The 60,948-nt window shown below is 39.7% G+C and overlaps 2 protein-coding genes and 4 long non-coding RNA genes across 6 annotated transcripts; 2 read left to right on the plus strand and 4 right to left on the minus strand.

Moving 5' to 3' along the window:
- Window positions 1-426: 426 nt before the first annotated feature.
- On the minus strand, window positions 427-2,000 carry LOC131299659 (uncharacterized). Its single transcript, XR_009190812.1, has 2 exons — window positions 1,803-2,000; window positions 427-707 (listed from the first exon to the last, which is right to left on the minus strand). It is a non-coding gene; the product is annotated as an uncharacterized LOC131299659 (long non-coding RNA).
- Window positions 2,001-26,930: 24,930 nt separating this feature from the next.
- Window positions 26,931-27,384, plus strand: LOC131299663 (uncharacterized). The gene is made up of 2 exons (XR_009190813.1): window positions 26,931-27,202; window positions 27,236-27,384. It is a non-coding gene; the product is annotated as an uncharacterized LOC131299663 (long non-coding RNA).
- Window positions 27,385-33,139: 5,755 nt separating this feature from the next.
- LOC131299668 (flavonol synthase 1-like) lies at window positions 33,140-38,631 on the plus strand. The gene is made up of 4 exons (XM_058325250.1): window positions 33,140-33,419; window positions 34,091-34,338; window positions 37,102-37,429; window positions 38,135-38,631. Exons 1-4 carry the CDS (start codon window positions 33,195-33,197, stop codon window positions 38,369-38,371), a joined length of 1,038 nt encoding a protein of 345 aa, XP_058181233.1. The 5' UTR covers window positions 33,140-33,194; the 3' UTR covers window positions 38,372-38,631.
- An 870-nt stretch (window positions 38,632-39,501) lies between these two features.
- Window positions 39,502-41,402, minus strand: LOC131299676 (uncharacterized). The gene is made up of 2 exons (XR_009190814.1): window positions 40,948-41,402; window positions 39,502-40,041 (listed from the first exon to the last, which is right to left on the minus strand). It is a non-coding gene; the product is annotated as an uncharacterized LOC131299676 (long non-coding RNA).
- An 8,233-nt stretch (window positions 41,403-49,635) lies between these two features.
- LOC131299679 (putative disease resistance protein RGA4) lies at window positions 49,636-53,016 on the minus strand. Its single transcript, XM_058325260.1, has one exon. The coding sequence runs from the start codon at window positions 52,889-52,891 to the stop codon at window positions 49,817-49,819; it is 3,075 nt and encodes a 1,024-aa protein (XP_058181243.1). The 5' UTR covers window positions 52,892-53,016; the 3' UTR covers window positions 49,636-49,816.
- A 3,479-nt stretch (window positions 53,017-56,495) lies between these two features.
- On the minus strand, window positions 56,496-58,466 carry LOC131299687 (uncharacterized). The gene is made up of 2 exons (XR_009190815.1): window positions 58,176-58,466; window positions 56,496-56,869 (listed from the first exon to the last, which is right to left on the minus strand). It is a non-coding gene; the product is annotated as an uncharacterized LOC131299687 (long non-coding RNA).
- Between the last annotated feature and the right edge of the window lie 2,482 nt (window positions 58,467-60,948).

Below are 60,948 nucleotides of genomic sequence, written 5' to 3' on the forward strand. Positions count from 1 at the left end.
CTCAAGAGGTACCCCACGGCCACGACCACGGCCTCGACCACCCCGGGTCCCAGCCCCAACTCGTCTGACACGGGTCTTCGGAGGCATCTTACTACATGATATACAAAAGAAACTATTAACCACAACATTAAAACTACGGGGTTGAAGCCCTCAACTTCGCAACACGGGTTAATAGCTCTACACCACTCTACGATAATGAAAAATGCAATGCCACGTAATCACATGAATGTTAGTCACACAAGCATGCACAAGTTATGTTAGAAGGCGCGACATTTTGAACCCATGAGACAAAACGTCTCCCCACGGTCTCTAGGTGTTCTAAACCTATGCTCTGATACCAAGTTGTCACGTCCTCGATTTTAAACATAATTATAAATGATTTACATAATAAAAATACTCACAAATATCCGTACGGTACCCAAAAGATCACTGTGTTCTCATTTCCTTAGTTAAGCTTCCAAATTCACAAAGTTTCCAAAATATTACAATATAGGCTCAACGGCCCCAAATCAACATAAGTATCAAATGTCGAAAGAGGATTAAGGGTTACAATATTCCAAATCAAAAGAATTACAATTTAAGTTACGAATACATCTTTCAAAATAAATTTACAACGATGAATAAGTAACTCCTTCGGTTAGCTTTCAAAAATAATGACCACACTCCAAGCACGCCAAGCAATGCAAGCTAGGGTTCCGGGTTAGCACCTGAAAATAATATAAGGCTTGAGCTACACTAGCCCAGTAGAAAAGTCTACGCAAACTCTATATGCAAATGAGCGAGACGAATGAACAAATGATAAAAGATCACAAGACAACGGAGGAAGCACAACTTTCATGAACAAGTGTCCCAAAATCTCCAAATTTTCTTTTATTCAACCCATAAATCATATCCGTTCAAATCGTGTCTCAACATGTCGTGTCATTTATGTGTCTGAGCCGAAGCTCCTGCCGGGCTAATTTTGGGACCCCGATATCCCCTGCCAAGCACCCACCTTGAAGGTTAGGCCTTGAAAAATTATTATGAGCATAAGCTCCTGCCAGGCTAATTATGGGACCCTGAAATCCCCTGCCAGGCACCCACCCGTCGATGGGCCCTGAATGTTCGCGCGTCGTTCACAAGTTCAAGTGTATCGTTCGTACAAATATTGTGCAAGAGGCCCATATTTACCATTTCAAGAATTTCACAAATACGGACATATCCAAGTTGGATAACTCAATGATCCTGACATCATGCATTTACCCAAGCCATCATCATATATAATAAACAAATCATTGTAGCCCCTGGAAAGGCATTTAGGCTTGGAAAAGAAAAGTGGAACGGTACAGGAGAAGTTTTGCTTTTCACTGGTGGTCTACCGGTAGGGAACATGGAGCTACCGGTAGGAATTGTAAACAGTGGGTGCAAGTTTCAGCTGGTAAGAGTTCTACCGGTAGAGATAAAAATACTACCGGTAGGTGGGAAAAAAATTAACAATCCTACCGGTAGGGAATAAGTCCTACCGGTACAAATGCAAAACAGAAAGGCCACCATTTTTGCACGAGGAAAAATCTGAGACAGGCTACCGGTAGGAGAAAAGTTCTACCGGTAGGAAGCTAATTTTTCTAGCAACACAACAGCGTTCTACCGGTATAACGGACGGGCCTACCGGTAGGAATCCAGAATTTGACGATTTTTCATCAGATAACAGATTTTGATCCAGACCAAACAACAATCAATATCAGCTCAAACAAAGCATGGAAATACTCAAACAAGACATAAGAGAACCCAAATAACATATAAAGAGAGGTAGAATTTCCTACCTCGAGTATCCAAACCGAAATCAAGGAGATTGTGCAAACCCTAGCTTCCGGAGTCCAAATCAAGCAACAATACACCGAACCAAGCTTTGTCCAACGCGATACAAGCTCGAATATACTAGTAGACGATGGAGTTAAGCTTGATTGTTGTGAGTTTTGAGTGATTGGGTGAGAGAGTGAGAGACTTAGAGGAGAAATGGAGAGAGAGCTGAGAAGAAGAAAATGGGAAAAAAAGAAAAAGTTCTCCTGGTATACACGGCACACACACACATGCACAAATCACACAAACACCCATGGCTTTCAAGTTCTCACACTTTGACCCCCAACTCTAATATTTTCATTAATCCATCACTTTTCCATTTATAAAACAATAAAATTATAAAATGAATTTACGGGTCTCTACAAAAACTCCACCTAGTCAAATGGGAGGTGATTTGCAAGAAGAAGGAGTTTGGTGGTTTAGGCGTGAAGAATTTAATGGTCCAAAATGTGGCCCTCCTGGCCAAGTGGTGGTGGCGATTTCATAAGGACAGGGATTCTTTATGGGTGCGGGTTGTTAGGGAAAAATATAATTTGGAGCGTGGCTGTTGGTTTCCTCGTATGCCGGCATCGGGAAGGGCTACTCAAATATGGAAAGATATTTGCACAATTGGGGATGTGTCTTCATGTATCGGCACTATAATTCAAGAGGGATTTAGATTACAGATCAACTCAGGTTTGGGGATTTCATTTTGGAATCATGTATGGCTAGGGGATACAACTCTTAAAGAAGATTACCCTCGGCTGTACTTAATTTCTTCTCAAAAAGAAGCGGTGGTCAGTGCGGTGAGGGACGGATCTGATGAGGGCAATTGGAATCTGACATTTTGTAGGGCCTTACGTGATTGGGAAAACCTTCAAGTGGAGGAATTAAAGCAGAGGTTGCTACTTGTTAATCTTGATTCAGCCAGGCCAGATTCTGTTCTTTGGCAATGGTCCTCTGACAAGCATTTCTCGGTAAGATCAGTATATTACCAGTGGGAGAATGGAGGTTTCTCAAGAAATTTGGTGATGGAAGCTCTTTGGAAGAATCTCTGTCCCCCAAAGGTGGAAATATTCGCTTGGTTGGCTATTCAATCCAAGGTGGCTACGAGATCCGTGCTTTTGGAAAGAAATCTGATCCCCGAAGGTCAATCTGTCCTTTGTCCATTTTGCGTGCTGCACTTGGAAACTCCTCATCACTTATTCATGCATTGCCAATTTTCTTGGGATGTTTGGTCGCGGATTCTGGATTGGTGGCATGTAAGTTGGGTGTGCCCTGCATCTTTGGAAGACCAGTTCATTTGGTGGGGTGGCAGTAGATTCAGAAAGTGGGAGAAACACCTATGGGAAATTACTTTCCTCGCAACAGTGTGGTCCTTGTGGCTGGTAAGAAATGCTTATGTGTTTAACAATGCTTCAACAAGTACTGGGGAAGTGGGCGAATTGATTAAAACTAGAGTTGCAATGTGGGCAAAGGCAAAGTTCGACATAAAAGTGTATTCAGTGGAGGACTTCAGGATTTTTTTGGATGGAGTTCGTCTATTGAAACTGTAAATTGGTTGGGTGGTGAGGTGTTAGCCATCCAACTGTTTGTTGGAGGGTTTCATTTTGTTGTTCCTTTTCTTTTCCTACGTTTTGCTCAAGTAAGTGTGTATTCTTACTGTGCTTGAGCCTCCTCGATGTATCCTTTCGAGATGATATAAACGGTTCGTCTTTGCCGAGCAAAAAAAAAAAAAAAGTACACGTAGCAATATTTCATGCTAATATCAACAAAAAGTAACAAAATACTTATTGCCACATCGTATTTGGACATAACTTTGAAATCCCACACCTCAGTGTAAATTAAGTTGAATGGTTTAGTGCTTCTTTCAACTAATTGAAAAGAAGTGTTTATCACTTAAACCTTTACAACGGCAACCACTCGCCCATCCTACTCATTTCTTAAACTAGAGGAACATGTTCCCATGGGAACCACCACTGGCGCACTAGACAGTTGTGTATAAGCCATTTGGGACAACACCATCACAAGTATTCCCACCATTTTCGATTTCCAAATTTTCCATTAAAACCAAATGCCCAAATAAATCCAGTGAAAAATAACTCCAATGCATGAAAAAACAGTTGAGCCCCATCCACAAAAGTCAAAAAATTGCTAATATTGATCCTTTCAAGATAGCAATCACTTTGTACTGATAAAGCTTTTTATGACATTTGTTTGTTTCTAAAACTTTTTGATCTCTTTATAAAACAGTAAACTGATCAAAAGCCAAGAAGTCAAAAAGAAGTAATCAAAGACATCCATTGCCTTTGAACGTAGTCAACGCAACAACTTCAATTTTTCCTTTGTTTTTAATAAAGAACGGGGTTCTGACCCAAAGTTGGAAAAACGAACGTTTTGTTTTCCTTCTTTTTTTTGGGGATCAACACGGATCATATCCAATATGATCTTAAAAATTCACTAAACGAAACCGTTCCTATCTGCCCCATCTGCTCATGTACCTTGTTCCCAAAACAATGCCGAAATGACTGCGCATGGTCCAAGCCGAGCAGATCATACACAGGACCGAGGTTGAGTACACCACTTCAAAAGCCGCATAAACAATTGATCCAAGGCCAAGTCGCGCACGACTGACCGAGGCCGTAGCTTATCAGTTACTGTTTACCAATTTTTCCCTCAATCGAAATCGACAGAAATTTCGGGAAACAATGCCAACAACAAAAATAAGGGCGAATGCGGCTATGTCTCCACAAGACGGATCTATAGTTCCACGCCGTATTTCAGGATTTCACCGGAAGAGAAATGGCAGTCGAGTCAAATGTGAGATTAAGAATGAAATTGAAGACAAATGGAAGAGACTTCCATTAATCTTCAACAATTGATCCATCGCCGTGAGCGACACATTGAAGATCCTAAGTTAAGCTTAGAATATGAAATTCTACTCCTACTCCTAACTATAACCCGAATGGGTTAGTAGTGCCAAAAATTAAGACAAATAAAGATAGACTTTGATTTTTTGGAGAGGGATTACAATGAAGTCTTAAAAGACTATTTATAGAAAACAATAAACGTAGGAAATAACTTCCTAACTTCTCCACTAGTTTTCATTCAATCCTTTGCTTCCACTTGTCAAAATAACTTCTCACTTCCCTTCAAATGTGTAGGAGCATGACAAGTGTCCTTTTAACTTCCAAATGTGTAGGAGCAAGCCAAGTGTCCTGCATGCAAATAACAATAATAAAAGAAATAATATACTAGTTCTAAGATTAATACGAATACTTAATAATAAAATAGGTTGCATTCCCATAATCACCTCCTTTCGGTCGATCATCGACAGGCGGTGAAATATGGTATAAACAGTTACCAACATCTATGATCGAGTCGCGCACGACTGATCGAGGCCAAAGCCAAATAGTTTTACCACAAAACTGATCCGAGGTCAAGTCGCACACAACTGACCAAGGCCATAGCCCAACAGCTATCTCAAAACCCATACGAGGCCCACTCGCGCACGACTGTCCACGGCACTGTCCACGGCCGAAGCCCAGCAGGTTTTTTTTTCCGCAAACCTTAGACTGGTTCATCCTCCAAAGCCGACACGGAAATGGGTTTTCCCATACCGAACACTCTCAACGAGAAAACTCGTTAGCCCGAATATTCATCACGCTTCCGGTGATATCAAACTGTAATTCCACGTACGGTCCCAACTTGTGAAACCAATCACCAAACACTTCCATTGCATCTCTCTGAAATGACAAATCAGCAAATATTAGCAATATCTACTGCAACGAGCAAAAGAGCCAAAACGTTTTCTCATAGGTACTAATAATGACAAATCCTTAATTAGCCACATGTCCTTCGCAACTGAACAATTCCACGCGGGGATATTTTGTGCCTTATCAGAAACGTTCAGTGGAAAGTCCAAGAGTTTAATATCAAAACCCAACTAGCAAAATGAATATGCTATTGATTATCGACATGCATCACCTTCAACACGGGATCAAGAAATGTCACAGCTTCTGAAACGGAAACGTTGGGACGACTCTATTTTTTTTTTTTTTTTCCCCTTTCCCACTTAGCACACACTTTCCGTTTTGAAGGGATAATCAAAACTAATTAATTAGCATTTATAAGCATACGGCATTCAACTAGCATATGAAACATGGAGTATGCACAATACTAGCAGCAGAAATTTAAACGGAAAACTTTCTTTACACCCATGAGCCGCAAAAATAACCACCCTTCGGACCACCGTGTCCCGTCATTTTGCGTGACAGTTTCGAACACCATCCTGCAGCAAATATTAGAGAAACTTCCACCAACAAAATTGGTCCGAATCAGAGTTTGTCTTTTTCCGAAAATTCAGTTTGTATCTCAGATTGATCAACAACCAATCTGCCGAGCAGATTGATAATACGCCATACACCAGTGGTACTCCACGTATCTAATCTGTCATGAATCTGTTCTAGCAACTCAAAAGTTAGTCCAAAACAGAAACTATTTTCTGGAATCCGTTTGCCAATCGGTGATTAAAAATCTTTCTTAAGCTTTTTGGGAAAAAATCGGCATAAACATAAAATTCCAGAGAACAATTCCATTGATAATTTTGAAATTACAGAATACATAATAATAGACAGATTGTAAAGAACGAGATACAAACATTATTTTTTGAATCACAAGCCGAGTCCTGTGTGATACCACAGTCACCTTAAGAAAGATTCACCGCCTACCGTGGGTGTTGTAGGTTGCGTTGGCGACTTCCTCCCAGGGTTGGCTCGGCTAAACCGCAAGCCGTCAGAACACCATCGTTGACTGCCTTGGCTAACTGAACCACCGTCTGTCTCTCTCTCTCTCTCACAAGAACAATATTCAGAGTATATGGAGCAATGCGAAACTCTCGTGTCTCTACCAAAACGTGATACACCAATATAAAGGAAGAAAACCTCCTATAATGAATTAGGGAATTGAATTCCATGTAACTCCCACAATGAATTTGAGAATTCAAATATGCCATTAACCTCATAATGGGGAGGAGTAAACCAGGTTGTAACTCCTGATCATTAGTACACGTCCAGATTCGTTGAACCAAATAGAGGTCTATCGGTTGCCTCGAGAGACCCTCCGTATGCCTCGATTTTATTCATCCGATTTTCGTGGAAAATTTCCAACACTATGTGAGTGCCAAAATGTACCGGAAGGAATCCAAACACTTACCGTTTGTAAAGTGGAATGGTTCCCTTTATCAATTGCACTGTGTGATAGGAATTGATTCGTAGACTGGACTAAATGCAATTATATGCAGAGGAATTGGAGGGTTTATGTTACATTAAACTGAAGTTTTTAAGGGCTTTATTAACCTTCCAGCTATTGTGCTATCTGAGTTTTGTTAATACTGGTGTTGTATGACACATGCAGATAATGTGTAATGGAATTTTCACGAGTCCAGCGCACAGAGCAGTGACAAACTCGGGAAAGGAGAGGACCACTCTGGCTGTGTATTGTAGTCCACAAGCAGAAATTAGAAATTTTTCGGTGCTGGGTATATCCCACGTGGTACCCTTCTCAGTACATCCGGACTGTTCAATACACTTTTCGACGGCTTGGATTGAAACCCTCTATCATCTGACCCCAACACTTTCTCTTTCCTTTTTCTCTCTCAAAATTCGAGCCGTCCAAAAACGCAATGGACGGCTCAGACATGTTGAGCGGGCAATACATGGTACTACCCACCCGGCACAGAAAATTTTTCCAGCATGAATTGAGATTCGCCGATAGAGGAGCTCATCTAGACTACTTCTTTTAAATGTACGAAGGTGTTTCCTACTTTTTATTTTCCACAAATGCCCTTGACCCCACCCCATCTTATGCCTCTTCCCAACGGATGCAATACAAAAATACGTTTCAAGCTGAAATACAAGGGAACCCGCGAAACAGAAGTTACGAAATGTCTCAAAGGAATGCCAACCGGGAACAAACCAAACAAAACCATTCATTGTTTTTTTGGGTAAGTAACCATTCATTACTCTCTCTCTCTCTCTCTTCGATATCAGAATTGGTTGCATTCGAGCGCGATTTTTGTGCAGTTCAATGGCCTTTGATAATTTGAAGTCAAGCCCTCGTAATTGAGGTACTTCCGTTTTAATCAGCCAATTGTGGGTTTAGAACCCTGATTTATTTCGCTTCCTGGTTATTAATGTTTTTGTTGATTCTTTTTGTGAGTTTTTTCCTGGGTTCCCTGCTTCAATTTCGACAGAATCGGTTCTCTAATTCTTGGGTTTTGATGCATTTTCTTTTTACTTTCCGAGTTTTAATTTTCCGTTGGGGTTTCGTTGATGCAGGAATTGGGTACTGCTACTCATGGTTACTTCAGTGGAATATGTGTTCTCTCCCATTCTAGATTATGAGCGTTGGTATTTCAGAGAAATTTGAGAAGAGAAATTGGGTATCTGGGATCCTTTGCGGTGAAAATGGAATGAAGAAAAGCATTTTGTAACGAAATTTCCTGTAGGAAATATCGGTTTCCCGAAGAGCCCGGAGAACGCACCGAGTTACCGAACCCACACCAGTTTTCCAAAAGAAGCATCGGGTTTCTTTGCAAAGTTTGGTATCTATATTACCTTGTCAAACCTTCCATCATTTTCTTGATTGAAACACTTGTTGAGATGAGATAACTTACTTCCCTGATATCACAAAAATCCGTGTGCCTTTGTGAACACCCAAAATCCCCCATTTTTACTTGCATTTCACGAGTTCAATGAGATGTGCAAGAGATGTGTATGGATAGCCCGTCTTGCAACTTTCGGAATGATTAATTGATTTCATTAGTGGATCAATCGTTGGTTAATATCTCATCAACATCAGCATAGTGTATCATTTTGGTGTAGCAGACAACACTTGGTAAATGTTTGATAAACTTTTTACATTACATAGTGACACTAAGTAAGTCCCCATACGCACCCTAAACACATTCTATTGTATTTAACTGGAGAAGTCATTTGTCCTGTCCTATACATGTTCACATGTACAAAAACGAGCATAAATGCCATAATCTAATGTTGAAAAAGCCCGGCAGGTGAGAAGTTCTTAATTTGATTGGATACATAGTGGAATGCGCTGGCATTCTGACAATTTTCCCCATTACAGTTCAAGCAAGAACCCATGTATTAGGACTTAGAATTTCTCCAAGAATGGTGTATGCAATAGGTGTCTTTCTAAGACTCCATTTTCCCTACTTTCTATTTATACTTTTTCATGCCTTTTTCTGATTTTATGGTTGTTTCTAGACTTTTTTTCCCCTGATCGGTTATCATCACAATGAGTTAATTTACTACTTGAGATATCAATATGGTTGCATCTGCATGTGATTAGTCATCGTATTATTTTGAGATGGATCTATACTAGAAATGGGAAAAAGGCATGAGAATAAACGAGAAGTTGAAAGAGAGAGGAAGAAAGGAGATGCATGATTGGAGATATTTGTGTAATGAGATTGTTAGAGATAGAAAGTTGTAGGCAAAGACAAATTAACGACGAGGAAAAAAAGAGTAATGATTTGGCTCAATTTTCAGTTCCAATATTGGAATTGAAAAGAGAGATGAAGAAGTGTGAAGAATGATTGGCACTGATAGATTATGGGGTTTGATTGTAAGATCTTGTTACCTGCACCATGTGTTCGTTAATGTATTGCTTCTGTTCGCTCCGATGTAATGGAATAACACCCCAAGCGTAGGGCCTAAAACGTTTGTTGAAGCATAATAAACCGGAAATCCGGGATCGTACCCAAGGGAATAATTATATGGCTTGCTCGGATTTGTAGATGGAAGTACGGGCTTTCGGCTTTAAGACAGCCAACTTTGTTTTACTTTAACGGTGGTAATAAAAGGGCTAAATTAAAAGGAAATTAACTAGAGAAAAGATAGGTTAGGTCTAAGAATTATTAACACCCAAGACCCGAGCTAAATCACACTCGTCACCAAATTATACAATTCAAGATACTCGGTTAAAGTTCTCAAATCGGAAAATAAAATAATTTGAGAATCAAGCTAGCTCTAGAATTCATTTGGCAAATACCTCGTGCGAAAGAGCTCTAAGCATCATGTGTGGTGGGTAGGCGAAGCTCCCACCTACACATGATCAAAGAGGTTAACACCTCGGTGATTTGACAAACAAATCCGAACCCCACATCAATTTTCAAATCAAAGTTTAAAGCTTTATTGGGTGCAAAATGCAATTTTCGCCCGAGCCATGAGATGCTAATCATCCCATGACCTAACCCTTGAAACTACTCACTCATATCTAGAGAGATAAAAGCAAGTGAAAAACTACTTGACATAATTGAAATAACAAGACTAGAAGAAAATTAGAGATTAAGATAGATCGGGAGAAGATAAACAACTTTAATAAAGGAGACAATAACAAAAAGTAACAACTAAGGGCAGAAAATTAAAAGTTAAGAGCTGGAAAAATGAAGAACAACAAGAACACTCAAGAACAATTTGAATCTAGATCTAGATCTAAAAATTAGGTAAGCAAATCTAAGTCTACCCACTTTTTTAAAACAATGAAATAAGCTTTTATACTTCTAAGCTCCGCGCCTGGAATATTCCCTAGATGCTCCGAAAATCCCATGCAAAGCCCCTCGGCATCGATGGCAACGGCCTTAGCATGCCCTGCTATGGGGCTCGGCATTGATGTAAATAATTGGAGTCCATCGATGCCGAGGTCGTTAACGGCCTAAACAATTAAGCTGCTCGGCAGCGATGTAACATGGATCTCTCCATCGATGCCGAGGGGGATAAGAGTCTTGATCACTAAGGGGCTCGGCATCGATGGGACTTATCGCTTGACATCGATGCCGAGGTCGTTAACTCGTCGCTTGGCTGCCTCTCTCTGCCTCTTGCTCGGGCAAGTCTTGTTTTGCTCGGGCGAAACTTCTTCTGCCTTGGCCATTTCTGGTTCTGCTCGGGCGAAACAACTTCTGCTCGGGCTGTTTCCACCTTGACATGCCTTAGGCCTCAAAGACTCCTTTATTTGGCGATTTATCTACAAAACATAACCAAAGCACTATACGAGCAAACACGTTAATAATAACTAATAAGTAATTAAATTAGACTAAAACTAGTTACTAGCGCACCCTTTATTACATTCTCGGGTGCTTATCACACCCCCCAACTTAAGGTTTGCTAGTCCCTAGCGAACGAAATGCAGAAAATCAAAACATAAGCAACTATGCAATCCTTCCGAATTTACAACTTAGAACATGCTCAATTCTGTAACCTAGCAAGAGTTCAACAATCCAGCTTTTTATTTCATTTCTACAACTCACATTTTCAGCATTCAATTAAACAGGCTAAGTATCAAGCAAGTCTAAGAGCAAGCTAAAAATGGTCTGTGTCCTCGAACAATGGGAGGATACGGGACACAGAACCTGCGAGTTCAAACTAAACCATATCCACCGGAAACGTGCTCAACAACAGGCATGAGCGAACAAGAAATACTATGCCTCAAACAACTAAAGCACTTTATTCAACTGAATTGAAAACTAGTAGACGAATTTTGGACAACGAAAGGAAAGCATGCCATTAACTAGTTATGCAACTATCAGACAGTCAATCAAAATGGAATTCAGGCGCACGAAAGATCAACTAAGGTCTTTTAAGCTTCTAATGACCTTGGTTACAAAGATCAGGTTAGCAAAAATGGGCGACGGTCTATTTCTAGCTTGGTTAACTACCCGAGTGACCGCCGCCAACATAAGAAATAAACCAAGTCAAAGCCAAACCGGCCAAACCAATAAACCAACTACTAACTAACAATGTGCAAAGCTATACTACGAAATGAAAATGCAACAAAACAAAATAAAAAGATAGGATAGTTGGCATGTCAACCAACCAAGACCCCGACCAAGTAAAGGGAATTTCTAGAGCCACCGACTCTCTATCAAAACATCACCATGACACCACCTCAACTAGTCATCCTCTCAATCTCCCAACTCCTCACTCTCATACCCAGCAAAGTCATCACTCACTTCTCCCTCCTCAACCGGCTCGGGGACATACTTTACCCCATGTTGCTGCTCCAGAATAGATGTCTGCCAGGCTATCTCTCTCCTTTGTGCTTCCTGTTCCCTCATCATCTTTCTTCTTTTAACCTTCTCCTTTCTTTGCGAGTTGATAATTGAAACCCCTTGACAAAATAGCTTCTTGAGCCAAGACCCTTGTTTCTCCTTTCTTGAGGGCATTGTGGTCAAATAATCCCCCTTTCTCGCTTGCTTACCCTTTGCAGTGTGAATCTGGGATGAGCTTTTCACCTCAAATGTGTCATCTATAGGCCCCGGAGAAAGTTCTTCCAATTGCTCATAGGCTGCCCCCCTAACTCCTTTGCTCTTGCACAAGCTAGTAATCATACATGGAAATGGCATATTGGCAGTAATCAAAGTATTGGCTCTAAAATCACGCAGCTGAGTAAATATGAACATGGCCCAGTCAACTATCAAATCATTAGCTGTAAAAGCAAACAAAATTTCTCCACTTTTCCTGGTTGGCCTACTCTCTGAACCTCGGGGATAAAGATTGTAATGTATCACTTTGTTCAGGAATCTAGAGCTGCCTTTGAAATTTCCGGGCACATGGGGCAATGAAGCCAAAGCGGGATCATAATACAACGTCTCATTTACTACTTGCAGATCAATCAATTCATCCTTTCTAGGGTAATTCACAGATTCAGGAGGAGGCCTTTGAATTTTCAAATATGCAGCAATATCATCAGGAGTAATCACAATATCTATTCCCCCTACTTTCGAAAAAATTATAACAGCCGGGTCACTTTCCCAATCACCTTCTGGAATAATCATAAACTTGTAAAATTCAATAACGGCATTCTTATTATAACCCAATAACGGCTCAGTCCAGAAATTCAAACCTTTCCTCATGACGTACCGAAGCCCCGTGTGATCATCAGACAATGCCGTAGCATCCACTTGCCTCTCATTTTTGAACTTTCTGCCCGCAAAACTATCCTCCCACACTCTCCTCTTATCCGCTGCAACTTGGCCCGGAGTCCGTCTCCTCCGCTTACTCCTTGATCCCGAAGCCTCCGCGGGCTGAATTTCTTCCTCACTCTCAGCCATGAAATCATCTTCCTCTTCAATTTCTGCTTGCGAAGGCGGAGCACGGTGCGCGGTCTGTTTTATTCTCGGCATTGAAAACTAAAAGGGATTTTTTTGGTTTTTATTTTGTAATTTTCGGATTTTTGAGGGATTTTCTACGGTTTTTGATTTTTTTGGTGGAAATGGGTGAATGTAGGGTCAAAATATAGTGGGGGGTGGATATGTAAGTGAAAGATAGGAAAAAGTTAGGGATTTATGTGGAAAAAGAAGAAAATTTTCGGATTTGAAAAGGGGAAATTGGGTTTACCTTATTTTCGGCTTAAAACTTGAAATTGATGGAGAAAAGCTTGAGTGTTCTTGAGGGAGATGGAGGATTTGGGAGTTTTCTGTGGAAATATGGGGGATTTGGTGGTGGATTGGAAGTTTAGGTCTAGGGTTTAAGTGGTTTAATGGAGAGAAGAAGAGGGAAAATCGGGTTCAGAAGATTGAGAGTGGTTTTCCTTTGGTTTCTGACGTGATCAGCACTGATCTGCCGCTGATATTGAGCTCGGCAGCGATGTAATATTTGAGCTTCCATCGATGCCGAAGCTGATAACTGTTTAGGGAGATAAGCTGCTCGGCAGCGATGTAATTTCTAAGCTTCCATCGATGCCGAAGCTAAAAACGACCCCCCCTGTGGAACCTCCTTGACATCGATAGAACTTTCTGAATCCCATCGATGCCGAATCAAATAACTCAGCGATTTTGCCATTCCTTCAATTTGGTCCAGAACTTCAACAATTGATTCAACAACCCCAAAAAGACCTTAGCATATTGGAAACCACACCACAATCCCTCCAAACAACCGGTCGCCTAGGCTAAGCAAAAATTGGGAGAAAAACAGGATGTAATATAGGACAAGGTGACTCATATGTGGTATAATCATGCAAACAATGCCTTGTATCCTTTCCTAAGTGCGCTTTGGATTCCAAAATGATTGAAAATCGACATTTAAACACAACTAGGCATGGACATGCGATTATTCACCTAACTACAAGCATTTTTATTGAAAGATGGGGATATGGGCCAAAACTTGCTCAAAAATTTGCTCAACACTTAAACCATTCAATTTTCAACTAAGCATGCAAATTAAGAAACACAAAATTCTTAGGATTGCTACGAATTCTTGCTAACCAACAACGATTGAGCATGCAATAAGTCACGAACAAAACTAAAAACTCTGACAAAAGGAAGAAATTGCAAGTAAAAACCTTTATTTATTTTTGAAATTTTCAATTTTCTCATGTTTTTGGTTTTTTTAATTTCTATTGTTTTTGAATTTTAAAAATTTTCACAAGATGCAAACAAAAATGCAAATAGCACATAAGCTAACCCCTCCCCCAACTTAAAGCGATGCTATGCCCTCATAGCATTAAGAACAAGATGAAGAGAGAAAGAGTGCGCGAATGTACCGTCCAAGGGGAATGTCAACCCCTAAATACCTCGACCAAGTTGGAGGATTTTATGTCATTGTCTTGCTCCAGCCAGATTAGATGCTTCCAGGGTTCACTCCTTCGGTTCTACCAACTCGGAACCATAGCTAGTCACACTGGGCCATATCCAAAGCTTTATCGGACTAACAACCGCGGCTCGTAGCCACACCCATGCTTAGGGCTCCTGAACGCCTCACTCACTCCGGCTTTAGGTCCAAACCACCAAGGCTGGTGTGGTAGCAAATAAACCCTGCAGAAGACTTAAGAGAACGACCTTCCACAAAACAAATGACATTAGAACCACCGGCCCGTGTTATCCGGCTTCCAAACAAACAAAAACTAAAAGACAAAACGTAAAGACAATGCAAAGAACAAATGAAAACATGCAACATATAATGAAATGCACCACCCGATCATCACGCGATCACACGAGTCATACTTTTCTTCCCATTCCCTACCGGTGGGGTAAGAAGTGGGTGGCTATACTAGACCGTTGAACATGTGTTATGCTAGCGCCCGTAATAAAATCTATCGCTTGACCTCGCCAAACAATGAAGTCCAGCGTCCCCTAAGATCAAAACAAAGCAAGATGCAATATAACCTAGCGTGCACTCCAGGCAATATCAAACCTCACTCACAGACCTAAGTTGCCTCCGATTAGGGGCAATCGCGGAGAGCATGGATCATTAACGATAAACTATTACCAAGAAGAACTAATGAAAGCCCTTTTTACACTAACACATTGATGAAATCTTTTGCATGTGAGGTATCTCCAAGATTTTATTGGATGCAAACACAGAACAAAAACAATCAAAACATAACAGACAAAGCATGCATACTAAACTAAAAGAGAAATAAAGCAAGAAAGAAAGAAAGAAAGAAATATGCACAGTATATACAAATTTAATATCAGAACTCGGAGCGTCAAAGTCACAGCTAGACTCCGCCAAACAATGAAGTCCAGCGTCCCCTAAGATCGTAACCAGGCAAGCAAACGAGATAAAGCCAAGTGCGCAAGCACAGGAGTATCAAGGCCAAACCTAAGGATCTATACCGCCCCCATTAGGGCTAATCTGGGAAACGTGAGTGGTTTACTGTGAATTACTCCTATCAGAAAAGCTAATTAAAGCCCTATGTCACTGATATTAAATGATTTGCCCTTCGAACCGGAGCTGGGCACACGATCCTTCTTTTAGTAGCGGCGTGCGAAGCTACATATACCCAAGTCAATGGAGGGTACCCCCTACCCGGGGGCCGGGTCCGACAAACAGTTAAGTTCAGCAGTTACGCTTTCGCTCCCCGTGCAATTTTAAGAAACAAACTAATCAACCATGTAAACTGGATCGATTAACTCCTCATCCGGCTCTCCAACCTCTAAAGTACCAAGAAACGGTTTAAGCTTTTGGCCATTAACTTTGAAAGATTTACCATTTAACGGATTCATAACATCAACAGCACCATGAGGATAAACATGCTCAATAACATAAGGGCCAGCCCAACGAGAACGTAATTTACCGGGAAACAAATGAAGCTTAGAGTTGTATAGGAGTACCCTTTGTCCAACCTCAAACTTTTTCCGGTGAATTCGCTTGTCGTGGAAATCCTTGACTTTGGCTTTGTAAATGGCGGTGTTGTCATAAGCATCTCTCCGAATTTCTTCAAGCTCATTGAGTTGGAGCTTTCTGTGCGCTCCGGCGGCTGGTAAATGATAATTAAGTGTCTTGATTGCCCAATATGCTTTGTGCTCGAGCTCTACTAGAAGATGGCATGCTTTTCCAAAAACCAAACGATACGGCGAAGCTCCCAAAACAGTCTTGTATGCTGTGCGATAAGCCCAAAGTGCATCGGTCAAACGAAGACTCCAATCTTTCCGGTTCGGATTCACCGTCTTCTCCAAAATGTGTTTGATTTCCCTATTTGCCAACTCAGCTTGTCCATTCGTCTGAGGATGATAAGCAGTGGAGACCTTGTGATTGATTCCATACTTCTTCATTAATGCCCCAAAAGCCCGATTGCAAAAATGAGTTCCTTGATCGCTTATGATTGCTCTCGGCATCCCAAAACGTGAAAGAATGTTGTCCTTGAGGAACTCCACCACTACCTTGGCATCATTGGTCCGTGTCGCAATGGCTTCTACCCATTTGGAAACATAATCAACCGCCAATAAGATGTACAAATTTCCGAAAGAAACGGGGAAAGGTCCCATGAAGTCTATGCCCCAGCAGTCAAAGATCTCAACCACCATAATGTTAGTCAATGGCATTTCGTCCCTCCGAGACACGCTTCCAAGCTTCTGACAACGTTCACAAGCTACACAGAAGTGATGAGCATCCCTATGCAGGGTTGGCCAATAAAATCCACATTGCAGCACTTTGGCAGAAGTTTTCTTAGAAGAGAAATGGCCCCCATAAGCTTCGGAATGACAAAACTCAAGAATTCTTCGTTGATCTGAATCTGGGACACAACGGCGCACTATTTGATCTTGGCAATACTTGAAAAGATAAGGGTCATCATAAGAGAACATTCGTACTTCATGAAGGAACCGACGACGTTCTTGAGGAGACCAATGTGGCGGTAAGAGTCCCGTAGCCAAATAATTCACTATATCCGCAAACCATGGGGCACTCGAAACAGCAAACAATTGTTCATCCGGAAATGTGTCCACGATAGGTAAGCTTGGAGTAGGGTCCTCAAACTGTAACCTTGATAAATGATCGGCTACCACATTCTCGACACCCTTTTTGTCCTTGATAGTCAAATTGAACTCTTGGAGAAGCAGGATCCATCTTATCAAACGAACTTTGGCATCTTGCTTGGTAAGTAGGTACTTGAGAGCTGAGTGGTCCGTATACACAACAATAGGGGTGCCCCCAATAAGATAAGACCGGAATTTATCAAGAGCAAACACTACCGCAAGTAACTCTTTCTCCGTGGTAGTGTAATTCACTTGAGCATCATTCAAGGTCTTGCTTGCATAATGGATAACATACGGATGCTTGTCCTTCCTTTGCCCCAAAACAGCGCCTACAACATAGTCACTTGCATCACACATAAGCTCAAACGGGAGGCTCCAATCCGGTGGTTGCACAATAGGCGGGGTGGTAAGACTAGCCTTCAACTTAACAAAAGCTTGCTCACACGCGGCGGTCCATTCAAACGGAACGTCTTTGACAAGAAGGTGGCACAAAGGTCGAGAGATAGCACTAAAGTCTTTGATGAACCGACGATAGAATCTAGCATGCCCGAGAAATGAACGGATATCCTTCACGCATTTTGGAGTCGAGAGATTGGAAATAAGATCGATCTTTGCCTTATCTACCGCGATGCCATCCAACGATATAATATGCCCCAAGACAATCCCTTGAGTGACCATGAAGTGACACTTTTCCCAATTCAGAACCAAATTCTTCTATTCACATCTTGTTAGAACTTTCTCTAAATTAGCCAAGCATGAATCAAATGAATCGCCAAAAACAGAGAAATCATCCATAAAAACCTCTACTATCTTCTCAACCATATCACTAAAAATCCCCATCATGCATCGTGAAAAAGTCCCCGGAGCATTGCACAAACCGAAAGGCATACGACGATAAGCGAACGTTTCGAAGGGGCAAGTGAATGTCGTTTTCTCTTGATCCTCTAAAGCAACTTCAATTTGATTGTAACCGGAATAACCATCTAAGAAACAATAGAATGCATGACCGGCTATCCTTTCCAAGATCTGATCAATGAATGGTAAGGGAAAGTGATCCTTTCTGGTACTTGCGTTGAGCTTGCGATAATCGATACAAACTCTCCATCCAGTCTGAACTCGAGTAGGTACGAGCTCATTCTCCTCATTTCGCACAACTGTAACTCCGGATTTCTTTGGTACAACTTGAATTGGGCTCACCCATTTACTATCAGCGATAGGATAAATGATTCCAACATCCAAGAGCTTTAAAACTTCAGCACGAACTACATCCTTCATGATCGGGTTCAAACGCCGTTGAGGTTGACGAGACAGCTGGACATTATCCTCCAAAGCAATATGATGCGAGCAAAGAGTAGCATCAATCCCTTTGATATCAGCAATTGTCCATCCTATAGCCTTCATGTGCCGCCTTAGAGAATTGATCAACTTCATCTCTTGGAGATTCCCAAGAGAGGAGGAAATAACCACAGGATAAGTCTCGTTATCTCCAAGAAAAACGTACTTCAAAGTATCAAGAAGGGGCTTCAACTCCAATTTTGGTGGCTCAACACTAGATGGGAGAACCTTCTTCTCAATTGGTGGAAGCTCCTCAAACACTTCAAACTTTGGAGTCCAAGAATTTATAGCGCAAGCTTCATCTTCCTCTCCAAGCAATGAGCTCAAATAACTCACTTCAGAAGACTCAAGAAATTCATCCTTTTCAGTCGTAAGAGCAACTTCCAAAGGATCACTGAAAAGCAATTCATCCACGTGTTCTTCTACAAGAGTATCGATAAGGCTCACTTCATTCACGTACTTCATCTCCCATTTGGCTACCCACATTAAAAACATTGACCTCCATCTTCATGTTACCGAAGGTCATATTGAGGAGTCCATTTCGACAATTAATAACTGCATCCGCCGTGGCTAAGAAGGGTCTTCCAAGAATCACCGGAGTAGAAGCAGCAGAAGAGTCGATCGGATTGGTATCGAGAATCACAAAATCCACCGGATAAACGAATTGGCCAACTTGCACTAAAACATCTTCTACTACTCCCCTCGGTGTACGAACGCTTCGATCGGCTAATTGGAGAGTGACACGGGTAGGCTTCATCTCCCCCAACCCAAGTTCTTGATAAACAGAAAACGGAAGCAGGTTAACACTTGCACCAAGATCAAGTAAAGCTTGTTCGATACGCTTCTCTCCAATGGTTACAGCGATAGTAGGGCTCCCCGGATCCTTGTACTTTGGCGCGATATTCGTTTGGATGATAGAACTCACTTGCTCAGTAAGGAATATCTTCTTTTGAACATTAAGCTTGCGCTTCCGGGTACACAAATCTTTAAGAAACTTGGCATATGACGGAATCTGCTTAATTGCATCCATAAGAGGAATGTTAATCTTCACTTGATTGAACAACTCATGCAACTCCTCATTCAAATTTGGTTTCGCCAAAGCCCTTAAACGACTAGGAAACGGTGCCGGTGTTGGAATAACTCGAGGATCCGGTACACTTTGTTCCTTCGCTTTGCCTTTATCCTTTCCTTCTTCTTCAACAAGAGTCTCCTTACTTGCTTCCTTGGGAGATTCCCCAAAGATTGGAATTGAACGTTCGTTAGGAGGAGGCAAGTAAGATGGTTCCGGAGGCATCACCACTTGGTTATCAACTATCTTCCCACTCCGAAGAGAAATAATAGCCTTTGCTTGCTCGGGGAAAGTCACCGAAGAGCTAGCAAAGTGAAGACCTTGAGAAGTAGGATTGGAATTCGGTTGCGGATTAGGTTGAGGTTAAGTAGGAAACTTCCCTTTCTCCTGTTGTAACAAACCCACCGTAGTTGTCAACTTGCCCAACTGGTTTCTGATGTCATTCATCATTTGAGTTTGTTGCTCATTGATAGCTGTTTGGCCTTGCAAGAGAGCACTAAATTGATCTTCCCAAGAACGCTTTGGTGGTTGTTGGTGGAACTGAGCAGGTTGTTGTTGAAATTGGTTCGCATGTGGGAACGAAGCAGAAGGAGCAAAACCAGGCGGACCTTGAGCTTGAGGGAAATGGAAAGCATTCTGAGGTTGCTTCCAAGGCAATTGAGGAGCGGGCGGTGGAGCTTGAGAAGAACCCCCCTCATTAGATTGATTCCAACGGAAAGCTGGATGTTGTCTTGTCCCCGAATTATAAGATTGAGAATAAGGGTCAAAGCGTTGGACAGCTTGTACTTCTTTTGGAGCAATCCCATTAATCACATTTTTCAAAGCAGGAACATTGGGGCACGCTTCTGTAGAATGGCCCACAATCTCACAAATAACACACACTTCTTCCACTTGGCGCACTACTTTCACTTCTTGAGATTGAGCACTCTTAAGCTCCAATTTGTCAAGTTTCCGAGCAATCTCCTCCAAACGAGTTTCAAAAGCTGTATGCTCTGCAATAGAGAACTTACCTGAACCTGTAGGACCTTGATTGAACATTGCTCTATCTCCCGGATCTGCAAACTGCCAAGACTGAGTCTTCTCAGCTAGTGACTCATAGTAATCCCATGCATCCTCCGGTGTCTTCCCCATAAAATCACCGCCACCCATAGTATCCAGAAGCTGTTTACTCTCTTGAGAACACCCTGTGTAGAAATAGTTGACTCTGAGATACAACGGAAGGTTGTGATGAGGAACCGACATAAGCAAGTCCTTGTAACGCTCCCAATACTTGTGGTAAGTCTCTCCATCCCTTTGCTTGAAACATTGAATCTGATCGATAAGTAATTTTGTCCTGCTGGCCGGAAAGAACTTAGTAGTGAAAGCATCCTGAACTTCTCCCCAGTTGCGCAAAGATTGTGCCTTCAAAGAATTGAACCATTGTTTTGCTTTGTCTTTGAGAGTGAATGGGAACAACTTCAGACGAGCTTGATCAAGTTGCCCCGGAACTGTAACAAACGAGTGCAGAATATTCTCGAACTCCCGGATATGCAAATACGGATCCTCCAATTCTCTCCCCCGAAACTCTGGAATAATACGAAGATACTCAGCCTTGAATTCAAATGTATTCCCAGCGGTTGGAATCGGAATAACGATAGGAGATACTTGAGGAGCCCGTTCTGGATTCAGATAATCGCGCAAAGTACGAACTGGAACTTCTTCGGCCATTGGGCCTTTGCAATTGCGATTTAATTTGCGAGGCGGAGAGTGGGCAGGATACGCCCTGGCAATGCTACGGATTCTTCGCGGTGAAGAAGAACGATGAAGCCGATTTGAAATTGGGCTCCGGTAAACACGCATACACAAGCAAATATACTAACTAACTACCAACAAAAGGGGCCATCCCGCCACCTCAACTCAACAAACAGAATATGCGAGGGGTTATGCCACCACCTCGGCTAAGCGATGCAATCAAATTTAAGCTAACTAACTAAATTAATTATGCTAAACTAACTAAGAAACAAATTCAATATTTAGCCTGGCTTCGTTACACCTCAAGTTTAGATGAACTAGGTTAGAGGTATCCACCAAACTAAATACGAACTACTAACACATAAACTATTAAACTACTACTACTAGACGAAAGCGGGATACTTACAGTGGTTTGTCGAACCTCCAAGAAAGCCATAATAAGAAATCCCCGGCAACGGCGCCAAAAATGCTTCTGTTCGCTCCGATGTAATGGAATAACGCCCCAAGCGTAGGGCCTAAAACGTCTGTTGAAGCATAATAAACCGGAAATCCGGGATCGTACCCAAGGGAATAATTATATGGCTTGCTCGGATTTGTAGATGGAAGTACGGGCTTTCGGCTTTAAGACAGCCAACTTTGTTTTACTTTAACGGTGGTAATAAAAGGGCTAAATTAAAAGGAAATTAACTAGAGAAAAGATAGGTTAGGTCTAGGAATTATTAACACCCAAGACCCGAGCTAAATCACACTCGTCACCCAATTACACAATTCAAGATACTCGGTTAAAGTTCTCAAATCGGAAAATAAAATAATTTGAGAATCAAGCTAGCTCTAGAATTCATTTGGCAAATACCTCGTGCGAAAGAGCTCTAAGCATCATGTGTGGTGGGTAGGCGAAGCTCCCACCTACACATGATCAAAGAGGTTAACACCTCGGTGATTTGACAAACAAATCCGAACCCCACATCAATTTTCAAATCAAAGTTTAAAGCTTTATTGGGTGCAAAATGCAATTTTCGCCCGAGCCATGAGATGCTAATCATCCCATGACCTAACCCTTGAAACTACTCACTCATATCTAGAGAGATAAAAGCAAGTGAAAAACTACTTGACATAATTGAAATAACAAGACTAGAAGAAAATTAGAGATTAAGATAGATCGGGAGAAGATAAACAACTTTAATAAAGGAGACAATAACAAAAAGTAACAACTAAGGGCAGAAAATTAAAAGTTAAGAGCTGGAAAAATGAAGAACAACAAGAACACTCAAGAACAATTTGAATCTAGATCTAGATCTAAAAATTAGGTAAGCAAATCTAAGTCTACCCACTTTTTTAAAACAATGAAATAAGCTTTTATACTTCTAAGCTCCGCGCCTGGAATATTCCCTAGATGCTCCGAAAATCCCATGCTAAGCCCCTCGGCATCGATGGCAACGGCCTTAGCATGCCCTGCTATGGGGCTCGGCATTGATGTAAATAATTGGAGTCCATCGATGCCGAGGTCGTTAACGGCCTAAACAATTAAGCTGCTCGGCAGCGATGTAACATGGATCTCTCCATCGATGCCGAGGGGGATAAGAGTCTTGATCACTAAGCGGCTCGGCATTGATGGGACTTATCGCTTGACATCGATGCCGAGGTCGTTAACTCGTCGCTTGGCTGCCTCTCTCTGCCTCTTGCTCGGGCAAGTCTTGTTTTGCTCGGGCGAAACTTCTTCTGCCTTGGCCATTTCTGGTTCTGCTCGGGCGAAACAACTTCTGCTCGGGCTGTTTCCACCTTGACATGCCTTAGGCCTCAAAGACTCCTTTATTTGGCGATTTATCTACAAAACATAACCAAAGCACTATACGAGCAAACACGTTAATAATAACTAATAAGTAATTAAATTAGACTAAAACTAGATACTAGCGCACCCTTTATTACATTCTCGGGTGCTTATCATGTATAGAGTACTCTCTTTGTATAAAACACAAAATGAACAATTCAAAATTTATGTCTACGATTTAGAAGTTTTTTCCATTTGTTGGGAAATATAAATATGGCTGAGCATTATGGTCATCATTGTGGCACTTTTGGAACAGAAGAAATCCTAGCCGTACCGACCAATTTCAAACCGAAACCGTACCGACGGCCGCTCCGGGCTGTCTCCGGCCACCGGACGGCCGATCCGAGCCGTTCAAAAATTCTAAAAAAAAAAAACCGAGTGGCCCTACGCGGGAATAAACGGCATCCGATGTGTGTAGGGTGGTTAGATCGAGTACCCTATTTTTCGTGTATACTCGTGTATATATGTATACGCGAAAAATAGGGTACTCGATCTAACCACCCTACACACATCGGATGCCGTTTATTCTCGCGTAGGGCCACTCGGTTTTTTTTTTTAGAATTTTTGAACGGCTTGGATCGGCCGTCCGGTGGCCGGAGACAGCCCGGAGCGGCCGTCGGTACGGTTTCGGTTTGAAATTGGTCGGTACGGCTAGCACTTCTCCTTTTGGAAACATACAACTATCAAAGTGCCAAAGTTTTATTTTTGAAATGTTGAAGTTTGCATTTATATCTAACATAAGACCTTTGTGAAGTGCATAAGTACTACAAATTTCATGAGAAAGAAAACTCCTTTTGACAAACTCCAAGGGTTCAAGTTTTGGTGTATGTTTCATAGCCTTTTTAAGCTTCGTATACAATTTTGCCACTTTTTAGTTTTTGGATTGAGGTTTGCGCAAAGAAACCTGACGATGAATCATAAATTGGAAAGTTGGGATTCATTGAACTATTGGGTGTTTTTTTTATTTCAGTTGGTGTTAATTTATTTTTCCCTCCCTTGAACAATAATGAATTTTTGTTTACTGAATTGCATTTTGCATTTATTCTATGGAACTGTTAAATGCATTTATGCTTTTGAACTGTTGTAGCATCATTTTCATTTATGTTAATGATGTGGTATATAATTTTGGGCTATGAAACTGTTGTAGGTTTTTGCTCCTTCCTTTTGGACCTCATTGTCCATTCACATGTGCTGACACGTTTTTATCATTTATTGCAGCTTGTGTTAGCTTTTTTCTTGTGACTTGTGTCCATATGAAAGAAAGATCTAGAGCAATCTCTTATATGATTTTGCTGATTTTAGGCACCTTTCTAATTTGCAGTTTATCATCTATATAGATCCTTTCATGAGATGAAGTGCAAACAATAAAAGGAAAAAAAGTGCGTGGATTTGAAGAGTGCATATAATCTCTGACTTGACTTATCGGATAGTGGTCTCTCCATTCCGTAAAAATCATATCATGGTTATCTCCATTCCGTAAACCATTATGGTCAGTAGAGTCTATGCGAAATTACAGTGTATTAAGGTGCAATTAAATTATTTGAATGTTTTGTTTGTTGGTGAAGACATGTTCTGTTTGTCGACTTTTTGTTTCCTGCTATTTTCCCTATTATCGTAATCATTTAGTATGTTTACAATTGTCACTATGCAAGGAGAACACTGGTTCAGTAACCATGAGACATGCTAGCTTTTAGGGGTCAAATGCGATGATAGCCACTTTGTGCTTTATTTTTTTTTCTTTCTCTTGAAAGATCTCGCAAAAGGTTATTATGGCTTTTTTAAGCTTTAGATTCAATGTGACTACAAATTAGAAATTCACTGATTATACATATTTTTCTTGTCGTCTGTTTTTTTGACTCAGAAGAAGGATACAACAGAAACCAAGTCTCTTCGCCTCAGTAATTCTACATGTAATTGGGGGTACGGTTGATTGTTATGATGGACATAGTGGTTCAACCCAATAGAATTATTCTGGTATGTGGAGAAATTGCAAATTGAACACTGGTTCATTTGCTGATGATCGTTAGAGCAAGAATTGGGTTGAATGGGGCCAACCGGATTGCTGTTTCTCACCTTCAATTTGATGATGATACGATTATTTTTTGCATGAATGATAGGGAGGAGTTGGCAAACATCAAAAGAATTCTCCGCTGCTTCCAACTCATGTCGGGTCTAAAGATAAACTTTTCCAAAAGTTCTTTGTGTGGTATTAAGGTGAACCATCAGATTGTAACATCCCTGAGCAGGATTATGGGATGCAAAGTTGACCACTTGCCAATCAAATACTTAGGCCTACCGTTGGGTGCTAATCCGAACAGAATCAAAACGTGGGATCCAGTGGTGGAAAGAACGGAGAAAAGGCTTAGTGCCTGGCGTAGGAGATTCAACACTACAGGGGGTAGACTCACTCTCATGAATTCTTCTCTTAGCAGCCTGCCTATTTACTTCTTGTCCATATTCAAAATGCCGGTATCAGTTGTAAAGGTGATAGAAAAGATCCAGCGACAAATTTGCTGGGGTGATTCGGTGGAAAAGAGAAAGATCCACTTGGTGAAATGGGATATGATCACCAAAAAGAAAAGAGTTTGGAGGGCTAGGGGTAAAGAATTTGATGATCCAAAACCTTGCTCTTCTGGCCAAGTGGTGGTCGCGTTTTAGCAAGGATCGAGATTCATTGTGGGTGAGGGTAATCAAAAGCAAGTACAATTTGGAGCAACGATCCTGGTTACCTTCCTTGCCATTTTCTGGTAAGGTCTCAAACTTGTGGAGAGATATTTGTTCGGTAGGGGATACCTCCTTAGGCATCGGTTCCATTATTCAAGAGGTGTTTAGGTTGGTGGTTCAATACGGCCAAGAGATATCCTTCTGGAATCAAGTTTGGCTAGGGGACTCAACTCTTAAGGAGGAGTTTCCTCACCTTTACCTAATCTCTACTAAAAAAGAAATGCTGATCAGTGAATTAAAAGATGCAAGTGGTGCTGGAAGGTGGAATATTCTTTTCAAGAGAAGGCTACGGGTATGGGAAGATCACCAATATGAAGACTTGCTTCTGAAATTACAGGGTAGTTGGATCAATCAAAACGGGATGAGTTAAGTAGGAAATGGGCTTCTGACAATTGTTTTTCAGGGAAATTAGTCTATCATAAATGGGAGCAATTGGGCTTCGCTAGCAACTGGGTTTTGGGATCGATTTGGAAGACTTTTTTTCGTGGTTGGATCTTCAGGATAGAGTGCATGGCTTCAAGAATGGTACTTCTCTATATAAACTTGATTACTGAGGGACAATCGGCTCTGTGCCCTCGCTGCTCATTACACTTGGAATTGCCTGAGCACCTATTCTTACATTGCCAATTTTTTTGGGACGTTTGGTCTTTGATATTGGATTGGTGGCATGTCCAGTGGGTGTGCCCTGCCTCCCTATTAGATTTGTTTACTTGGTGGCTCAGTATGGGTTTTAAAAATCTGGAGAAGTTTTTATGGGAAACAACCTTCCATGCCACGACTTGGTTGTTATGGTTGGTAAGGAATGATATTGTATTCAACAATGCATCATGGCGGGTGGAGGATCTTGGGGAGTTAATTAAAATCAGGGTAGCAATGTGGGTTAAGGTGACGTTTGATATTAAGGTACACTCGGTGGAGGATTTTAAGGGTTATCTTGATAGCATGAGGAAGGTCAAAGTGTAATTGTTTTTATGTGGTTTTTGCGGTTCAACTTTTGGTTGGACGGTTTCTTTGTTTTTCTCTTTGTTCTAAGCTTGTGTGCTTAGTGAGTTTTCCACTCAATGTACCCCTTTCGAGTTAATAAAATCTTCTTTTGCCGAGCAAAAAAAAAAAAACACTGGTTCATTCATGCCTTTTTGAGGCCAGTCAAAGACCACAAGTATATATTAATATCTTTGGAATTGGTTTCAACTTTCAACATCTTACAAGATACACAGTTTTCCTCTTGAGCTTCACCAACATATGGGGAGGCTTCAACATTCTAAAGCCTACAAATGCTTGGATTATTGTGTATGGTGTTGTTCCTATCTCCGGGGCAATGATCGATATTGTCTACAACCATATTAAAACTTTGGAACAAATTCACATGACATGGAAATATGAATGGAGCAAATGAAGAGTAGATCATTCAACTTTCCTATAGGTTTTTTCTTTTTCCCTCGGGACTTTCCTATAGGGTGTTTGGCAATGTTTATGCGTAAATAAGTATACGTAATTTAAAATTAGTTCTTCTAAGGTGAATTTCTACTGTTTGGTTTGGAAGACAGGGTCTTGTGTAGGTTTATGTGATAGGTGTTTTATCGTCTATATTATTTGAGAATGGAAGATCTGATACACAAGTATTGATTAAGCAAGGGAATAAAGAATGATTGGTGGACGGGGCAAAGAAGACCATGGCGGCCAACATAGATACCCACACTGTAGTATGGTCAGGGAAAATCAAGTAGAAACGCTTTGCATACTGTTGAATGTAAGTCCAACGTGAGTTAATAAGCTTCACTCACAAATTGATTGATTGAGAGAGAGAGAGAGAGAGAGAGAGAGAGAGTTATTTATTTGTGTTTCATATGCTACAGAAATGCGTCAACGTGCTAGGGGAAATAGTGGAAGAGGAGATAGTGGATACACCTCTCATACCAAGATTATTTAACTGGGAAAGACCCATTCTTGTTATCCTATCTCGTTTATTTGCTTCATTTCCATTCAAAGATGCAAGAAAATGGACATAATGGCAATGTAAAACAACGACAAAATACCACGTGCAACGCACGTGTACTACCACTAGTCAATTAAAAAAGGTCAAGGATGTACAAGAAAGAAGAATTATGCCGATTCCTACTTGCAGCACTACCAGCAATGGAAGCGACCAATCGATGAGGTGAAAATATAATGTCCAAAATCGTCATCTTGAGAGGATGTGTTTGCAGTATTTGAAAGCTGTAAGCTATGTATATTTGGTTGTACGTACATTGTGTGGATTTTCCAGGTTTCTGAATCAAATTTGCAAGTGAAAGATGGCTACGCCCAAGCCATTTCAAAATTGGTGTACTCGTGTAGATATCGGCTTTCTTAGTACAATATGTCAATGTATGCCTTTTTCGAATCGAACACCTGCTATTCCTACCATAGGTGATAGCATTCGCTAGCCAATCTAGGACTTTGAAAAACTTTTCAAGTTGCTCCCCGGATAAGAGGAAGGAGAATTAGGATGACGAACGCACATAACATGAAGCACATAAGGGCCAACGATAGGGTTTTCAAAACGTTATGGGGAGGGCCGGGGTTGCTTCTGAGAACATCCAGGCACAAACCAACTACAAGTTTGGTCACTATAGCATCAATATTAATTCTTTTGTCACCATTTCGCCCTAATTTCTTGAAAAATACCTACACTCACCGTGTACTACAATATAACCCATACTCAAATTCCAAAATACAAATTGCAGCCTCTTTTGACTTTTGAAAATGCATCTCTCAGTTTCCCCAGAAGCACCCATCGGTATCATGTGCCTATAGCCTTGGTCCAGGCCAAACCATACAAAAATAGAAAATAAAGAAATCACTCTTACTATCTTATAGGACAACAAAAGATAGGTCTAAGTAGTAAGGTACTTTCTTTTTTTCCCCTTATTAGTGGTCAAGTACATAAGTTAGGAGGTAATTCACACGAGAGATATACTTATTCACGGAGGTGCTGTAAAGCGGCTCTTTACGAAGCTAAACGATCTCAGTTGTCCGTTTCGGCATTGGACGGCACAGATTAAAAATAATCTGTTCGCGCGAATAAATTGTTTTTAATCTGGATCGTCTAAAACACTTTTGGATGGCCGAGATTGAGCTCCGTAAACTTTTATTTACGAAGCCTCCATAATAAAGATTTTTTCTTCACATAAACCCTAAATCTCAAGGGGTTAAAATGAACTAACAAAACTAGACTGTAACACAATCTTTACCTGTCAGACTATGGAAACATTTGTAAGTGTCCAACAATTGGTGTGCTTGGGGCACCATGTTATATGCATCTTTAAGATGAATATCATGATATGATATATCCTAAAGTGAGATGTTTTAAAAATATTATGTCATTTTGAAAATGCTATGCATCTTATGTGTCATATTTTTTTTTTTTTGACAAATGTTACTTTCATTTGTGGTTTTTTATTAGGATGTGGCTTCTTAGCAATTGGATCGCAGAAAAGCCTATGCAATTAAATCTTGGCAGTCCATCTCGATAGTCAAGGTCCAAAGTTTACAAAGATTCTTTCCAGAAAGAATTATTCTTTTCGGGAAGATTCTTTCACGAATCTGAACCATTAAAAATATTTTTGAACGGATGAAATAACATAGATTGCTAGAGACTTGGACCGCAGAAAAGCCTAAATTCTTTTACTATTACATACATGATTGATTAATGTTAGGGCTAAAAATGAATTAAACAGCTCGCGAACAACTCATGGCATGGCTCGGCTCAGCTCGAGCTCAAAGTATTAGGCTTGTAAAATAGATAAACTGAGTTTACCATTTTAAAGCTCAGCTAGATTCGAAAAAACTCAACTCATTTGTATAAGTTCGGCTCGTCAATAAAGACTCAACTGGTAAATGAATCATACTTTTCGAGCTCAATTTTTAGACACATTTAATAAAGGAAAATGATTTTGTCACTTCCTTTTTTGTTAACGTCACTCCCTTGCAAGTACATTTTTGCATCAAAAACACATTTGCAGAAGAGTGTCGTTAACCAAAAAAAAAAAGAAAAGAGTGACAAATCAGCAGCCTTAATAAATGAGCTCAACTTAAATAGTACAAAACTTGGCTCGTCTCAACCCGTTTTGTTTGCACAATTTCAAGTTTTAACGTGGATAAAGTGGGTCAACTATATTGTGCTTCAATATTTGACCCCAAACTAACTTTAGCTCAAACAAAAATGCTACTTGCACAACTGTTGTATTGGTTGTGCAAGTAATTCTGACCGTCCAGATATATTTGAATGGTCAAGATTTTAAAAAAACTCTTCCAAAGAAAAGTTTAACTTTTCCAATAAATAGTTTAACGCCACACACCTGCAAGTGTATTTTTGCATCAAAAATACATTTGCAGAGGAGTGCCGTTAACCCAAAAAAAAAAGTGACAAATCAGCAGCCTTAATAAATGAGCTCAACTTAAATAGTACAAAACTTGGCTCGTCTCAACCCGTTTTTTTTTTAACAATTTAAAGTTTTAACGTGGATAAAGTGGATCAACTATATTGTGTTTGATTGTTTGTCCCCAAGCTAACTTTAGCTCAAACAAAAGTACTACTTGCACAACCGTTGTGTTGGTTGTGTAAGTAATTCTGACCGTCTAGATGTATTTGAACGGTCTAGATTTTAAAAAAACTCTTCCAAACAAAAGTTCAACTTTTCCAATTAAGAGTTTAACGCCACTCCCCTGCAAGTGTATTTTTACATCAAAAATACATTTGCAGAGGAGTGTCGTTAACCAGGAAAAAAAAAAGAGTGACAAATCAACAGCCTTAATAAATGAGCTCAACTTAAATTGTACAAAACTTGGCTGGTCTCAACCCGCTTTGTTTGCACAATTTCAAGTTTTAACGTAGATAAAGTGGGTCAACTACATTGGGCTTGACTGTTTGTCCCCAAGCTAACTTTGTCTGACAAAAATGCAACTTGCACAACCGTTGTGTTGGTTGTGCAAGTAATTCTGACTGTCCAAACGTATTTGAATGGTCTAGATTTTAAAAATACTCTTCCAAACAAAAGTTTAACTTTTCCAATAAATAGTTTAACACCACAACCCTGCAAGTGTATTTTTGCATCAAAAATACATTTGCAGAATAGTGTCGTTAACCAAACAAAAAAAAAAGAGTGACAAATCAGCAGCCTTAACAAATGAGCTCAACTTAAATAGAACAAAACTTGGCTCGTCTCAACCCGTTTTGTTTGCACAATTTCAAGTTTGAACGTGGATAAAGTGGGTCAACTTTATTGTGCTTGACTGTTTGTCCCCAAGCTAACTTTCTTTGACAAAAATACTACTTGCATAACCGTTGTGTTGGTTGTGCAAGTAATTCTTATCGTCCAGATGTTCTTGAACGGTTTAGATTTTAAAAAAACTCTTCCAAAGAAATGATTAACTTTTTCAATGAATAGTTTAACGCCACTATTCTGCAAGTATATTTTACATCAAAAATACATTTGCAGAGGAGTGTCGTTAACCAAAAAAAAAAGTGACAAATCAGCAGCCTTAATAAATGAGCTCAACTTAAATAGTACAAAACTTGGCACGTCTCAACCCGTTTTGTTTGCACAATTTCAAGTTTTAACGTGGATAAAGTGGGTCAACTATATTGTGCTTGACTGTTTGTCCCAAAGCAAACTTTAGCTCAAACAAAAATGCTACTTGCTAAACCGTTGTATTGGTAGTGCAAGTAATTCTGGCCGTCCAAATGTATTTGAACGGTCTAGATTTTAAAAAACCTCTTCCAAAGAAGTTTAACTTTTTCAATGATTAGTTTAACGTCACTCCCCTATAAGTGTATTTTTGCATCAAAAATACATTTGCAGAGGAGTATTGTTACCAAAAAAAAAAATTGACAAATCAGCAGCCTTAATAAATGAGCTCAACTTAAATAGTATAAAACTTGGCTCGTCTCAACCCGATTTGTTTGCACAATTTCAAGTTTAAACGTGGATAAAGTGGGTCAACTATATTGTGCTTGATTGTTTGTCCCCAAGCTAACTTTAGCTGAAACAAAAATGCTACTTGCACAACCGTTGTGTTGGTTGTGCAAGAAATTCTGACCGTCCAGATGTATTTGAAAGGTTTAGATTTTAGAAAAACTCTTCTTAAAAAAAGTGTACCTTTTCCAATTAAGAGTTTAACGCCACTCCACTGTAAATGTATTTTTGCATCAAAAATACATTTGCAGAGGAGTGTCATTAACCAAAAAAAAAAAGAGTGACAAATCAGCAGCCTCAATAAATGAGCTCAACTTACATAGTACAAAACTTGGCTCGTCTCAACCCATTTTGTTTGCACAATGTCAAATTTTAACGTCGATAAAGTGGGTCAACTATATTGTGCTTGACTGTTTGTCCCCACGCTAACTTTAGCTCAAACAAAAATGCTACTTGCACAATCGTTGTGTTGGTTGTGCAAGTAATTCTGACTGTCCAGATGTACTTGAACGGTCTAGATTTTAAAAAAATTATTCCAATGAAAAGTTTAACTTTTCCAATGAAGAGTTTAACGCCGCTCCCTTGTAAGTGTATTTTTGCATCAAAAATACATTTGTAGAGAAGTGTCGTTAACCAAAAAAAAAAATAGTGACAAATCAGCGGCCTTAATAAATGAGCTCAACTTAAATAGTACAAAACTTGGCTCATCTCAACCCGCTATGTTTGCACAATTTAAAGTTTTAACGTGGATAAAGTGGGTCAACTATATTGTGGTTGACTGTTTGTCCCCAAGCTAACTTTAGCTCAAACAAAAATGCTACTTGCATAACCTTTGTGTTGGTTGTGCAAGTAATTCTGACTGTCCAGATGCATTTGAACGGTCTGAATTTTAAAAAAAAATTTCCAAAGTAAAGTTTAACTTTTCCAATTAAGAGTTTAATGCCACTCCCTACAAGTTTATTTTTGCATCAAAAATACATTTGCAAAGACTTGTCGTTAACCAAAAAAAAAAAGAGTGACAAATCAGCAGTCTTAATAAATGAGCTCAACTTAAATTGTACAAAACTTAGCTCGTCTCAACTCATTTTGTTTGCACAATTTCAAGTTTTAACGTGGATAAAGTGGGTCAACTCTATTGTGCTTGACTGTTTGTCCCCAAGCTAACTTTAGCTCAAACGAAAATGCTACTCGCACAACTGTTGTGTTGATTGTGCAGGTAATTCTTACCGTCTAGATGTATTTGAACAGTTTAGATTTTAAAAAAATTGTTCCAAAGAAAAGTTTGGCTTTTCTAATGAAGAGTTTGAGTGAATTCTGGCTATTTATTACAGCAATGAACTGCTAGAGATTGATTGTGTGTTGTGTTTTACACAACCGTTGTGTGTGTAGCACTTTTGTCAAAATTTTTAAACGGCTGCCTTGTGCATACCCATTTCCCAAGATTTTCTCACCTTAGCCATGGCGGAATCACTGTCAAAGCCAGTCCAAGAACTGATCATCAACGGGGGTGAACTGCCGGAAAAATACATATACAAGAAGGGTGAAAATGCAGCCACTGATATCTCTTATCCACCGATTGAGGTCCCAGTAATTGATCTGAGTCTCCTCGCATCTCAATCCGCTGCCGGAGAAGAAGAGCTTGGAAAACTCCGATCTGCTCTTGGCTCCTGTGGTTGCTTTCAGGTTTCACTACTTGTCTAAAAACCCAATTTGTTTTTTCCCAGTTGGGTTTTTTGGTAAGTGGGTTTTGTGTCTCGTTGACTGAATGGTGTGATTTGTTGGTTATGCACTTATGCTATTCTGTGATTAGTGGGTTTGGCTGATAAACGAGGCGAACGAGCTGATTAGTTTGATTGTCCAAGTTTGGTTTGAAACTTGAATGGTTTATCTTGTTTTTACAAACGAGCCGATCTCGAGCGAGCTTTAATCGAGCGGATCTCGACTAACTTGAATTTTAAATATCATAAGCCGAACGAGTCGAGTAGAATTAGCAACATGTTCAGACTTCATTTGGAAGCTTAATGAGCTTCAATAGATGTTCTCATGTTCATGCTTAGTTTGTCTATGTGGAGCAATCTATGGAAAAGATTTGAATATATTATTCAGTAAAATAATTCAGTCTTTTTAGGTGGGTCATGAGATAACAGATTTGAATATATATATATATATATATATATATATATATATATATATATATATATATATATATATATATATATATATATCTGTAAAATATCTCCATTTGGTTTGGTCTTTTATAAAAAAGAAAATGAGTCACAATTTTGCTGGCCTTCCAAGCACAGCCTTACGTATTTCAGTTTTCGATTTTTTGAATGCTGGTTTCGGAATTTCAGGCTATAAATCATGGAATGACAGCCTCTTTCCTAGACCAAGTGCATGAAATTGGCAAACAATTCTTTGCACTTCCCATTGATGAGAAACAGAAATACTCAAGGACAGTTGGTGACATTGAAGGGTACGTGACTGATTCAGTGGTTTCGGAGCATCAAACTCTTGATTGGGCCAATCGGTTGTTTATTACAATATACCCAGAAGACAAGATAAATCTCAGATTTTGGCCTGAAAATCCTGAGAATTTTAGGTATGTCAACCATCATGCTACTGAAATCTTGTAAGAAAGATACATATATGTTCTTATAGAAAATGATGCATATTTTAGGGTCATTGTTCCCTTGTTTGCCAAACGAGAAAGCAGACGATGATTTTGAAATTTAAGGAAGAATTCGGTTTCCTTTATTTCCTCTTTTAGTGTCATTGATTGGAAGGGCATGGGGAGACCCTCCAAACCTCAAGTAGTTACAGCTGGCCAGACCAAGGTCTGTACAAGCAATGCCTCAAAAATCCCCATTAGTTCTTGGTTATAACAACCGGCGAACTATAGATAGAAAGCCCTACATTGGGAAACTATCACAGTAGCCTTGGAAAGGAATGGGACCAGTTATGTAGTTAGGGGGAGCAGATAGTTTGGGGTACTCCTCCAAACCTCAGTAGTTACAGCCGGCCAGACCAAGGTCTGTACAAGCATTGCCCCAGAAATGCCCATTAGTTTCTTCGTTATAACCACCAGCGAACTATACATAGAAAGCCCTACGTTGGGAAACCATCACGAAAGCCTTGTAAAGATATGGGACCGGTTATATAGTGGGGGGAGCAGATAGTGAAATCTCGTCTCTTTAGCTGAACAGCTCTCTTTTTCTTCGAACCATGGCAGGTCTACTTTCCATATTTCCCTGTATAAGGCAAAAATGAACGACGAAAAAAGCACAAAGCTATTTGATTCTCGCTTTTCTTCCTCTTTTTCCAAGTTAGTTTAAGGGGTGATGTCACACCCCAAAAATGAGAAGTAACCGGTTGTGTACCACAAGATCAACTCATGAACCACGTAGCCTAGAATAAAATAAGTTTAGCGATCAATAATAATTTTTTTTTATTAAATCAAACCAAAGCCAAATAAATTCCAATCATAGACATGGGGCAAAACCGTCCCATGAACCAACCAATAAAAATTTACCATCAACAATATAGTAATCTCATTTTACTCAAAAGCTATACAAAGTGCGGAAGCGATGATTAAAATCTTTATACTAAATGCAACATCCTATGGAGGTCAATAAGAAGAAATTCCCGAGATACCGCCAAAGTCCTTGCCAACTTCTCAACTTGCCTGGAAAAGAAATTGGATAAAAATCCGTCAGTTGGCGAGCTCAATGAGTAGCAAATATGTATATTAAATAAAGTTGAAAGCAAGGATGAAAATAATTTACCATTCAACATAATTTGGCATATGAGGTTTTCGGCAGAATAATAAATTAATCAATGAAGCATTTAACCAATAAATATTCTTGGTGGTGACCACAACATTAACTCCATCAACAATGGGGAACCACAATCAAACAGTACCATGGCCAAAATAAATCTCATCAAAATTGGATCCAATATCGAACTTAGAGTCACCAGGGTTGGCAGCCCGTGGTACTTTTCCCTAAGACGGTCCGACGAAAGAAAGCCGTTAAGTATTAGGGTCACCGGCCTAACACGGTCTTTTCCCCAATGGCTAGGGTCACTGACACGAGAAAGAATGATTTCCCTGGACTTCCGAAATAAATGTTCCCATTAATATCCACCAAGTTCTCACCAAAAGAATATTAACAATTGATCTCAGAAAATTCATCGCATGCCAATTTATAGAATAATTTATAAACAGTTTTGAGTCTCCGAATAACATTCATATAAATTTCTGAAGGAAATATTTTTAAGGGACACAGAGAACTTTTAAAAATACGTAACATACTTAACTACTCTTCTGGGTTCAAAAGTAATGTAACTCGAACACGCAAAAATACTAACCTGTAAAAATAAAGCATATAAATCGACTAATTAATACATATATATCACTGACCATTGAAGTAGAATTATTATCAATTAGTAAAAGGCCCAAACCTAGAATCTAATCCTGCAGTGTTAAACCAACAGTAGCAAACAAAACCCAACTCTAACCAGCCACGCCACCACTTCTTCAACTCTCCCATAACAATTTTAACTCCAAAACCATTTAACTCCACTACTACACATCTATAATTGTAAATATCAAAATCATCCCACGCTCCAACCTATGGCACCTCTTGCACTGAACCAACACACGCACCGCCACACACCACTTCGCCAGCCCCACGACCGCCATGCACAAGTTTAGACACCTGGTCTCACACCCACATCACACGCATCTCCACTACTCCATATGTCAATATCAATCGGATTAAAAGAAAAACCATTGGTCCCAAAAGAATGGAACCCAATTAACTTACTACTGAACCGAACTCTAAGTAGTGAAACAATAAGATCAATTCAAAACTTAGGAGGATGTCGACCTTGAAATTTTTGACTGCGCTGCTCTTTCCTTCTCAACGATCTCTTAAATGTAACCCTAATCAATTAACCTTATGAATATATCTGTCGAAGTACAACTCTTATAAACCACCCACTAACAACGTTGCACCCTCAATTTTAGCTGATTAGTTAATTAGATTTGTGTAGAACGTAACACAATTTATAAAATTACCATCCGGTACCACTATTTTATCCAAAATTAATCTCATACCCCAAATATTACAATCGTGACAAAAATACCCATAGCGCTCGCAAAATAATTATTTGGGACCCAACCATAACACCAATTAATAACAGCAATATAACTAATTAAATAAATAAAAATTCTAGGCCATAACAGGTGACCTTGTCGATGATACAAGGCATGGTACCTAAATTCGATTTAGTGTGACTTCTGCCAGTTTTATTTTCTCTTCTCATATTCCTCTCCTACCGATGGTATTATATGATATTGCAGGGAAATTTTAAATGAATATACGAGAAATTTGTCACTCATGAAGGAGTTCCTCCTTAAATCCATGGCAAAGTCATTGAACATAGAGGAAGACTGTTTTCTGAAACAGTATGGAGATGGAGCAATGATGGTTGCAGGATTTAACTTTTACCCTCCGTGTCCGAGGCCTGATCTTACTCTGGGTGCCAAACAACACACAGATGCATCAGCAATTACCTTTCTGTTGCAAGACGAAGAAGTGGAAGGCCTTCAAATTTTGCAAGATGGACAGTGGTTCAGAGTTCCCATTGTTCCCCATGCTATTCTCATCTTTGTTGGTGATCAAACAGAGGTAACTTAACTTGGTTCAAGTGTTGAGTGCATCAAATTTTGTCAATGATCAAATTGGAAATTTTCAGATGATTTGCGGTACTAATTAAACAACAATTAGTGACTGAACAAACTATGAATTTACTTAAGTACTGTTTTAGTATTGTGCTGTGTTTTCCTTTTCGAAATTCAGTTCTGTGTCCAGAATAAATCTCCCACAATACTTATTTTTAAGAAAATGGAGACGGTCTCCGGAGCACATTAAGGAACTTTTTTGAATAAGAACTAGTTTTAAGAAAAAGCAAAGGAAGTTTAGCTTTGTCGAAAACCATTTTTTCTGAAATAAAAAAACAAGACTAAAAAAATGAGTGTTTGCCTTTCGAGAACAGTTTTCTCAAAAACCGATTTCAAAACAGCAATTCCGCTAGGCGGATTTCGAAAAAGCAATCGAAAGTTCAAACACATTTTCCTATCAATTTTATTTCCAGGCTAGAACAGTTCTCAAATGTACAAAAAGGCCAAAAGATTGATCATGTACTCTGTAAATGGGTGGTCTTCTGAAAATTTTCTCCGAAGCAGTTTCCAGAAACAGTTTTCAAATAAATTTTTTGTTTTCCAGAAGATGAAACGCAAAATGGTTACACCAGTTATTGAGCTTTCACTAATAATTTTCTAATAGCTTTCAAATGTAGAGTTGATCTTTACTGTTGCTGCATCATGTGTACAGATAATGAGCAATGGAATGTTCAAGAGCCTAATGCACAGGGTGGTGACAAACTCTGAGAGGGAGAGGCTCACTCTAGCTGTGTTTTGTCACCCGGATGCCAAAATGGAAATCGGGCCGGTGGAGGAGCTCATTGACGAAAAAAGGCCGAGGTTGTACAAGACAATGAAAGATTATGTGGCTATCTATTTCGAGAACGACCAGTTAAACAAGAGACCAATTGATGCAGTGAAGATCTGATGTTTTTCCAACAATTCATCATTTGTGGTTTCTATGCAGTTATGATGAAGCTTTTGGGATTTAGGTGGGAGACAAATTCCAGTATGAAGTTTTTTTCTTCCCCAATATAGAATAAGGCTTGTTATTCCTTGAGCATTTGTGTGGAAGGAAAAGCAGAGGCTTGAAATTAGTGAACTGTTTGTAAAAGATGAATGCAGTAATTCAAAGGAGTTTTGTCCGTGATTACTTATGATACGCAATAGAGTTGAGCCGTGTTCAAACTGGCCTTGTTCCGCTAGGATTTTTGGGCTTTTTGAGAGTTTTGTTCTTATTCAAAAAAAATTCGTGTTTGTTAGCTTTGCGTCAAATTTTTGTGAATTATTGATTCGTGTCGACAAAAGAAATCGGAAAAGTAAAATATATTTTTACTTTTATCCAAATATTTTTGAAAATAACCAAGATAAAGTCCAAAAAGCCAACTTCTGAGGTTTTATCTTAGATATTTCTCAAAATATTTGGATAAAATTAAAAATATTTTTGGTTTGGTTTTTGGAAAAAAATTTCCAACTCAAAATATACTCATTACTTTTATTTTCAATAATTACTCCTCACTTATTACCTCTATCTCTAATCATTATTCTCATTTATTTCTCTATCTCTCTCCATTCATTACCCCTACTTCCAATCATTACTTTATTTCTCTCTCCACTCATAACCCCAAAAAATTTCTCAAAAACTCATCCAAACACAGCACTGGATTTTCTGAATTTTTTTGTCGAGACGAATCAATAATCCACAAATGTTTGGTGTGAAACTAACAAACGCATATTTTTTGAATAAAGACAAAATGCCCAAAAAGCTTAGCAGAACAATCTCAAACAAAATGTTCTTTTCGCCATTCAAAAAAAATCTCAAACGAACTGTAATCAAGTCGAGGTTGAGTAGCGTGATTTTTCTGTACACAAACATATAGGTTCATCAAGGATCGTTGAAGCTTGATTTGTCCATCAGTTACGTCAATCTGAAATAAACTCGAGTTGAGTTGAGTCAAGTTCAAATGGTTAGTTTTCATTTGGCATGAGTTATAATCGAGCTGCGCAGCAACTTGTTTAAAAGCTTGGAAAACTTAACGAGTTTCAAAAAATGAATCAAGAAGGATAACAAAACATCTAAATGCAGAAGCAGCAAGCGTATATGGCTGAAGCCTACTTGGCCTTAGCACAATGAATAAATATCAGTGAAGTAGTCACAATAAAGATGGAGCTCCCTCAAAAACAAAAATAAATTCTACCGCCATTGCTGCTGAAATATAAACTTAATAAAGCCCTCCTACCTAGTCCAAGAAAAGAAAAGAAAATATCCTATAAAATCAGAGGCTAGGAAATTAATCCAAAAATACAGGGGTCGTGCACCACCAGAATGTTGCAGTCGCCAACGGTTCCCATTGCGCTGCGTAGAACAAGTCGTCATTGTTCCATAGAGTAACAAAGCACCTTCAGAAAACGTAAAATAGCCGGTCGGAGGGGTACGCCACAATAACAACATCGAATAAAATACAAATCAAAAGGAGGTTAAAAGGAGGTGCAAACAATGTAAAATGCATCGACAACCTCAAAAAGGAGTTTTGGTTGGCCTCGGCCAATTGAACCACAAAAATGATACAGTCAATTCAGTGAGAAACGGTTTACAACCTGTAGGAGATGGGTTTCGCGGGGGATCGCTTACGTATGAATGTCCGTGAACTGGAGAGATGCGATTGGTCGATGATTAGCGAGGGGAAAAGGGGGAGAAATCTGTAGGGTGAAGGGAGGAGCAGGAGGCACGGAAGGAACAGAGGCAGTGTGTCCTCTTGTTCTCCGCGAGGTATTTGGCCTTTTCCGGAGTTGAGTAAGTGAAGTCACTCATTTTCTCTAAAGAAGAATGTTCTCCTTCCTCAAATTCAGTGCTCACACTCTTTTCCAAAAAAATGTCGTCATCAATCATTGGGAATGTCAAAGGTATTTATAGGGCACCTGGGCCTAGGTCAGGCCCAGGACGACGCTCCTGTTAGACCCTGACACGTGTCCCCTCTGTACCTCGTGGCCTTGAGTAAACTGGCCTTTCCACGGGACAGCCCGTATTCCCGCGGCGAGACCTCCACCCTAAGCCACCAAGCCGCAAGAGATTCCCCAATTCCCGCTGGAGCAAGGTCGCGACCTGCGGCGATCGTTCTTCCTCTGCGGGGTTCCTCCCGGGCTCTACCTCTAGGCCAGGACGGATTGCTGGGAACTTTTCAATGAAACCCTTTGTGATTACGAGGTTTCAGCGACCCACGGGCTCTCGCCACGGTCCCTACTTCCAAGACTACTTTTGGGGTCGCCTTCACAATTCCGCGGCACCAGTGGGCCTCCGCGGTAACCTCCCGCGGAGATAATTTCTGTATTGTTTGTACATGTGTTCCTTTTTCATTGGGTGGTCAACTATTCTTCTTTGGACGGGGATTTGACCGGGGCCATCCTTTTTCCGCAGGCCCCATCACCACGTGTCTATAATCAATTGAAAGGTCAAATAGTCTCCCCTTGGTCATAAGTTAATAATTTTGACCGCGCCTACACAACCCTACCCTGCTTGAAGGCATTTCAAGGGATATGTGCTAAACAGAATGAAAATATAAGCATTGCCATAAGGGCAGAAAACTGTACAGGAGATCAAATAATCAGCGGTGGCAAGTCATTGATTTTCTCGCTGTAAGAGAGAGAGGTCCATCCATGTCATTTGAGTAGAGGCTTCTCTACAGAATTTGCCGAAACATCAATGTAAATAAAATACCCTTGTGATGCGGTGTTCGAATTTTTAAAACTAATTTTTCTCAACCTTTTTGAGTCTCAAATTTCCAGATTTGTCTGCCCCACGCCCCATGGTGCCCATCCCACCAAAAGATGGGAGAAGAAAAGGAGTATTAACACAAGTTTTATGCCACCTAAATTCCAGACCATTAAATAACAGTGGAACTAGTTTAGCATGATTTGAGTTACTAACATGCTTCCCAGAACTGAACTGAAATTATCATCCAAGTGAACTGAACTGGAATTTAAGATTATCCTATAAGTTTGTGATTTGTCTGTCTAATTTTTATTTCTAATTCTAACACTTGCTCATCTAAGTTGCGTATGAAAATTTTAATTATTGTCCTCCTATGACTGTATATTTCGGACTTCGGATTGGTGAAATGCAGTGACTGTGCTGCGCACCTCCGAGCTATCGGATCGTGCATCCGACGACTCGAATCTTATCTCGACCACTAATGATGGAGAGCCGTTCATTGCTGCGCACACCACTCTGGGTTCTTGTAAACTTAATTTATTTCTTCGTTTTGTGTGTTTTATTCATCTTTTCTGAATTTTTCTTAGATTTGTGTGATTATTTTGAGTTAATCACCCATCTCAATGAGAGCAGTCTAAAAGGTAAAGATGAAAAAAAGTACTCCATCAAACAATTGTCTTATTTGTCCAAACTGCCGTTTTATTTGAATTTTTTCAACATCCTTCCATATTTTATACTAGTGAATGCCCGTTCCTTCGCATTTTGAATACAACTAAAATGAATTAAAAAACTATTGACCACCCCCGCCAACGAAGCTGATTTATACGAGAAGAGTTGTTTTCTTAAATTAGGTTCATGCCCGTGCCTGAAGTCACGGCTTAAACGATCGCACACACAAATGGACATTAGACACACAAATAGACGTTGTCTTTTGTAAAGTTAGTGGGTAAAAAATGGTACGTTTTCCATTTTACCCTTATAAGTAGATTCTATTTTGAAAAGTTAGTGAGTAAAAATGTAATGATGATGTCTCCATAAAGGGTAAGTAGACAAAGTGGAGGTAAAAATTGATGTGAAAGGTGTAATGATGATGTTTTCTTAATAAATTGGAATTACGAAGTTAGACACTTAAAAAGGAACGGATAGAGTAAAAAATAAATAAGGTCGTCGTAATATTGAAAAGAAAGCCCTTTTTGGCAGAGCTTCAGTTGGGCTATAGTTCTTACGATGTATGGCTTTTGTGTCCGTGTACTCTTGGTGGAGAATTCTATTAGCTACTTATGAATTAACTATTGTTGAATTATTGAACTCAATGACTCAATGCATGAGTTGTTGGTAGATTTATGAACTCCATGACTAGCAATCAGATTCAAGACACATGCAAAAGAAGGATATCATCAAGACACATGCAAAAATATACAATAATGCTATTGTGGGATCGAACCACTAGCCTGTCGTGCCAGTGGAGGGTTGCCTCGGAGATTCCCTCCACTGCTTCGATGTGAGAACTCGTACGCGTCCTTGGTTGACGGCGTTTTGCATCCTCGCCCGAAGATAAACGGCATGCTTTTTGGACAACAGTCCAAGGCAATTGATCATGCACCTGCTGTTCAATATCCATCAGAGATTATTGCTGTCGGTGGCTTGGGATTTCACCTATCCTTAGGGGGTTGATTGTCTGATTTCCTACTCCATATATCCCGACCTTTATTGGCAGTGTGAAGTCGTTCCTGGTCTTAGACATTCATCTTCCTTATTTTGAGTTTCTTGGTCATTTTTAGTTGGATGGTTTGGTTGTGTCCCTTGTCATTGTTTTCAGATGAATATCTGTAGATGCCATTTGGCTTCTTTGAAATGAATTGATTGTGCTTCGGATCAACATAAAAAAAAACCACATCCCACATGTGAAAAGTCATTCCTTTCATTTATGAAATTCTTCGAAGAAAGTGAAGAAACAGTCAAACCAAGGGAATAGCCTTGAAACTTATCAAAGATAAAACAAAAGCACTACACTATACAAAACGAAAGTACTGCACAATATCTGTTGTCCAGGCTAATTGAGTATCAACCAACACAATGTTTGATCAATCCTTTACTATTAAAATGCCAAGGAATGCTTTCAAATCCCTCTCCTTGTTTTTGAATGGCAGCTGATGATCTCGGTGATGTGTAGACCCTGAAAGCATTTTCTTCACTTGCTATAGATGTCCCAAGCCAAGCACTGGTATTGGTGGCACAAAAAGCACAAGCCATAACTGCCATCAAACTAAAATTAGGTATTTTCCTTCGTAATTTTATGGAACTCGCAAAAATTGATAAAACCAGACATACAACCTACCAATCTAAGTGCTCTATTAGCCACACTCCATTTCTTCAAGGACTAATTGGATTCATGTGTAATCATACATGCCAATCTGGAGACTTAAAGTTCCTCGACACTCTTCTTAACATCTCATCTTGTAGAAATCTAAGAAACCAAAACAAATAAGCAACTTACTCTACCACTAATTTAGATAGACTTCAAAAACGTAAACATAGGGATTCAAAAAAATGAGCATTTCCACCACAGAAAGCTGTTAAGCATTCACCACCCACAGAGCATTACTCTCTTGTAATGCTGCAACACTGTGCCATGCAACCTTCCTTCTAGAATGCTAACCGAAAATAATAATTTAATTTTTTTTCCGTACTTTTTAGGAACCAACAATTGGGATGATGATCAAAACCATGATTCAGAATGGACCTGCAAAATGTAACTATGTGAAGTTTCAAAAAAATCCAAAACCATATGGAAAGTATCAAAACAAAAATCAAATCAAATCACAACACAAAAAAAAAAAAAAACCCTAATTTTCCAGAACAAACACAAACCAAAACAAAATTAAATGGTGAGTTGGGAGAGGTCAAAATATTACCAGAGTCGGCATTCTATCATTGTATCAAAGTTGCTGGAATGATTGCACCGGAGTTGCCGGATTTATCGAACCAGAATCACCGGAGGGATGGCATGGAGGAGCATGGGCTATGTTTCTTCTCTATGTTTGGGGGATAACGATGGTGTGTTTTTCCCCAAATTCTGGACGGTTAAAAGAGAACAAACGGAGAAAATGTTAGCTGCGTTAGAAGACAGTAAAAGGAACGAAGTCATTTACTCAAGTTGGGTTGAGATCTAATATGGGCCGTCGATCGGTTGTATTCATTAATGTGGTGGCAAGTTGTGGCGAAAACATGGGGTAGATGTGGGAGGAAAATCTGTACGTGGAACTGGGTATGAAACATATAGATAATTAGATATCATATGGTACATGTGCAGTGGGTCGATGATGTAGCGAAATCAGTTAAACTAACATGACAAAGGGGAAGTTAACGAAGATCAAAAAAAAAAAAAGGGAAGTTAACAAACCTGGGCCATTAGCTGCTTGGGTCAAAGACGAATCTATGGTCTATCCAGACTTCCGAAATGTGTGCAATGAAGCGCCAATATTGGCCTTTACCCTTTTCACATCGTTGTTCCAGTATCAGACACCCGCGGATCACCAAAGACAAAAGCGAGGGAGGCAGCCCATGCTCCGGAAACAATGCGAGGTTGGGGCAGTAAGTAGTAACAGATCTCCAAATCCGAAAGCAAGGGAAGCTTTCCTAGCTCTGAAATGTACGTGAGCTTGGGGCAGTCATCGATTTGAAGTTGTTTAAGAGAGACGAGATTTTCGAAGTCCTTGAAAGATAGCTTCTCCAGATATGGGAATTTCCAGATGCAAAGAACGACCAGAGAGGAGGGAAACGACAACTTCCCATCTTCTGGAAAGGAAACCCAATCGCAATCAGAAAGGGAGAGACCTCTGAGAGAGTACAATCGGTGCAAACCACACAGCTTACCGATGTCGACATTGGCAATGCCAAGTGAAGTGATGTTTGTGAAGTAGAAGGAACTCCCTTCATCAAGAATGTGAGAGACGAATCCTGTAGCCATAGGAGAACTATTTAGTCCTAGCTTTTTGAGAGAAGCGAGGTGGTGGTGGTTGTACATGTGGTTTGGAAGGGGCTCGATTTTCTCACAGTCGAAGATAGAAAATTCCGTCAAATTGGCTGTGGGGAACCATGTTGAGATGTGAAGACAATTTTAGATTTGCAGTAAAAATGACCCGGAAGGTTTTGGGTCCCGCCCAACGCAGGTTTTAGCGTTTTTTAGGATTTTCTAGAATTAGTTTGTTTGCGCATATAAAAGCAAAGCTAGGGCTGTCTCTTTTTTGTAACTCTGACATATTTTCATCATAGTGAAACACCCCAGCACCCCATGGACGTACGATTAAGCAATCAGCTTAAGTCGGAACCACGTAATCTCTTTGTCTTGTTCTTTTCTTACTTTATATTGTTTTCTGTTCTTGGTTTGTTCTTCGATTGTGTGCATTTGTTTGTGGGTTTGGACGTTAGAATCCCCAACAACTGGTATCAAAGCTCCGGGTTAGGAGGTCAAGGGTTTACACAATGGCTGAAGAAAAATACAAGATCGAGAAGTTCAATGGTACAAACTATGCTTTCTGGAAGATGCAGATGGAGGATATTTTGTATCAGAAGGATCTGTATCATCCGATCAGTGGCACAAAACCAGAAAGCATAAAGCAAGCAGATTGGGATATTTTGGATCGCAAAGCTTTGGGGACTGTGCGATTGAGCCTCGCGCCGTCAGTTGCGTCGAATATTGCCAAAGAAAAGACTACATCAGATTTGTTCAAAGCCCTAGAAAAGATGTACGAGAAACCTTCTGCGGTGAACACGGTATATCTTATGAAAAAGTTGTTTAACCTAAAGATGCCTGAAAACTCTATTGTTGCTGAACATCTGAATGAATTTAATACGGTCACGAATCAATTAGAATCTGTGGGTATTAATTTTGATGATGAGATTAGAGCTCTTGTTCTACTATCGAGTTTGCCAGAAAGTTGGAATGGACTTGTCGTGGCAGTGAGTAATTCCTCCGGGTCTGCAACAATTAAATTGGAGGATGTTACTGGATTGATATTAGGAGAAGAGGCTAGGAGGAGAGCATCGGGTGAGGATGTTGTTTCGGGTTCAGCACTTAGTACAGAGGACAGAGGCAGGTCTGCAAATAGGGGAGGCAACAAGGGCAAGGGAAGAGGGAGTTCCAAGAACAGGGGCAGGAGTAAATCTCGTAATAGAGAAGTGAAACCTGAAGGTTGTTGGAACTGTGGTCAGTTGGGGCATTGGAAGCGAGACTGTAAGGCACCATCGAAAAAGCAGCAGAACGGGAATAATTAGGGAGGTAAGAACACCGTAAATGTTTCCGAGGAATCGGATAATGAAGCCTTGATTTGTTCGCTGGATTCTCGCGATGAGTCTTGGATTGTAGACTCGGGAGCCTCATTCCATGCTACTTCACGCATGGATGTGCTACAGAATTATGTGCAAGGAAACTTTGGAAAAGTTTATCTGGGTGATGATGAAGAATGCAACATAATTGGGAAAGGGGATGTGTATATGACTCAGATAGACGGGACAGTACTGAAATTGAAGGATGTTAGACATGTGCCTAGTCTAACAAGGAATCTTATTTCGGTGGGTCAGTTGTCAGAGGGTGAAGTGGTCACATCGTTTACATCAGATGCTTGGAAGATGAGCAAAGGGGCACTGGTTGTGGCTCGCGGTAAAAAGGAAGGAACCCTATATGTATCTTCGGGTACTTACTGTAGCATCGCAGTGGCAGCATCAGTGGTTAATTGTACTACGTGGCATCGTAGGCTGGGTCACATGAGCGAAAAGGGGATGAAAGTAATGTTGTCAAAAGGGAAATTGCCGGGTTGTAAGTCGCTGGACTTGGACTTCTGTGAGGATTGCATCTTCGGGAAACAGAGGAAAGTTAGCTTTACAAAGGTGGCAAAGACTCTAAAATCAGAGAAGTTGGAGCTGGTTCATACAGACGTGTGGGGACCATCTCAGGTATCTTCTCTTGGTGGCTCACGTTATTTTGTTACTTTCATTGATGATGCTACTAGAAAATTATGGGTTTATTTTCTCAAGCATAAATCTGATGTGTTTGGTGTTTTCAAGAATTGGAAAGCATTAGTTGAGAATGAAACAGGAAAGAAATTGAAGTGTCTGAAATCTGATAATGGCGGCGAGTATTGTGATGGTGAGTTTGAGGCTTACTGTGTTGCAAATGGGATTCGAAGGTTGAAAACGATCCCAAAGAAGCCAAGGCAGAATGGAGTTGCTGAGCGCATGAATAGGACGATCCTAGAGCGCGCAAGGAGCATGAGGTTACATGCTGGGTTACCTAAGCAATTCTGGGCTGACGCAGTAAATACAGCGGCGTATTTGATCAACAGGGGACCTTCAGTTCCTTTGAACAATGGATTGCCGGAGGAGACTTGGTCAGGTAAAGAGGTAAATTTATCTCATTTACGAGTATTTGGTTGCATGGCCTATATGCATATTGAATCGAGTGATAGGGGTAAACTTGATGCTAAGTCTCGAAAGTGTGTGTTCATAGGCTATGGTACTGATAGCTATGGGTATAGGCTATATGATTTTGAAAATCGAAAAACACGCAGGAGTATGGATGTGGTATTTAATGAGTCTGTTTTGTGTAGAAATAGACAGAATCAACCTGATGAGGCTAATGAAAATTCAGACTTTGTAGAGTTTGAGGGGATCCCTGACAGTAATGTCTTACAGCCTCAGGATATTAATATACAACCTACTCCACAGGCAGATCCACAGACTCCTCCACTCAGGAGGTCTACACGTACCGTTAAACCACCAATGCATTATTCTCCTGCTTTACACTATTTGTTGTTAACTGATAGTGGTGAACCAGAATGTTTTAAGGAAACATTACAGGTGGAGACCAGGGGAGAGTGGGAGCGAGCAATGGATGATGAGATGGATTCTCTCTCATCAAACCAGACTTGGGACTTGGTTCAGTTGCCCAAGGGGAAGAGAGCTTTGCACAACAAATGGGTATACAGGCTTAAGGAAGAATCTGATGGGAGCAAACGGTACAAGGCAAGGTTGGTAGTAAAGGGTTTTGAGCAGAAACCAGGTATTGACTACACCGAAATCTTTTCTCCTGTGGTAAAGATTTGTACTATCAAATGTGTCCTTAATATTGTGGCTGTTGAGAACTTGCACTTAGAGCAGTTAGATGTTAAAATTGCTTTCCTTCATGGGGATTTGGAGGAGGATATTTATATGCATCAGCCAGAGGGTTTTGTTGTCAATGGGAAAGAGGATCAGGTATGTAAGCTTCGAAGGAGTCTGTATGGGTTGAAACAGGCACCTAGGCAGTGGTATAAAAGGTTAAATACCTTTGTGACAAATACGGGGTTCAGTAGATGTCATGGGGATCACTGTTGTTATTTTAAGAAGCTTGGTAAATCGTATCTCATACTTTTGTTGTATGTAGATGATATGCTTGTTGCAGTTTCAAGCATGGATGAGATTGCTAATCTCAAGGCACAGCTGTCCAGGGAGTTTGCAATGAAGGATTTGGGTTCTGCAAAAAAAAATCTTGGGATGCGAATCAGTAGGGACAGGGTGAACCGGAAGTTGAAGTTGTCACAGGAAGAATATGTTGAAAAGGTGCTCAAAAGGTTCAACATGGAAGGTGCTAAGCCTGTTAGCACACCGTTGGCAAGTCACTTCAAGCTTTCGAGGGAAAAAGGGGCAGTAACTGATGAAGAAAAGAACTACATGGCCAAAGTTCCATATGCCTCGGCGGTAGGCAGCTTGATGTATGCTATGGTTAGCACGAGGCTAGATATTGCTCAAGCAGTGGGAGTTGTCAGCAGGTTTATGGCAAATCCAGGCAAGGAGCATTGGGAGGCAGTCAAGTGGATTTTGCGGTATCTGAGAGGTACTTCTGATTTGGCTTTGTATTTTGGAGGTTCTGATATTTGTTTGCAAGGATATGTGGATTCGGATTTAGTAGGGGACATTGACAGCAGGAAGAGCACTACTGGGTATGTTTTTACACTGGGGAGTGCAGCAGTTGATTGGGTCTCACGGCTACAGAAAGTAGTGACTATTTCCACAACAGAGGCGGAGTATGTTGCAGCCACGGAGGCATGCAAGGAGATGGTATGGCTAAGGAGCTTCATGAAAGAGTTAGGTAAGGAACAGGACAATTGCAAATTGTTCAGCGATAGTCAGAGTGCAATACATCTGGCAAAGAACGCAGCTTTTCATTCGAGGACCAAGCATATTGACATAAAGTATCACTTTATTCGCTCTTTGTTGGAGGATGGGCAGTTCATTTTGGAGAAGATTCACACAAGGGATAATCCAGCAGACATGTTTACGAAGGTGGTTACTGTGGAGAAGCTGAAGTCTTGTTCAGCTTCTGTGGGTCTCCAAGCTTGAGTGGGAGGCTGGGTGCTGATGGTGTTAATGATAGTTGATGATTGGCTGGATGTCTGATCATGTCTTCAAGTGGGAGATTGTTGAGATGTGAAGACAATTTTAGATTTGCAGTAAAAATGACCCGGAAGGTTTTGGGTCCCGCCCAACGCAGGTTTTAGCATTTTTTAGGGTTTTCTAGAATTAGTTTGTTTGCGCATATAAAAGCAAAGCTAGGGCTGTCTCTTTTTTGTAACTCTGACATATTTTCATCATAGTGAAACACCCCAGCACTCCGTGGACGTACGATTAAGCAATCAGCTTAAGTCGGAACCACGTAATCTCTGTGTCTTGTTCTTTTCTTACTTTATATTGTTTTATGTTCTTGGTTTGTTCTTCGATTGTGTGCGTTTGTTTGTGGGTTTGGACGTTAGAATCCCCAACAAACCATCCTTCCGGAACGGACTCTAGATCCTCACAGGTCCATATCTGCAGTCGACTGAGATTCCTAAGACCATTATTTTGAATAACATCTGGTAGTGTTTTGACTCGCTTACAATCCCATATCTCAATACATTCAAGAGATGGAGAATTGATCTTCACACCCTCTGCTATTAGCGACTTTAGCTTTGCACAACGATGAACCGTTAGTTCTTTGAGAGCAGGCGGTAGCCCCCTTCCTGCACTTAAGTATGTGAGCGATGGACAGGAAGAAATATATAGCTTCTCAAGATTATTCAGCAATGTCAAATCAAGCGGGGACAGCAGACCATCACAGAATTCAATCTGCAGCTCTCTTAAAGTAGACAACAAACCTGTTGTTGGGAAAGAGAAGAGGCATGGACAGCGGTAGATGGAAAGCTTTTGAAGAGATTTGAGGTCATCTCCTTCTCCTCCTTCAGCAAACATGGAGATAAGTTTGGGGCAATTTCGAATTGCGAGACATCGGAGGACAGGGAGACGGCCTTGTAGTCTCAACTCGTTCTCCCACAATGTTGTCAGTTCTTCGAAACCAGAGAGATATAATTCTACGAGTCCTGTCAGCCCTAAGAACCAATTGGGTAGGCATGTGTGACCCCAAATATTTTCCACTTTCAACGAAGTCAACGAATTCAAGAGGCTATACCTTGAGTTTCTAAGCACTGCTTGATCACAAACTTCAAAACTACAGGAGTCCGAAATCAAAACATTTTTTAGATGCAAGGAGATGAGTGAATCAAAGTGAAGTGTATTCCTCATTTCATTCAGCTCTGTAGAGCTTGGAACCCACGCAAACACCAACGTCGAGCACTCCTCAATATGCAGTTTTCTTAAACAAGGAAGATTTTTGGGCAACTCACGCGAAAGCTTGGGACACCTTATAATGGAGAGCTTTGATAGGAGAGCAAATGCTTGAACTCCCTCATCGACTCCATAAGGAGTCCAGTCTTTCCATTCGGGCATGTCGTTGAAGGTTAAAATCTCTAGAGCTGAAAAAGGATTTGAGCAACCCAAGCCATAGAACTCAAGTCCAACATTACCTACTTCCTTCATTCCTTGAATGTAGAGTTTTGCAAGCAAGGGTAACTGACCCAAAGGTGGCAAGGAAGTGCATTTTTCACAGTTTTGGAACTTCAAGTAGACCATATTGGAGAACAAAGAATTTCCAACCCAAGTTGGGAATGTGAGACCACCGTAACCACTAATAGAAAGCTCTTTTAACTTCTTGTGAGGTTCTAGCATATCAGGCACTTTTGATTCAACACTCATATTGCGAGAATTATATGAGATGTTACTCCATTTCATCAGTAGCGCATCTAAGCCTTGTTTATCCTTCAAGTTGGCCCTTCGGGCATCTAGAGCATCCGTCACATTCTCCAACCCTAAGATGCAAAGTGTCCCTCTAAGTTGAATCAAGTTGCCCAGCTCAGTTATCGTAGACCCGTTGCCATTGCCAACAATGAAGTTTGATAATGTACGGAGACTTGTTAATTTTCCTATTTTTGGTGGCATTTCTTGTAAGGAATCTGCACCAGTAATATCGAGATGATGCAAACTAATCAAGTCACTAGTATTTGTAGGCAACTTCTTGAGATTTTTACAGTCTCTCAAAATTAGCGTTTGTAGGTTGTAGAGAGTGCCTATTGATTCTGGTAAAGCTAAAATCAAGGCACATGAAAGGTCAAGGTACCCCACATGTTTCAAATCCCCAATCGAATTTGAAAGTTCACCTATTCGATATCTTCGCAAACTAAGCACACGTAAACGTCTTAGACTCGGCAACAAACGGAGGGGAACATTGCTAGTCAAGTTGGCAAATCCTTGATATCTAGATCCACATGGTAAAAATGTCCGCAAATTTTTGGCTTTCTGAAAGGCCTCAAACTTCGTCATGCCATCATGATACCCGCTTGTGTAGGATGAATGTCGAGCTTTATGGATAATTTCATCTCCCTCACTCTCTTTCAGTTTATCCTCTAGCCTAAAACAAATTTTTCTGGCAACAAACTGAGCCAAATCATTGATGAGGTCGTGCATTACAAATAGTTCACCACTACTTGATGGTTGATAAAATGACCTCGATAATAGTTCATGAAAGTACTCACAACCAAGATCTTCCATTTGCTTTTTTCCTTTTTGCTTCGGAATTAAGCCTTCAGCCATCCACAAGAAAACTAGTTCATTCTCCTCAAATTCATAATCCTTCAGCAAAATGGAACAATATGCAAAACATTTCTTCATATGCGAAGGAAGGTGATAATAACTTAATTTCAAAGCTGGAAGAATATAACTTTCCTCTTCTGATAACTCCCATATTTTATTGTTCAATACTCCTTCCCATTCATCCTCTCTCAATTTGCAGCGTAGAAGGCCACCGAGTGTCCTAGCAGCCAAAGGCAAGCCTTTACATTTTTTGACAATTTTCCGACCAATTGAAACCAAATTTGGATTTGCATCCATACATCTATCATCAAATGCATGTTGCGCAAACACTAACCAACACTCATCCTCGGATAGTTCCTTTAGGAAGTGATATTTACTGGGTCTTGCAATCATAAATGCAACATCCATTATGCGTGTTGTTACAATGACTTTACTTCCTAGGGCTCCATCATTGAAAGGGCTCTTTAAACTGCTCCAGTCACTGTGGTTTTTGTTCCACCCATCATCAAGAACAATCAAGAACTTTTTCCCAGCCAAAGCCTTTTCTAGCTCAACTTGAACTTGATCCAAGGCTTTAAACTTGCAGGTCCTAGAAATGACAGACTCAAGAATCGCTTTAGTCACTTCTACACTATCAAACTCTTCAGATACGCAGACCCATGCTTTCATTTCAAAATGCTTGTCCACCATATCGTCGTTGTAGACCATTTGAGAAAGGGTGGTCTTGCCAACCCCACCCATACCCACAATCGGGACTACACCGACTTTGTTACTACTAGATTGATCACTTAGGAGCAACTCTATTATCACCTTTTTATCCTTATCCCTACCATAGAGACAAGTTTCAATTGGTAAAGATGAAGTGAGTCGTCTTAGTGGTGCTCTATCAAACCCCCCTTTAGCTATGTTTTGCAAGCCAAGCACTCGATCAAAAAGGTCTTGCAACCTTGCAGTGATCTCATCCATCTTGGACTTCATTCTAAAATCAGACACTAGAGTGCTTGGATTGAGACTTGTGCAGCAATTAGGTATAAGTGCACGTACCTTGCTGGTGCTAGCTCAAGGCTCTTCCATCACAAATCTTAATCTCATAGTTCCCGATCAAATTTTAATGATCCGAACCGTTCAATGTGTTCAGAACATAATTTTAAGGGTGCCTGCGAGAAATTGGCAAAAAAAATAATCGGGAAGGGCTTCATCCGAATAGTTTTTTTTATTGAATTTTAATGAATGGTTCAATAAAAAACTGCTCAAATCAAGCCCTTCCTGGTTATTTTAAATAATCATTCTCTTCATCCATGTCATGTAAGAATTCATCCCGTCCACTTTACATGGTTATGTTTTCATCCTTTCAATGCGTGAATTACCCTTATTACCCCTTTATTATGATATCTATATAGATATATACATTTATGATTTTCTAAATTAAAAGGATTGGGATGAATATCAATCTCTGCAATTAAATGAGATACAAGCTTTCCGATTTCATGGTAAATTATTTGTAGTATTTACCATGAAATATGTTTGTGTGTTCCTATCGTTTCATGGTTAAATATTTGGACCATTTATCATGAAACTATTTCATGGTTAATTATTTGGACCGTTTACCATGAAACTAGTCCGGCGAAATTTGTTAGGATGCTGCGCAGACCAATTTATATAAGAATAGTTTGGGATGTGCAAATACTTATGTTTACATTCCAAAATTCTTGTTTATATAGGCCAAGAATTTTAGGATGCGAACATAAGTAATTTACATCACAAAATTCTTGTCTATATAGGCCAAGAATTTTAGGATATAAACATAAGTAATGTACATCATATAGACAAGAATTTTGGGATGTAAACATAAGTAATTTACATCCCAAAATTCTTGTCTATATAGGCCAAGAATTTTAGGAGGTAAACATAAGTAATTTTCATCCCAAAATTTTTGTCTATATAAGACAAGAATTTTGGGATGTAAACATATGTATTTGTACATCCCAAACTATCTTTATATGAATTGGTCCGTGCAACAGCCTAACAGATTTCACCGGACTAGTTTCATAGAAAACAGTCCAAATAATTAATCATGAAATAGTTTCATGGTAAATGGTCCAAATAATTAACTATAAAATAATGGGAACATACAAACATATTTCGTGGTAAATAGTTCAAATAATTAACCATGACATAGTTTCATGGTAAATGATTCAAATAATTAACCATGAAATGATAAGAACATACAAACATATTTCATGGTAAATGCTACAAATAATTTACCATGAAATCGAAAAGCTTGTATTACATATATGGTTTAAAATCAGGCTTATATATATGGTTTAAAATGTATCCATATATACAATTAATAACACTCAAAGGGCAATAGTGGTATTAAAAATATGAGAAGGATGAAATCATAAGTTGCTGAAAAAGACAGGATAAATTCATAAGTGAAAAGGGCAATAAAAACGAATTTTTAAGTCACCCATATATATATATATATATATATATATATATATATATATACACACACACACACACACACACACTACTAGTAATCTTGCACGTGCGTTGCACGTGTGATTTCTCATGTTGTACAAGAAACCATCAAAGACAAAGGTATGTGTTTTTTTCATTTTTTGAGACCGTTTTGGCCCAAGGTATCCATTCAACCTATGCTTCTCATTCAGTAGAGTGTCAAGAACATAAGTGTTAGAACAACCTTGTGAGAAGTGTATATCCTAGCTCCATGCCAGTAGTTAAAAACACATTGATCACCAAGGACATGAAGAAGAGCTATGGAGGATTCATCTGATATTGACTGCCTCTTGGATATGTCCTTCCAAGTCACGGGTTATCTACCTCGATTGTACCAAAGAATTACACAAAAATCATTGTGATGCATTATGAGATATGGCTTCTAGAAGGAGAATCTGGTGTAAAAGAAAGTAATAATATTATGGCCAAATATAAGTTCTTGGCCGTTGGCTTTTGTGTCGGCAAACATCTAGGCAACTAATAATACATAGTGAAGATGAAAACTGGGGGGGGGGAATGTTCTGATCCATGACACGAGCTCTGAATTTGTAGAAGTCGAACACAGATACCTAAAGCACAAGCACTTAATATACAAATTGATGGACAGATCAAGCATTCTTGCTATAGACTATTTTAGGAATGGGACTGCCCTTTAATATCCCTCATGCTAATGCGTCCATCTGGCAAATCAACAATGTAAGCGAGACCAACACTAAGCACGGCAATCGAGCAATCACTTTGTGACTCTGAAGCAATAGAATGAACATCACTACAGTTGATTGGCACCAGACCAGGATCCAACACTTGATGTACGTTAGTCGCGAAGGTCATTTGCACCCATTTATTCAGGCTTAAACCTGTTGTGGAACTCTCATGGTTAGAGCTCTTTCCATTAAAAAGCTCCAGCAACGTGATTCTGTAACTATACACATCTCCAGCCATCGATGGTTTCTCTCCCATACCATATTATGCATCGAATTTCATCAAATGCAAAAAAGTTATCCAGGAATCTTTTTAATGAGTACTTTGCATGCGAGGATGTATTTATTTGGTAGCTCTATGGACAAAGAAACAATGTAGAGATAAGAAAAAAAACATTCATGTAGATCACCCCAAAATCTTTCTCGAGGAAGAAACTAACCTGGATGTATGTAGCCAATGGAGCCCTTCAAGCCATTTGTAGAGTTAATATAAATTCGATCAGCCCAAAAGGTGTGTATAATTGGACCTTTTTTAATTAATTGGAGGTTAAGAGTTAAGACAAATTTGATAAAAGTTAATTGGACCTCTTTTAATTAACTGGAGGTTAACACAAATTTGAACTATTCGTTTGACAAAAGCCAAACTAATATTATCTTGTCATTTCCCTCTAGTGCACGGCTTCAAGAGAGGGGACAAAAGATGATGTTGTCCCTTTATTTATACCCCTTACTAATAACAGTCATAGACTCCCAAAGCTACACTGGAAAACAAATATGATTAAGTTCCTTATTATATTAGAACAACAGAGCCCAACAAAATACCAATAAATAAACTCATTTTCACTCTGTTTCTCACGTAGGTATGGGAACAATAAACTCAAATTGTTCCCTCAAGTTCTTCCCTTCCCATTGATTGTAAGTTACTTTTCTCCGCAATTAGTGTGCTACTACCACAAGCAGTGGCATGACCAAGGTTTTGTTTCAAAGGTGTCATTCAATGAGTCATTCAAAATTTCATTGTCTTGTTTCACATGAAATGGGCAAATGTCACATATTTCCAGCAATGTTAATTATTGTGATGTAACGTCATTACAAAAAAGTGTAACACAACTGATCAAGTTACTGCACATGCACTGAGTCTTAAAGATTGACCCAACTATTTAGAATTTTTCGAAATCTTCACAGGTGTCACTTAATAGAAGTTGCACCAAATTTCTTACAAAAGCCACATGTATCTCCAAAAACAAAGAATCCAGTACGCCCTTACACTGAGTTACACGTGTTAATAAGAGAAGCAATATGGGGTTATGAGGACTTACAATCGTATTGCCTTCTTCATCCATGGGAACAACAACACGTACAACTACTTCTCTTATGTCATGCAGATAAAGCCTGTGCCCATTTTAAAGCAGTGGATAGTAATCACTCTCTCCGTATTCCAACTAATCCTGCACAGTACATCCTTCACCAGCCAACATGTCATCTAAGATGTCCACTGGCAGAAATGAAACAACCAGGAAACAGTAAGGTATCAAGCTTTGGCCTACAAGCCAGAATTATCCCATAACACTATCTTCCAACAAACTCATACACGTACATACACACCAAAACAGATAACCATGAAGTGCCAAATAGAATTTGTGAACCATAAACTCCACCTACAAGTGTATTTGTAACTATCCACCCCAAGAGGCAGTTGGGAAAATGTTCCTTTCCACAATATGTGAAGGCTTTCTAGAAAGAACCAAGACCTCAAAATGGTTACTTGTTTACAATTCAGGAATAAGTGTTGGATCTTATTTGTTTCCCTAAATAAGAAGATAGTCCTTCCTTAGTTCCATACTCCAAATGGACATGTCAATATTCGCAACATACAGCTCTACTTTCTAGTGAATGTAAACATCTACTTCAGATAGATATCCCTAAAAAAAATTCACAATTGACAATGTTCATCATTCAGCCCAAATTCACTACAAGTACACATGTGTTCATTGTAGTACTCAATACTCATGTGTGCGTATCGTATATTATCTACTTTAAGCACTTCTTGAGAAGCAAAAGTGAATGTTTCAAAAATAATTAATAATCACTTCTCACTATTGATTTTATCTAATTAAGAGATACTGACTTTATGATGGGAGGATAACATTTGATAATATATTCCCCTCAATGTAGATTTTATCTGGACTGTAGCGAGGTAATTACGGATTGAGTCAAGTTAAACATTTGAAAACGGAGGTTATGTTGGTGGGTGTGAGTTGTGACATTCATTAAACAATTGGTGTACACCATTAAAGTGAAAGAAGAAAGAAGATTTAGATAGCAACATGCTTTACCCAAAATCCCAACATTACTACTCACTTTTCAAGAATAAAAATCCACTCCTAGGAAAGGAACGGTGGACAAAAAATAAGGTAGGAACAGTCAAATACAAGTTAAAACCAGAATTAATACATGGGTACGCAACAGAATCGGGCTTGCTCGACATGAATAAAACTGTCTAGATTGTGGTAACTCCGCCCCAAGGAAAAAGAAAGCCCTTAATCCAACACCCAAAAATGTTGGGTAATTCCCTCGAACAATTAGTGTGCATAACTTCATCAATTCAAAAATTCAATCGAACAATTGGTGTGCATAACTTCATCAATTCAGAAATTCTATCGAACAATTGGTGTGCGTAACATCAACAATTGTCAGAAACCCTATCGAACAATTGGTATGCATAACATCAACAATTCATTTTTTTAAGGGATACAATCTATGGAGATGGGGAAAAGGAGGATGGAAAAGATTGAACTTACTATGCAATTAAATATTGTAGGCAACAGAAACCGGGCTCTTCTTCGACGATTGTCGCTAGGACGGGGTTTGAGTAGCAGTCCGGAATCCAATTGAAGGTCGGGGACGAAGATGTAGAAAAAGTTAGAGGAAGACGGGGAGGTGGTTGTGTTTGGCGACCGTTGAAGAGCTTGAGAGACGAAGGGAGGTGGTTGGAGGTGTTTCTAGTGTTAATCTGCAGTTTTTTTTTTTTTTGAGATGTAATGTTGGTAGTGAGGAATCTGAAGATAAAAGTGAGAGGGAATTGGATAATCATTGTAAAGAAGGATTGAAGGGGTGCTTATTGGGAGCCGTTGGAAAGTGGTGCGTCGTTCATTCTGTATCGTTTTGGTTAGACCAGTTGTATTGCATCGTTAGGAAGAGGTATAGGACGGGAGTGGTATTAATTGCACGTGTTAGGGGCATTTGTGGAAAGTAAAAATGAGAAAACTTCTTCGTACATTTAAAAGAAGTAGTATAGATAGATATATAATGAGAAGAGTGCGGGTACGAGGAGGATACCATATAATGAGAGATTAATTAACGAGAGGAGATGATTTTATACTTTGGTTCGATTGATAGTTTTTATGGGTCGATAAAATTGGGAGGATGATGAATAAAGATAACAAGTTACTTGTTTGCCCTTCAAAATTGCATACGATACACAAGTTTAAAAGCGCAGAGGGATATATAATTGTAAATGGAGAAGGGAAATAACTATAGGCATGGTTGTGGATGGCCACAAATAGTCCAGCCACAGAGGCACTATTTAGTCCCCGACATTAAATAGTTCAGATACGTGTGTCTACCAAACAACGGATTAATTAGTCCAGATAAATAGTCTATCCAACCAAATAATCCGGCTCACAAGCAGGCCCTTTATATTTTACTTTCCGAATTAAGTTTGGATGCATCAGATTGTATGCATCCACACTTATATATGACTGTTTTTATGTAATAGCATAAATCGATTGCAATATCTACAGTAATGTTATGTTTTTGGATATGCCTCAAAGAGAACTTTTAACGTAAGCATCCTCCATTTAGCAATTGACGGAAACAGACGGCGTGAATTTAATTGATGAAATGTTGTATAATTCAAAGGTTTAATTGGCATTAAGCTCAAAATGCCATGTCCAAAAATTTTGTCAAAAAGTTATGTAACCAATTGGAGCAAACTCAGTTGGCCATCTCTTGCATCTCACTAGGAGGTAAGAGTTTAAATCTCTCCGCTTGCGTGTGGGTAATCTTTCCTTAGATGGGTTTTTCTAGAAGAAGATTAGCATTAGTGTTGCATGTTTTGGTTCTGTTAAATTTTTTTTGGGTAAGTAAATTCATTTCACCAAAAGCGCAAGAAGCAACAAAAATACAGAGGCGTACCTCTGGCAAACCCTATACAACAGAAGGACTAACAAACCCCAACCACCCAAAACCCAAAGAAACTATCTACATTGTTTAACAAAAGAAATCAAGGAGCCAATTCTCACACAACCTTATATTCTGAGCTGTGGAAATTTTTTTTTTTCTAATTTACTTCGACTAAATTCATTACTGAACCAATTTTGGATTTTTTTATATAAAGAATCCAAAACCAAACTGGATCGATACTGATTCGATAACACGAGAAAACTAAACAAACCAATTTTTTCGGCTGGTGCTTTGGGTCGGTTTCAAATTTTCAGTTCTGATTTAGCCCTACTTGTTGGATATACGGTCTTCAAAATTGATGAAAGTGATGGCGTCGTCTGTGGGAACATGGAACGATGGAAGCATTCGAGTCACGTTAAGAGAACGCTTTCCTAAAGACAATATTTGCCCCCACCAAAAAGTGTGCACCGGGTTACAGCAAATCCGCCTTCAAGATAAATCGAATCCGAACTCTAGGTTCTTTCTATCTGCGTTTGCACAAACGAAGACAGACAGAATATCCGCTAAGCAAATACAAAAGAACCAAGAACTGATACTTTTTTTTAAGATATAACAGAATATCAGTTTGCTATTTCTAGGAAGAGAATGTGTAGAAAGATAGAGAACAATTCAGTATAGAATTTTCCGGTCCTTCGAATGACTTTACAAATGGCCTATTTATAGACTTATAGGCACCCTAATGTGAAATGTTGTGTCTTTAGAAGAAACACACATTAGAATAGTCATGTCTTTTAAAGACACTAGTTAGGAAAGGTCATGTCTATTGAAGACATTTAATTAGAAGGAAACATGCCTCTTGGTAGGCACCCTTTCATGAAACATTTAATTATAAGGGCTGTGCCTCTTGGTGACACCCCCATGTTTCACATCCTTTCCCAAATGAACACACCCAAATTTAATGGGTGCAATAGCCAATTACATAAAGTCACAACTCATGTGAAAAATGTAAAGACCCGTATTTTAGGCCTATATTTTTTTTTTATATAATTGTGCGGCTTGTCGAGATAAACGGTGTGGATATATGGAATGACGTATTTGTGGAAGGATATAAAGGTAAATAGATGAGAGGTGCATGTGTGAGTGTGTGGTGTGAGGGCATGGGATTATTTCCCCCACCTCTATTATTCCCAGAGGAATGCTTTCCTCTTTCTCATTTCTATCTCTCGGCTCTCTCTCTAACTCTCACATATCCCTCTCTCGGCTCTCCTCCACTCCCACTCAAAATCAACTCCAATCAACCTCCACTCTCAAAACTCATGAAGATTGACCTCCATTCCACCCTCCGTACGTGGTCTTGAGCGTGTATTCAGTTGGGTCTAGCTCGGAGGA

The sequence above is a fragment of the Rhododendron vialii genome, chromosome 1a (assembly GCF_030253575.1).
Source record: "Rhododendron vialii isolate Sample 1 chromosome 1a, ASM3025357v1".
Lineage (NCBI taxonomy): Eukaryota > Viridiplantae > Streptophyta > Magnoliopsida > Ericales > Ericaceae > Rhododendron > Rhododendron vialii.

Bases quoted from the DNA above. Each gene is read 5' to 3' on its own strand.
- LOC131299679 (XM_058325260.1), bottom strand. From the start codon at position 52,891: ATGGGTGGGGTTGGCAAGACCACCCTTTCTCAAATGGTCTACAACGAC.
- LOC131299668 (XM_058325250.1), top strand. From the start codon at position 33,195: ATGGCGGAATCACTGTCAAAGCCAGTCCAAGAACTGATCATCAACGGG. The intron at 34,339-37,101 runs GTATGTCAACCA...ATGATATTGCAG, and splicing joins GAAAATCCTGAGAATTTTAG to GGAAATTTTAAATGAATATA. The intron at 37,430-38,134 runs GTAACTTAACTT...TCATGTGTACAG, and splicing joins TTGTTGGTGATCAAACAGAG to ATAATGAGCAATGGAATGTT.